At 45.8% G+C, this 70810-nt stretch overlaps 3 protein-coding genes across 5 annotated transcripts in view; all 3 read right to left on the bottom strand.

Moving 5' to 3' along the window:
* The window catches only part of LHX3 (LIM homeobox 3), a 25603-nt gene extending 18818 nt beyond the window's left edge, over positions 1-6785 (bottom strand). The window contains exon 1 of the mRNA XM_028715786.2: positions 6446-6785. Coding sequence (XP_028571619.1) covers positions 6446-6515 — 70 coding nt within the window. The 5' untranslated portion in view covers positions 6516-6785. The remainder of the gene's footprint in view (positions 1-6445) is intronic.
* An 8291-nt stretch (positions 6786-15076) lies between these two features.
* QSOX2 (quiescin sulfhydryl oxidase 2) lies at positions 15077-41957 on the bottom strand. 2 transcript variants are annotated; one of them, XM_028715255.2, is made up of 12 exons: positions 41595-41957; positions 35202-35302; positions 33861-33909; positions 32404-32512; positions 31096-31186; positions 29842-29987; positions 27348-27482; positions 25640-25769; positions 22062-22184; positions 20480-20630; positions 17121-17309; positions 15077-15812 (listed from the first exon to the last, which is right to left on the bottom strand). In XM_028715255.2, exons 1-12 carry the CDS (start codon positions 41884-41886, stop codon positions 15319-15321), a joined length of 2010 nt encoding a protein of 669 aa, XP_028571088.2. In that variant the 5' UTR covers positions 41887-41957; the 3' UTR covers positions 15077-15318. The 2 variants fall into 2 exon arrangements, with proteins under 2 accessions (XP_028571088.2, XP_028571089.2); XM_028715256.2 differs by having other exon boundaries at positions 32404-32509.
* A 1454-nt stretch (positions 41958-43411) lies between these two features.
* Positions 43412-70563, bottom strand: CCDC187 (coiled-coil domain containing 187). 2 transcript variants are annotated; one of them, XM_028715852.2, is made up of 13 exons: positions 69888-70563; positions 66820-67277; positions 64517-64597; positions 61709-61840; positions 60652-61307; positions 59814-59884; positions 59129-59694; positions 57855-57948; positions 54309-54406; positions 51512-51663; positions 49248-49417; positions 47264-47430; positions 43412-46472 (listed from the first exon to the last, which is right to left on the bottom strand). In XM_028715852.2, exons 2-13 carry the CDS (start codon positions 67136-67138, stop codon positions 45094-45096), a joined length of 3885 nt encoding a protein of 1294 aa, XP_028571685.2. In that variant the 5' UTR covers positions 67139-67277; positions 69888-70563; the 3' UTR covers positions 43412-45093. The 2 variants fall into 2 exon arrangements, with proteins under 2 accessions (XP_028571685.2, XP_077778445.1); XM_077922319.1 differs by lacking the exon at positions 69888-70563 and adding an exon at positions 69076-69207.
* Positions 70564-70810: the final 247 nt, after the last annotated feature.

Genomic DNA, 70810 nt, shown 5'->3' with positions numbered 1-70810 from the left:
GCGTCTTCCACTGCCCATGGATCAATGGGTGGGGGGTGCCTGGGGAAATCAAGGCGAGAGCCCAAGATCGATGGCGCACAGCAGGCAGGTGGGGTCGAGGAGTTCCCCAGAAGGAGAGTGAGGAAAACAGGCCGGAGAAGATGGATAGGGGTGTTCCTCTGGGAGGGGCCAGGGAGGCCGGACTCCGAAGGGACCTGGTCTTCGAAGGTCCCGGTTTGCCCCTAAGAGGTCCCGAAAGTCCAAGCCTGGCTGGGACGCTTTTCCCGTACACAGAATCATAGAATTGTAGAGTCATAAGGAACCCCCAAGGGCCACCTAGCCCGACTCCGTGCAGCGCAAGAATCGCAACTAAAGCACCCCATGAATCAAACCAGCGATCTGTAATTTTACTTGGACTATGTAGATTGCCGTCAGATCCTATCTGATAACGCTGCATTTTGCAGAATCTTCTGTAACCTTCTTCTTTTTTGGAAACTAAATACACATTATGTGTGCAATGCAAAATATAATGTATGTAACATAAACATTCTGCAAGTCTGCTTTGACGCCACGTGGATGACAGCATGCAAGGACTATTGCTATTAATTATTTATGAACTTTATTTACCGCCTTTCATCAAGAGACCTCAGGGCGGCTTATAGCATAAAACAAAGAATACATTTTAAGACCAATTTCAGTTACTTTAAAAAGAATGTTGCTGTTTTACTTTTGAAAGTATTATTTTTTCCTATCAGTAACTTCATGGTTTTATTCTTTTCATAAACCACTTTGAGGCTTTTAAACCATCAAGTGGGAAATAAAGATTATGAAATAAATAAGTGATAAAATTACATAATTAGTTATTCAGTTTATATCCCACCCTTCCCCTGAAGGATATAAATTGAATACTTAATAAATAATAATTTTTATAATATTAATTTTGGGAAGCGCTGTGTGTGTATTTAATTGTTTTAGATTATTGCTTTCCCTCTCACTCTCTGTTTACGCTGCATTTTGTTTGTTTCTATTTTAACTGTAACCTGCCTCAAGTTCCTCTCGAGGGAAAGGCTATCAAAAGGTATATAAATACAATAATACTTATTATTATTATTATTATTATTATTATTATTATTATTATTATTAAATAATATGTTCGTCTCACTGCCAGGCCGATCTCAGCGCCTAAAAAGCGGCATATCTCTCTCTCCCTCTCTTTCTCTGGGTTGCCTCATGAGCTAATCTCAGGCCCTTCATACTGTGTGTTGGCAATATGCAAAGTTATTTAAATTTAATTTGCTAATGGGTCGGAGAAAGGCAATTTAATCAGCTAAAAGGTTCCCCAGCTGGATGAGTTACTGCCCGTTATTCTCCAGCCTTTCCTTTTGGGGGTCCTTTTCCTCGAAGGCAGCATCCCACCACGCGTGGGGGAGAACAGCACCACGACTCTCCCCCAGGAAGGGCAAGCTGACCCCACCGCCAACCCAAGAATTCACGACTGGGAGACACCCCTGGCCCTCTTTTGGATGATATGGGGAAAGGTGGCAAAGTGGAGAGGAACAGGGAAAGCGGGAGAAGACTAGAATCACAGAATCGTAAGGCTGGTAGGGACCTAAAGGTCATCTCCACCCCGTTGCCCCACAATGCAGGAATTCCAGCTAAAGCATCCTTGACAGATGACCATCAAACGTCTGCTTAAAAGTCTCCAGTGAAGGGGGGGGTCCATCACCTTCCAAGGGATTTGGATGGCTTTTGCAGTCAGATTCTGCCCCCCCCCCATCCCATGTTTATTGGAATCACCAGGCTGGGTGCTGAGAAATCCTGTGCAGCCCAAAAGCTTTCCAGTGCTATTCTGGGCCACCAGAAATCCACCATTCTGCTTTACCTTTTACCCCCAGGGTGTTTGCACCGTCATTCCTCTGATTGCAATCTGGTTTAACTGGGGGGGGGGGCAGAATTAACTTGTACTCCACCCTGGAAGCTGTTGGTGAAGGATGGGTAATAAGTCCAATGAAATCACTGCATTATGTCCTACCTAAGACTATTTTCAACCTGCTGTAACAAGATTTATTTCCTTTTATCTTTGGTTTATTTTGTTTATTAATAAAAGTAATATTTTTTAAAAGCCTAAAAGGGGGTTATGGATGCCTCACCCCTGAATTTCAAATGTCTCTTTTTGACTTAGATTCAGCCAGACTTTGAAAAAAAAAAGAAGAAATCATTCTCAGGACAGGAAATTCACTGTCCCATTTCCAGTTCCTTAGAGTAGAGTGTATTTAAACAAGAAGAAAAAATGGAAGGTGAGTAGCTGAGAGTCTAAGTTATCAGAGAAGGCCAAACATCCCAAATCCCAGAAAATTAAACATGGAGAAATAGAGTGAACAAAAATCAATTGGATGGGGGGGGGGAGAGTCTCAAGATGCCCCCAGAGGTAGAGGTCTCCCCTTGCATGGGATGCCATCAAAGCCATAGATCTGGCAGACACTCCTGTTTCCTTCCCTCAGCATCGAAAAAATACATTTTAATTTGTGAAGGCCATTTAAAAGTATTACATGTCTATTGGCAGGCCACACTCAGCAGCCCAAAATCAACATCTGCTGGAACCTTGAATCCCATAGAGATTGCCAAAAGGATTTACTCTCCAGGAAGGACAAGGCCAGGAATTGCGCACTATGATTCTGGCTGTCCATCCATCCATCCTATCTGGTGCAGAATTCTCATGCCTAAATGTACACAAAGATAATTGTGCTTAACCTAAGCTACCTTGCAGGGTTGTTGTGGAAATTCAATGAGGATTAGGACCCGGGAGATAACCAGGGTTCAGATCCCCACTTGGGCGTGAAACTCACTGTGGGACATTGGGCTGGTTACTGTCTTCTCTCAGCCCAACCTACCTTTCTCATAAGGTGACCAAGGTGACCAAGGGTCTGGAAACCAAGCCTTATGAGGATAGGGCTCTCACACGGAAGATGGAGCAAGCTTGTTTCTTCCTGCTCCAAAGGGTAGGACCTGAACCAATGGCATCAAGTTACAAGAAAAGAGGAAGAAATTTCTGAGTGTAAGAGCCATTAATTAATGGAACAGACTCCCCCGAGAGTTGGTGGACTTGCCTTCCTTGGAGGTTTTTAATGAAAGGTTGAGATTCCTGCATTGCAGGGGGTTGGTCTAGATGACCCTCAGGGTCCCTTCCAACTCTTCATTTCTATGATTCTACTGTTTTGGGTATTCAGTGAGGACTAAAACCTGGGAGAGGCCAGGATTCAAATGAAGCTCAATGGTCCATGAAGCTCAATGGGTATGAACCTGGTGGTCTGTCACTGCCTCCTCTCAGCCTAAGCTCCCTTGCAGTGTTGTTGTAGGGATTAAACCAGGCATAGGCAAACTTGGCCCTCCAGATGTTTTGGGACTACAACTCCCATCATCCCTAGCTAACAGGACCAGTGATCAGGGATGATGGGAATTGTAGTCTCAAAATATCTGGAGGGCCGAGTTTGTCTATCCCTGGATTAAATGAAGAAAGGGAGAGAACCATTTATGCTGAATTGAGATAATTGGAGACAGAAAGGGGGGGGGGGATAGAAGGCAATAAATAAATGAATAGTGCAAAAGGGGGCAATACTTTTAAGTCATTTTAAAATTGTACTTTAATGCTGAAATCTGCCCTGGGCCCTTTGGGAGAAGGGCAGGTAATAAATAATAATAATTTCAATTCAATAAGTTTATTGCATTAGGCAAAGGTATTGACAATTTCATTGTGATTTAGCAACCTACCAGCATAGTATTAATACTGTAGTGCATAACATACAAAGAATCCTAGAATGGTAGAGTTGGAAGGGACCTCAGGGATCATCTATTTATTTATTTTATTTTATTTCCTAAAAATTATACATCACTTGATTGTAAAAAACAAACAAACTCAAAAAGGTTTACAAAAGGATAAAACAAAAGAATCAAGAACAATTCACAACCATACTTTAAAACATACAAAAACATAAAATACTAAAACCAATTTAAATTACCTCCACTCTCTAAGCATCTACAAACAAAGAATGATTTTAGCAGTCACCAAAAAGAGTTCAGCAAAGGTGCATGCTTCATATCAATAGGCTGGGAGTTCCAAAGTACAGGTGCTGCCACACTAAATGATCAAGTTCTTACAAATTTGGAATGGGTATCATGTGACTCAAACATTCTATGGTCTTTCAAATGTGTTTGTGGGTGGGGTGTGGGTGTTGGTTTGTTTTTGCTTTTATTATGTATTTTGTGTTCTCATTTAGTATTTTTATGTTGTGAACAACCCTGTGATCTTGAAGGGCAGTTTACAATTATTATTATTATTATTATTATTATTAGTAGTAGTAGTAGTAGTAGTAGTAGTAATTCCACTGCTCAAAGTGGTTGAGTAGGCACGTGCTGGGTAAGTTGCCCTTGTAAGTAAACTGGTCCCGAGTTGTTAAGGGCTTTATATACTAACAGTAACACCTTGAGCGCGTTGCAGAAATCAGTAGTGAAGTAACCAATGCATGAACTACTGCGGCCAGCCTTTCCCGGTCCAAGCATAGCCGTACAACCAGCTGCAGTTGGTAAAAAGCACTTCTGGCAACTAAGGCTTCCTGAGCTTCCAGTAATGACAGAGGTGGATTCAGAAGCACCCCCAAAGTGCAACCTTGCTCCTTCATGGGGAGTGCAAACCCACATAGGAGAGGCAACTCACCCGTTTCTCGGACTCGGGACATCTAAGCCAACCTCCTGTAATGCAGGAATTGCAGACATCCAAATAATAGTAATAATAACAACAGTGACAAAATATTTTTTTTTAAAAAAAGACACTTAATTTGAAAAGCAAATAACAAATGAATAAAAAAAATAATGTTTTTTTTAAAAAACATCAAATTCCTTGTAGTGCAAGCCTGACCAACTCTACTCTAAAGTAAGCCTCATAGAGTTAAGCGGAAAGCGAGTGCAGGGTTGCGAGGCTCCCAGACCCACCACCTCTGGGAATTGTACCCATTCATTTCCCTTGTCCTATTTTATTTTATTTTATTTTATTATTTTATTATTTTTTGGGGGGAGGGGAGTTTAACTTGGCGCCCAAAAAGTTTAATTTGGCACTCAATAAGGGTAACGTGTGTGTGTATTTCAAGGGATAAAAGGGTCGCCTGTTATTAATTATTATTGTTGTTGTTGTTATCATTATTATTATTTCTTCTTTCTGCCCCCACACCCCAAAAAGCACTCCCTAAGGAACACGCAGGGAGGGCCTTTATGGAGGAGAGAAAAGCCCCCGAAGGAACGAAAAAAAATTTCCTTCTTCTTTCTCCACCCCCCTCCCCCAAATTTGGTCTTCTGTCCACACACAAAATAATTACACCCTTCGCCCAAAATCAGGTCCTCCATTTATTTATTTACTTCTTTATTTATAAAAATATTTATGATTGGCAAAAAATATTTGAAAGACTCCTAACCTACATACCCCGCCCCCCTCCGCCTATGTTTCTTCTTTCTTGCTTTCCTTTTTTTTACTTCTAAAAAGGAATTTCGATTGCTTTTGTACCATCCGAATAGAAAAAGCGATGCGCCAAGCGGATTGGAGCGGGAGTCTCCCCAATGGATTTCCAAGAGACACAGCTCGATCCCCCGCCGGGGAGGATGAACTTTGGAAAAGGATTCCCTCTCCGTCGCTTCTCAGGACAACCCGCCCCCTCCAGCACCAAAAGAATATTTCAAAACAAAACAAAACAAAATGAATACAATGAATGAATACAATGATATCCAGTAAATAAGGTCGCTGCAGAAAAAGGCCGAAGAAGATGCGAAACCTCGAAAATTTCCTTACAGGAAATCAAGCATAATTAGGAGGAGAAATTAATAATAGTTGTTACAATAGTAACGATGATAGAAGTGATAGTTGTAATAATTTGTAGTAGTGCAATAAAGATGGTAGTCATAGTAATAGTAACAGTTGTAATAGAATCAGTACCAATAGTGCTAACAGTTCTGAGTATAATAATAGCACCAAAGAGTAGCAACATCCTGACTGGACCCCCCCCCCCGCCTCCTGCGCTGCTCTGCCCGTCTCCAAAGAGCGACTTGAGGCACCTGCAGCCCACCTGCCCTCACCGGAGCCCCCAAGTTGTAGCAGCGCCTTCCTGGAGCTCCAACTTCCCATCCCGGCTAACACCGGTTGCCTTATCCTCCTTAGATCTCCCCGCAGGGAGGACATCCCCGCTGACCTGCTGGACGCTGCGCGCTCTGCGGGTTTCTTCCTTCCTTCTCTTTCTTTAAAACCACTCCTTTCTTCCATTCTGCCTCCGTTTCCTTCAAAGTGCTTCTCAACCTTTCCTTCCTTAATTTATCTTTCCCCGTCTCTCTTTCCCCCCTCGGACCCCCAGGCCAGATGGCCGCCCCAACGGCCAAGCCTCCTCCTCCTCCTCCGCGCGCCGCCGCCGCCCCGTCGGGTCCCCCTTACCTGCATTCCGGCCGAAGGCGCAGGCCTCGGCGGGGGCCGCTTTCTCGGCCCGGGCTCGCTCCAAGAGCATCGTGCTGGGGCAGAAAGTGAGTCGAGGTCCCTGTTGGGGGCTCGGGGAAGGGGAAAGGCACGCAAAGACACCCAACCTCAGAGGGAGCTCTGACGGCCAACCTGGAACTCCGGGCGCTGCTGCTGCGGGTCCTTTTTACATTCCCTCCGCGGAGCCCGGGCTGCGTCAGGTCGACCTCTGGCTGTTCCCTGCGATGCTGGGAAGGGTTTTGGGTGGGGGAGAGGGAGGGGGCGACAGGACTAGCAGCAGCGAGGGATATCCCCTGGCAAAGCTTGTGGGCGTCACTTGAGCGGAGCCCCCTCCCCTCCCCAGGGGGCGCTCCTCCTCCTCTTCTCCCCACCTCCCCTCCCCCTTCCCGGGTTCACTTCCCATACCAAGAAGCTTCCTTAACATAACAAAGCCCCCCAGAGCCGTTGGCAAGCCAGGCGAGGCGCCGGAGCTGTCCGCGGTGCTGAAGGGACGCTTGGCGGGCTTTTATCCGCCAGGCGGGCTGGCCTCCCCTGTCCGTCCACACATGCGGCTAGTCCTCACTGAGACAAGACCCCCCGAGCCCGCCTTTTAACGCTTCAGCCTCCACCTGAGTGAAAACGCCTCCAGGCAACCACACAAAAACTGTGGTAAAGAACCCTAACGCGTCTCCTTTGCTTTGTAGAGAATGTCACTACTTCTTCTTCATCATCATCATCATCATCATCATTTAGGTTTCCCCTATCTAGGACTCTGCCTGGAGGCGACGGATCCAGGCACCTCAATGAGGACTAGGGTCACGGTGCGTATTTATAAATTCATTTTATATTCTGCCCTTCCTCCAAAGGAGCTCAGAGTGCATATTGGCTCCTTCAAAGGAAGGGTGGAATGGAAATTGAAACTGAATAAATAATTATTCCTGGGGTGCAGCTCTGAGGAATTTGCATCCCACCCCACCCCCCATTTTTGGCTTCTGAGTGCCAACTTTTTGTCCTCTTCCAGAAGACTCACCATCTGACCAGCAGCACCTTCCTAAAAAACTTATCTAAAGTTGGTCTGTGAGCACTTAGAAAAAGATGCTATTGATACCTAAGATCCAGCACGGCTTTCTCAAATAACAAACAAGTCAGGCCAGATAAATCTCATTTCTTTCTTTCTTTTTGATAGAGTTACAAGGTTGGTGGGTCGGGGAATTCTGTGGAATTAAGTTTTGATTTCAGCAAGGCTTTTGACAAAGTCCCACATTATATTATTGTGGGGCAGCTGGTAAAATGTGATCTGAACGAGGTAACTGTTTGGTGGATTTGAAACTGGTTGACTGACTGAATAGAAAAAAAATGTTCACCAATGGTTGCTCATCATCCTGGGGAAAAGGGACAAGTGGGGAGCCACAGGGTTCTGTTCTGGGCCCGTTGTTGTAAAACATCTTTATAAATGACTACAATGAAGGTTTTGAGGGGATGCTCATCCAATTTGCAGATGGCACCAAACTGGGAGGGATAGCTAATACTGCAGATGACAGAATTGGAATTCAAGATGGCATTAACAGATTGGAGAATTGGGCCCAAACTAAGGCAGGAAGAACCAGCTGCTCAAAAAAAGATGGGGAACACTTGGCTTGCCAGTAGGATCTAGGGGTCTTAGCAGACCACAAGCTTCACATGACTCAACCTGTAATACAGCAGCAAAAATAAAAGTGAATGCTATTCTAGGGTGGCAGATTAGCAGCCAAACCTAACAAATGCATATTCTTACTAGTTAGCATGAGAAACGGCTAAGGCCATAGAGCTGTACTGCTGATGCACAGAAACTCAGACCATAGAAATACCATTGGTAGAAAGGGCTCTGTGTGATGTCATTTCCCTTCTTCTCCAGAAGAGAAAGTAGTATATTGATACTTCTTGTCCCACCTCCCTCTCTCTTCCTTTGACCAGTGTTAGATGTAGACATGCCTCTTCTTGTTCCAGCTTTAGGCACATGCCTGAAGCTGGTTATAGCTGTTACTGCTACTGTTGCTCTGAACCAATGCATGATTATAAAATGAATCTTATTTTTAAACTTACTTTACAATTGTTGCCTGATATTTTTGTTAAGTGGGGTAAGAAAGGGGGAGCCAGCTTACTTCATTGCCGAATCTGCTGAAAACAAGCTTTTGCAACCCAATTCCCATGCTTTTAGTTTTGCCCCAAGTATTTTGAAACTCTCCAGCCCACACATATGGGTGCCTGGAATGATAAATTGCAATTAATATATACTCTTCTACCCATTAAAACCCATCCCATACAGAGCAGACCAAGATTCTCAAAGGTCTTGAAACCTTATAAGGAACAGCTCAGGAAGTTAGAGATGTTTAGACTGGAGAAGAGGAGAGAGGATATGACAGCCATCTTCAAATATCTAAAGGGCTGCCACACGGAAGATGGAACAAGCTTGTTTCCTCCTGCTCTTGGGGATAGAACCTGAACCAAAAGCTTCAAGTAAGAAGAAAGGAGATTCCTACTAAATATCAGGAAGAACTTTCTGAAGGTAAGAGTCAATTGGCACAACCTTGAAGATAGGAGACTTCCTTCTTTGGAAGTTTTTAAAGCAGAATTTGAATGGCAATGTCAGTGATTCTTTAGCTATGATTCCTTCATAGCAGGGGGTTGAGCTAGATGACACTTAGGGGACCCTTCCACCTCTACAATTCCATGATTCTATGACCATCCTTGAATTGAAGGGCACCCAGACGAGACTCCCACGTCTTCCTGGCGGAGGAGCTCGGTTTCATTACCTGGGGCAGGGCAGGGCTTCTATGGTAAACTGTGTGATATTGCCAAGATCATTGATTGTGACCATAAATAACAATAATCCAGGGTATATGAGGTGTTAGAGGAGGAGTAATACCTCTGGTGGAGGACATGTCCTACTCCTTCTGGGATAGTTTGCCCACCTTTGGTCCCCACCCTGTCCTCAACTCTTACCTGTGGCTCCTAGATGCTGTCATCTTGTATTAGCAGCCACACCCCATTAAATTACTTTGACTGGCTGGCTAAACCAGGTGAGAGTAGCTGATGTATCTCAAACCCTTGATGAATTAGGGTAGAGGTTTCATGTGTGTAGGTGTGCCGTGTGAACACTCCCCACACTCCTTCCAGGGCTGGAAATTGACTAGTCTAACCCCTGCTTTGCTAGTAAAATTTAATTAGGGTGTCACAAAATGATGCACGTCTAAAAAGTGTCACCAACATGAAAAGTTTGGAAAGCTCTGAGTTAGGGATTTCCCCTGCATGCAAAGACGGGCTCCAGCAGATGAGACTAATAGTGGGTCCAACGGTGAAGAAGACAGTTTCTGCATGTGCTGTAGAGGGAAGTGAGGGGCAGATGGGGCTCATCAAACCTCCACTGTCTTGCAGGATATCTTGGGGAGAAGAAATGGTTAAGGAGCAAACCCTACACAAATCCAGAGTGTAGTCCCTAAGTCGGTTGGGTAGCCTCTGCTGCTTCCAACCAGAGTCCAGCTGCTCCCTCATTTTTATTGGAGGTTTTTAAGCAGAGCTTGGATAGCCAGATGTCAAGGATGCTAGTTGGGATTCCTGCATGGTGGGGGTTGGGCTAGATGGCCCTTGGAGTGCCTTCCAGCTATACAATTCTGATCCTATGTGAAGAAAGCTTGCATACTAATAAGAGCAGGATAACTGGTGCTTAAATTCTAGAAAGGCATGGGAGAACCTCCCTTCTTCAACCCTTCTCTTCACCAACTAATCAATCCTGAAGCAGATTCAGTTTCTGCTGCCTTCCAGAGTGTAAAGGTTCACCAAAGGGGGTTGATTGATTGCTATTCTATCCCACTTTTCTTCCAAGGAGCTCAAGGTGGTGCACATAATATACTCACAGTGGCCAACCAGATGCTCCAGAGGGAAGCCCCTGAGCAGGATCTCAGTATAAGAGCACTCTTTTGCTGGGGTCAAGTGAAAGAGGGGCAAAAGAGAGGCAGTTAAGAGAGGACAAAGACCACCACCTGCTTTGGGCAGTAGGTGGTGCCAGAGAGCAAAGAACCAAGTACCTTACAGGTAAGAAAGAGGGGTGGAATCAAACATGCAAACTACATTCAGGGGGTTGGACTAGATAGCCCTTGCTGTCCCTTCCAACTCTACGGTTCTGTGATTTAAATGCAGGCTGCGAAAGTAGCACATAGAGAGGGAAGTGAATGTGGCTCGTAACTCAGAAAGGAGAAACATGCAGATGGCAGGTTAGAATAACAGAATTGCAGGGTTGGGAGGAACCCCCAAGGGTCATCTAGCTAGCCCAACCCCCTTCAGTGCAGGAATCACAACTAAAGCATCCCTGACAGATGGCCATCCAGCCGCTGCTTAAAAACCTCCAAGGAAAGTTGTTCCTTGCAAACTTGGTAGCCAAACACCATGCGGATTTGCAAAACTGCCTGCAAAATCTCAAAACAAAATCAGAACCACAAACCTCTTGAGATCAAGGTCCACTGACCACAGGGAAACTCACTGCACACCCATTTCCTTTTTCTAAAACATTGTCCATGTTGGAAGGGCCTAGTCCACAGCAGCCTTCCCCATGTATTTAAAGCGCGTGGCTTCTCCTAATAAATCTTGGGATCTGTTGTTTACCTATCACAAATCTAGTTTCCAGCACTCCTCAACAAACTATAGTGCCCAGGATCCTTTGGGGGAAGGCTTAGGGTTTAAATGTCCACTGTGTCTGAAAGATTGTATTCTTGGTTACTGCTCCCAGACAACTTTGGCACTCCCATCCTAGTGAAATTAAGACTGGGTTCTTCCTTGCTGTCCTTCCCCTGGCAGGTAAACACAGTATTATACCAGCAGGCCTTTGGGAACTGAAAATAACAACGGCTTCTCATACTGCTGTATGTGCCTTTGCTTTAATTTGTTTTAATCTTTTATGGTTTAATTACTTTTTACCTATTCATAGAATTGTACAATTATAATTATACGTATAATTATACGTATAATTATACGAAGGGATGCTGGGGGTCATCTAGTCTAACCTCCTGCAATGCAGGAAAATCAACTAAAGCATCCATGACAGATGGCCATCCCAACCTCTGCTGAAAAACCTTCAAAGGAGAGTCCACAACCTTCCAAGGAGTTCCAAGCCGCTATAGAACAGCTCTTACTGCCAGAAAGTTCTCCCTGGTGTTTATTTGGAATTTCCTTTCTTGTAACTGGAAACCATTGGAGTCCTAACACTCCAGAGCTGTTAAGGCCAACTTCAATCCCTTTAGCAGGTTTCTGGAGCACCAACTCAGTTTCTTGTGCACTGATGAAGCTATTATCCCCAGAACCAGGTGTTCTCCTGCGGTCTGTAATACAGTGGTACCTCGGGTTAAGAACTTAATTCGTTCTAGAGGTCCGTTCTTAACCTGAAACTGTTCTTAACCTGAGGTACCACATTAGCTAATGGGGCTGCCACGCCACCAAAGCATGATTTCTGTTCTCATCCTGAAACAAAGTTCTTAATGGGAGGTACTATTTCTGGGTTAGCGGAGTCTGTAACCTGAAGCGTCTGTAACCCGAGGTACCACTGTATTGTCTCCCTCCCCCTCAAGGTTTAACTTACAGCTCTCCTTATCAGGTTCACGAGACCTTTAGCAAGCACATTCTTGTCAACCCATTTCCTGCCAGAAGCCTTCCTCAAAGCAGAGACCATGGTCCAAGAAGCCAAACTTTCCTGACACCACCACCTGAGCAGCCAGTGGTGCTTCAGGTATTTTCTTCTCTCTTCCTGGGGCACTTCCTTCAACAGGAAGGAGTTTTGAAAAAACCACCAGTGCTCCAAGGCCCTTCAGCTTCCTGCCCAGAGTCCCCTGCTATACGCTGAAGGCTGTGTCTGGCAGTTTTATTTGCACCTACAGTGGTACCTCGGGTTAAGTACTTAATTCGTTCTGGAGGTCCGTTCTTAACCTGAAACTGTTCTTAACCTGAAGCACAACTTTAGCTAATGGGGCCTCCTGATGCCGCCGCGCCACCAGAGCACGATTTCTGTTCTCATCCTGAAGCAAAGTTCTTAACCTGAAGCACTATTTCTGGGTTAGCCGAGTCTGTAACCTGAAGTGTATGTACTGTAACCTGAAGTGTATGTAACCCGAGGTACCACTGTACATGAATCTAAAGGAAGGGGTTGTGGTCAGTGGGCTTTATCAGACTTGGCAACTTCTCTGTCACATTCTTTGCACCTGGAAAGCAGCTTGTCTGCCCCCCTCCGGGATATACTCTTGCTTCCACACATTCTGCCTCTGTCCCCCTCAGCAGTGAGTCACCTATAACCCCCACACTTCTCTTCCTCCTCTGGGGAGTGACAGGTTTGTTTTGTACATAGTATCTCCCACAGCCTCCTCAGTGTGTTCTGAGGTCTGCAACTGCTATCCTTACTCCCTTGGTGCAGAATCACTGTCCAAGGTGAGGGCACGGCATGGATTTTCCAGTTCCAGTGACACAGCATGGCTGCCGACAATTCTGCTTCCATGTGCCACATTCCTCCAGGGATTCATCTCCTGGAATGGGCAATCTTCTTTCTTTTTTATTATTTAATAAATTTGTATAACAGCCTTGATCTGAAGATCATAGGACAGTTCACAAATGCAAAATGAGAACACAAAATACACAATAAAACAAAAACAATAACCCTCCTCCCACAAACACATTTAAAAGACCATATAATGTTAATCAGCCAAAGGTGTGGTTACTGAAATTTTTTTTGTTTGATGCCTGAAGAGATGTAATCAAGGTGCCAAGTGAGCCTCCTTGGCAACAGCATCCCACAAGCAGGAAGCCACTGTGGAAAAGACCTGTTCTCCTGTTTCCAGCATCTGGACCTCTTGTGAAAGCACACAAAGGGCCTCAGATGATGATTGCTGGGTCCTAGCTGGTTCATAGGGGAAGAGCTAGTCCTTGTATTCTGGTCCTGAGCCAATTAAGGTTTACAAGTCAAAGACAGCACTTTAAATTTGGCCCAGAAACTAATTGGCAGCCAGTGCAGTCAGGCCAGGAGCAGTGAAATATATTCCCAACAGTCTTGTCCCAGTGAGCAACCTGGCCGCTGAATTCTGCACCAGCTAGGTTTCCAAACCATCTTCAGAAGCAGCCCCACATATAACAGGTTGCAGTAATCTAACCTAAAGATTACCAGAGCATAGACAAACGAGTTAGGCTATCCCTGTCCAGATAGGGGTGCAGATGGGCCAACAGCAGAAGCTGATGGAAGGCACTCCAAGCCACTGAGGCCACCTGAGTCTCAAGGAACCACAAAGGATCCAGAAGTACCCCAAAGATATGTGTATGCTCCTTCAGAAGGAATGTAATCCCATCAACAGCAGGCAACCTCCCACCCATACTATTTAGGGAACCACCCCATAACAGTGCCTTAGTCTTACTGGGATTGAGCTTCAGTTTGTTGGCTCTCCTACAGCATATTACTGAAGCAAAGTAACAGACCAGCACATCCACTGCCACACCTGCAGATGTAATGGAGAGTAGAGCTGTGTGTCATCAGCATATTGCAGACAACCTACTCGAAATAACACCACTCCTCCCTATGGGCACCCCCTCCATTTCACTGTTCCAGGACAGTCTACTCTGCTCAACTAAGAAATTCCTCATCTTGCCCAGTAGCTCCAAGAATGGATAGGTCAGCCTCAAGTTGCTGGACCTTCTCTTCCAGCAAGCCAACCAGCTTGCACTTGCTACTAGTGTGCTTTTGTACGTTCTCCAGCAGGAAGACAAACATGGCACAGGTGTTGCAGGTCACTGCAGCAGCTCCCTCACTCTCCATGTCTCCTGGTTCTACACAAACCATGAGACAGCACTCTGGGCTTCCCCCTTAAACTCTCCCACTAAACACCCTCACAAACACCCTGTCCATGAGCTCCCAGAAGCTGCAATCAGTTAAGCAGAACTGCTGCTGGCTGCTAACTCCTCTTCCAACTTACTGCCTCCTTCAGCCTGTCTTCTTCTCAGCAGTGGCCACAGCCCCTCAGACCATGTGCTCTAGAAGAGCACACAGCCACACCCACAAATACACAATCAAGCTTCCAAACAGCTCAGACAAGCAACCAGCCTTAATCCAAAAGAAACAAGCTCACACTCTTCAGTCTCCTCCAATCCCCCGCCATACGTCCCTATTTACAAGACTTGGTCACGAACTCCCAGAGGCTGTAATCAGCAAAAGAGAATTATCTTTTAAATAATATAGTTTAGATGTTTTTGGCTTTTCACATTTCATCTGTGTTGTTTTAATTTGTGGATGTCGCCTAGAATCCCAGTCTGGGGAAAACTTGGGATATAAATATAATAATAATTATAATAATAATAATAATAATAACATAATACTATTATTATTTATAGTACTTTCTCAAGCTGCTGCCCCATCATTCCAGAGTGATCCATGTTTCCAACAGGCTGAGCATCCCACCTGGGGCAAGCTGGATTAGCAAGCCTCCCCACAGCAGAGTATTCAGGAAATATTTGCTATAGAAGAGGAGTATCTATGTTTCCTTCAGAAACCTGTTTCAAAAACAAACTCCCTACACTTCAAGAAACCAAGGTGTGCAAGACCAGCAGAAACAATTTAATGTCTGAAACACTTTAATGTCTGTGTGTGATGTGTGTGTTTGGCAGTTACAGGCACATGTTTCAAATCCAGTCCATCCCACAACAGGGAGCTCCAGGAAGAGCAGTAGATGAACACTTGGAAGAAGGGAAAGCCCTTTCCCAGAACAAGAAATACTGCTTTTTGAGAAGAAGAAAAAATCCCTGATCAAAAACCTTAAAGCTGCAGGCCAAGAGAGAAACCGGGGCTTCCTTCTGGCCTAAACGTATGGACGGGGATGCCACATTTTCCGGCGCTTGGACCTCATCCGGAAAAAAAAGTACATGATCATCAGGAAGAAAGAGGATGCAATGTAAAGGACAATGCAGAGGCTCATGTCGACATTGGAGAACCCTATCCCCAGGAAGGAGACAGCTGGCTTCATTTCCTCCTTGGCCAAAGGCTTGTTTTGGTCTTTGGCTAGTAATATGTCCAATACGTGAGAATCAGGATCCAGCTGTCGTTCCAGATTAGGGATCCATTCTTCATTCTTTCTGACGTTTTTCTTATGGGAGTTTTCGTCGCCCTCTTCTTTTGATCCCTCCTCAGTGTAGGTGTAGAGAATGTTGTCGCTGCTGTAGTGGCGCTTCAAAAACTGAAGGACTTGGGCTTCATTCCAGGCATGCAAGCCATTTCTTTTTTCGTGGCAAAGAGGGCAAATGTCTGGTGTCGGCCACTGGAGTTTAGGGAATTTTGGGTCTTCGTTCAAGCCACCTGTCAAGAAGGGGCAGAGAATTAGTTCAGGAGCCCTGCATGAATCACAGAATCATATAATTGTAGAGTTGGAAGGGATCCGAAAGCCATCTATCCCAACCCCCTGCAATGAAGGAATTGCAACTAAAGTATTCATGTCAGATGGACGGATTACAAACCAAAGAATAAAAAAAGTGAATTTGCTTTATGAATCATTTGTCAAACTGCCAATATAATAATACTGTTGATACAAATTTTTGGTGCAATGACGTTTGGAAGGCTGCAGACAGTTCTGGTGGGCTCACTTTAAAAGGGAGATGGACATCAAGGGGATGGAGTGACTCCCTTATGAAGCAAGTGGAGAAATGGGGAGGGCTCTTGTGCTTGGATCCTGCTTGCAGGTTTCCCATTGGGCCAACAGGTTGGCCACTGTGAGGACAAGATGCTGGACTGATCCAGCAGGCTCTTCTTATGTCTTTATGTTGTTGTTTTTAATCAAAGTTCCACTTTTGGAGCTATGGCTTTCACTCTTTAATACTTGGTGTCCACGCAAGTGGGCCCTGCAGTCCAATAGTGCTGCTTGGAGTGCCTCTTGTTCAAGGTTCCAGTCTGCCATTCTGTTTCCCATGACACTTCCTTCCATTCTCAGTTTGGAGGAACAGATTGCCATGGTTTGTTAGACCACAGCTTCCTGTGACAGCTTGAATTGGGAAATTCTGGTTTAAGCATGGTATACAGACCAGGCATAGTTACTTTTGTGGGTCAGTTAGAATTACTGGATGAATAAATATGTTAATATAAGAGCATAGAACATAAGAGCCTGCTGGATCAGGCCAATGCCCATCTGGGACAGCATCCTGTTCTTACAGGAGCTGAACTGTTGCCTGTGGGAAGTCAGCTATCAGGAACCAAGTGCAAAAACCCTCTCCCCTCCCACGGTTTTCAACAACTGGGATTTCAGAGGCATTGCTGCCTCTTACTGTGGACAGTCACTGTGACTGGTGAATTTGTCTAATCCTCTCTTAAAGCTATCCAAGTTGATGGCTGTCATTGCCTCCTTCGGGGGCAAGTTCTGTAGAAGTACTTTCTTTTCTCTCTACTAAGCCTTCCGACACCAGATGCCCATGAGTTCTAGCATCAGGAGAGAGGGAGAAATATTACAAACTCTTATCATGCTGCTTCTTACTTGTCTTTTCTCTAAACTAAAAGACCCAAGCACTGCAACATTTCCTCATGGGGGAGTCACTCCATTCCCTTGATCATTTGGGTTCCCCTTTTCTGAAAGCCCAAGGAGAGACTGGTCATCTTGGCCCAGTTCTGCTTTCACACCTGCCAGACGGGCATTCACAACGTTGTGCTTCTCCCAGAGCCACAGCACGGCCTCATCCAGGGTATTCACATCCTTCAGTGACTCCTCAGCCATCTCTTCAAAGTGCTGAGAGCAGGCTCGGCACCCAAAGAAATCCCGAATGTACTTCCTCAGGACCTGCAGCACCACCTGGGGGTTGCCTTCAAAACCTGCAATGAGAGATGGAAGGCCAGCAAGGCTGAATCAAAACCAAACTCTAAAACAAGCGGTGCCCATCAACATCCCCCATCGCATTTGGGCTGATTCACCTGCAGCTCAATAGAAATGGGACTACAGGGTGATTTGCCATCCATCATGAAGGAGGACTTGGAAATGTGTGGAATGTGTTGGCAATAATCAGACAAAGTCCACAGATTCGAAAAGGAACACAAGATATAGATTACATTAACATTTTCAAATATTTTTAAATAATTGGTTGTGAAATTTGAGAGATGCCTTAAGCTAGACAATTAAGGAAAGAGTTTTGGGTGGGTGGGTGTCACACACATACACACACAAAAATATTTTTTTCATTTTTAAATTATTTTTCTTAGCTTTGCTCTGCTTCTCCAGGACCTCCACTTTCTGCAGGAGTCTATTCCACTGTCAAGTGGCTCCTACCTTAAGAAAGTTACTCCTAATGTTGACTTGGAATATCCTTTCTTTTAATTTCTCCTCATTAGCTTATGCCATAGAAGACAGAATCAGGATTCAAGATGACCATAACTGTTTGAAGAACTGGGTCCAAAGTAACAGAATAAATTTTAATAGGGACAAATGTCAGGTTCTGCACTTAGGTGGGAAGAACCAGCTGCACAAATATCAGATGGGGGACACCCAGCTTGCTAGTAGAACATGTGAAAAAGATCTAGGGGTCCTAGTATGAGCCAACAGTGTGATGCAGCAGCAGCAAAAATAACAAAAAACAAAAAACAAAGCTAAGGCTATTCTAGGCTGAATCGACAGAAATATAGCATCCAGATCAAGGGAAATCATAGTACCACTATTCTGCCTTGGGTCAGACCCCACCTGGAGTCCTGTGTCCAGGCCTGAGTGCCACAATTTAAGAAGGATATTGGAAATCTCAAACATTTGCAACAGAGGGTGACCAAGATGATCAAGGGTCTGGAAAGCCTTCAGAGGAACAGTTGAAGGAGGTGGGTATGTTTAGCCTGGAAAAGAGGAGACTGAGAGGAGATATGATAACCATCTTCAAATATCTAAAAGGCTGTCATATGGACAATGGAGCAAGCTTGATTTCTCCTGCTCTGAAGGGCAGGACTCGAACCAATGGATTCAAGTTACAAGAACTTGACTAAACAAGGAAGAACTTTCCAATAGTAAGAGCTGTTTGACACTGGAACGGACTCCTTTGAGAAATGGTAAACTCTCCTTTGGATGTTTTTAAGCAGAGGTTGGATGGCCATCTGTCAGAGGACCTGTCTGTGATGCTTTGGTGGAGGTTCCTGCATTGCAGGGGGTTGGACTAGATGACCCTCAGCATCCTTTCCAACTCTACGATACTATGATTCTGTGATTCATTTAAATCCATTTGATTGGGTCCTACCCTGTGGAGCATAGAATCATAGAACAAGGAGGAATACAGAATCATAGCAGCAAAGAATTGTATAATTGAAAGGGACTCCCAACTGTCATCCAGTCCCTGGTCTAACACCCTGCAAAGTGGGAATCACAACTAACACATCCCCGACAGGTGGCCAAATTCTGCTTATGGGTGAATATGGGTGAATTATTCAGAGGGGATTGCTTGGATCACCATTTCTCTGCACCACTCTTGAGGGGTTTAAGACAGACGGAAAGACGCCACGAAAAAGGCTCCTTCCTTTGACCAGGCGAGGGATGCATCTTGTGTAAACAGCTGCCGTCACCCGCCCCCGAACTGCTGCGATTCAGGGTAACCCTAATCTTTAAAGTGGGCAAGTCCCATCAAAGCCCACCTGCGGCTGGCAGGATTAGGGGGAGAATCCGGCTTTTTAGTAGATGGGATTTAAAAGCAAGCAATAAGGGGGGGAACACCTCCCAAGACCTAATCCGGCCGCCTGACCCAATTCTTTTGTCGTAAGAAGCGATAAAAAAATGTGGCCTGGTTTCAACGGATGGCAAAGTATGTGGAAGACACACAGAGACATGCAGACCTTCAACTTTCAACCTTCCTCTGGAACGGAAGAGTTGGCAAAGGAAATTCAATAGGGACAAATGTCAGGTTCTGCACTTAGGCAAGAATAACCAGATGCACAAATAAAGCATGGGGAACATCTGGTTTGACAGCAGTACATGTGAGAAAAATTCAGCAGTCCTGTTATGAGCCAAAAGTGTGATGCAGCAGCAAAAAAACTAATGCTATTCTACACTGCATCAATAGTAGAGTCTCAATCAATGAAAGTAATAGTACTATTCTGCCTTGGTCAGACCCCACCTGGAGTCTTGTGTCCACTTAAGGGCACCACAATTTAAGGTGTGGTGAAGCTGGAATGTGTGGAAACAAGGACTTACGAGGAACAGTGAAGGGAGCTGTGGATACTTAGCTTGGAGGACAGGAGACTTAAAGAATATATGATAGCCATCTTCAAATATCTAAAGGATGTCACACAAATATGGAGCAAGCTTCTTTTCTGCTGCTCTGCAGGGGAGGACCCAAACCAGCACATTCAAATGGCAAGAAAGGAGATTCTGACTAGAGGACCTTTCTGACAGTAAAAGCTATTTGACAGTGGAATGGTCTCCCTTGGAAGATGGAGGACTCTTCTTCATTGCGAGTGTTTAAACAGACGTTGGATGGCCATTTTCCATGGATGCTTTCATTAAGATTCCTGTTTAACTAGATGGCCCTTGAGGTCCCTTCCATCTCTACAATTCTACAGTTCTATGATGCTGAATTGCAGCTCTAGCCTGTCATACACTCCTCATCTTTTTATGAAGCAGCCTTTTCTGCGACTGAGCCAAATGTTTTTGCAAACATGCTCATCACACAAAGGCAGCACTTAGGCAGCTCCCTTACTTTGCTCCTGTGCAAACAAGTGATCCAGCTTTCAGTGCATGGTTGCAAGAAGCAGGGAAGCCAGTGCTTTCCCCAGAACCCCAACACTTTCTGTTGCACTTGAGCTGACTGCTTCTAACTGCAGTGAATGACCAAAGGATGCCAGACCCGCTCCCCAACTCCTAAAATCAGTCTTCCTCTAACTGGTGCCTTCCAGAGAGGCTTTGGACTACAGCTCCCATCAGCCCCAGCCAGCAATGATGCTGAGGCTGATGAGAGTGGTAGTGCAAAGCATCCCTGGAGAGTTGCCTTAGACTCTCAGAGGGACCAGCCATCTCCTACCTGTGTTGAGCAGGACCTGTGGCCGGACAGCCGCCTGGACAGTCAGCATATGAAAGAGCTTCCAGAAGGAGCAAGGGTATCCCCGCAGCTCTGCCCGGCTGCCCTGGCACCCGACCCACTGGATGCGGCTGGGCAGGAACAGCCCAGAGATCTAGAAAAAGCCAGCATGTGTTAAACAAAACTACCAGTATCATCATGCCATTATACAAATCTTTGGAAGACAGTATGCAGTTCTGATCACCTCAACTCAAAAATGGGATTACAGATTTGGAAAAAGTTTGGAAAAGGCCAACCAAAATGATAAAGGGCATGGTACATGTTCCCAAGGAGGAAAGGTTGCACTGTTTGGGACTTCTTAATCTAGAGAAAAGGTTTGTTAAGAGGCAACATGAAAGTTTTTCTACCTCTCACAACACTAGAACTCAAGGACATCCAATGAAGCTGAATGCTGGAAGATTCAGAACAGATAAAACAAAGTCCTATTTGACTGTGGAATTCCTTCCCACATGAGGCACTGAGGACCACCAACTTGGATGTTTTTAAAAGAGGATTCAACAAATTCATGGAGGGGAGAGTTATCAACGGCTACTAGCCAGGATGGTTATGCGCTGCCCTCCACAGTCAGAGGCAGCAATTTCAGAATCCCAGTTTCTGGAAACCGCAAGAGGGGAGACTGCTCTTGTGCTCAAATCCTGGTATCCCACAGGAAACTGTTGGGCCACTATGAGAACAGGAACCAGAGCTAGATCGGTCACTGGCCTGATCCAGCAGGCTCTTATTGTGTTCATAAATACCTCGACAAGCTGGGATTATTGTAACTGACTGTCATTTCAGCATCTCTTTGAAAGGCTCAAAACACCACCGCCGATATCAGCAATAGTGACAAGACCTGTAGATAATTCTGCCAGGAGACCATGATGGACATGTACAATCACCAGGGCAAATTGCTTTGAGGTTTTCTTTCCACAAACAGTGAACTACAAATTTTCTAACCAAAATAAATAAAAATATCAGGCACTGGGAGGTGGTTACACCTCTCTATACCAGATTGCTGGAATCGGAAGTGGGGCAACTGTGCTCATGGTCCAGCTTGAGGGCTTTCAAAGTGGTACCTGGATGACCACTCTGAGCACAGGATGCTGGCCTAGAGGGGCCTTTGGTCTGACTGAATGCAATTAACAAGTTAGAGGGTGTGCAGAGGAGGGCAAGGAGGAGGATCAAGAGCTAGAGGAAACCAAGCCTTAAAAAGGAACAGTTGTGGGAGGTGGCTATGTTTAACCTGGAGGGGACAGAGAGTTGAGATCACAGTCAGCTTCAAATGTTTGACAGGCTGTCACGTGGAAAATGGAGCAAGCTTGTTTTCTGCTGCTTCAGAGGGGATGACTACATGACCCTACATGACTCTTCCAACTCTACAATTCTATGATCCAACTGCCAGGCATTATGGGACACACAGCTCACAAGGACTGTTGAAAATGCTCTTTGTGAAGCAAAGTTGTCAGGCAGCAGTGCATTGGATCACACAACTCCATCCCACATTTGCTATAGCAGCCATTTATGCCAAGAGCTAGTTGGGGCTTACCCGCATCTTGTTGTTGAGCAGATCAAGGATGGCATCATACGGGATTTTGTCCAGTGGGAGGCTGAGTAGCCACACTTGCAAGGTCTCCAGCAACTTCATCACAGGCTGCTGTCCAGGAAACAGCTGCATGAAAGATGAGAAAGTTAACCACATCTTAGAGCTTATTCTCACAGACTGACACTGTCCGCCATCTTTGCTCCTTCTATGAAGATTAATCAGAATTGGAAAAAGTGGTGATGATCCATGCGTTGAAAAAGCGGCAAAAAAGCAGTCCTGCTTACTTTCTACACTAGAAGGCAGATGCAAGAGAGGCAAAACAAGAAGCTGTTCCTTCAAGTAATGAATAATAATTTATGGAACTTGGTGCCTCAAGGTGCAGTGATGACCAGTGTCTTTATTTCTAAGAAAAATATTTATCTTATTTATTTCCTAAAATTTATACACCACTTGAGTGCAAAAAATCATCCCATCCTAAAGCAGATAAAGATAAACCAAGAAAATCAATGGTTTAAAACCTACAAAAAGTTAAAATAATAAAACAGATTAAAATCCACACATTCTAAGCATCTTGGTAGGCTTGTCTAAACAAGAATATTTTTAGCAGGTGCTGAAAAAAATACAGTGAAGACGCCTGCTTGATATCAATAGACAGGGAGTGAGTGACAAAGCATAGCTGCTGCCACACTAAATGATTGAGTTCTGACAAAAGCAGAACAGGTATTATGTAACAATGCCAGTTCTGCCAACTGAAGCAGTCAAGCAGCCCCATGTGGGGCAAGATGATCTCAAAGGTAAACTGGTCCCAAGAGGTTAAGGGCTTTGTATACTAATGGAAACCCCTTGACCCGGTAGCAAATGGACAGCCAGTGCAGATCTCTGAGCAGGGGTGTTATATGCTGACAAGTCCTCACTCCTGTTATAGCATCATGCTGCAACGTTCTGCACTGACTGCAGCCTCTGGGACTGCAGCACAAGGGAAGCCCCACATTGCAGCAATCAATCTAAGAAACCCAATACAGTAAGGCTAAAAATAGGTTAAAACTATAAAATCAGAATACAGCTAAAAAGTCTGCTAGAATAAATAAGTCTTCACTAAGTGCCAAAAGTTCAACAGGAAGAGGAGGTGCTGCCTGACCTCAGGATTTCCGCAAAACCTGGTGCACAATCATGGATGCAGCAGGGGTTCCTGGTGGGTCAAGGAAAAGTGGAGCAACCCACTTGTTTACCACTCAGGGGTTTCTGGATCAGCTTGATCCAAAATTAATGAGACTGAATCTTTTTGAGGATACTAATGTACATATATTGTAAGAAGAATTTATCTTGGCAGCTTGAATAGTCACTGCTACTCAATGGGAAACAGCCCTGAATCTTACATTGGACACTTGGTACCACTAGCTATAGAACAGAGCAATAATAGAGAAAATAACGCATAATTGGAGATTTCAATAAGAAGTAGAACCTCCGGACACTTAAAAAATGACTTGGCTTTCCTTTATGACATATATGTCATAAAGGAAGGCCAAATCATTTTTAAAGTGTCTGGAGGTTCTACTTCTCACTGAAATCAAGTGTGTGTGTGTGTGTGTGTGTGTGTGTGTGTGTTCAAGACAACTCTTGCCATAAGCCTGGCAAATCTGGAATTGGACTTGATTATTAGATAATGATCTTCCAGCACTGCAGGTTGTTAGACTAGATGAACCCTGGGATCCTTTCCAATTATATTATTCTTTACTGGAACTTTGCTACTTTAACCCCTGTGCAACTGAACTCATTCAATGAGCCTGTTTTATGGCTTTGCTTTCCATCTTCTCATTTTCATCTGTTGCTATAATTGTTCTCTATTTTATATACATTATAAAATGAAACTTTACAGCAACAACAAAGAGAAAGAGAGAAGGCAAAGAATCAGTTTGATCCTCCTCCCTGTATGTGAAATAAGGAGAGACAGCTTTCAGGCAGCAAAATTCACACCAGATTCCCCACACAAATCTCAAAGAGCACTCAGAAGGCTTCTCAGAGGGAGCAGAAAGGAGCTCAGGTCTTAGGAAGCAGAGTTGCTGCAAGCAGCATTAGCAGCCAAGGAGCTAATCCTGCAATAATCAAAATCCGAAGCCTGAACACTGAGCAAAGATCCCAGCGACTTAGCGATGCTCTGAGTGCTATTCTTTAGAAAAAGCAAGTACAGTATAAGACACCCAGTAATCTGGCATCAGCCCAGCTGTTTTCACACTGAGATATTTAGGCTCAACAAAATGGAGTTAAAATCTTAGGGATAGGGGAGGATAAAGCCCAGGTCACATCAACAGAATGCAGGCTGCAATTCCCACTGCTCTATTGGGAGAGAAAGACATGTAGTCTTGATTTCAGAAAATGAATGTCTGGATTTTTCATAGAATCACAGAACTGTAGAGTTGGAAGGGACCCCAAGGATCATGTAGTCCAACCCCCTGCAATGCAGGAATCACAACTAAAGCATCCCTAACAAATGGCCATTCAACCTCTGCTTAAAAACCTCCAAGGAAGGAGAGACCACCACCTCCTGAGGGAGTTCAAACCATTGTCAAACAGCTCTCACTATCAGAAAGTTCTTCCTAATATTGATTGAAATCTCCTTTCTTGCAATTTGAATCTGTTGGTTCAGGTCCTAACCTCCAGAGCAGGAGAAATAAAGCTTGATGTCATGGACTGGTTGGACACAGAAGAATGGTAGGAAGAACCACTGGAGCCTGGGGGGGGGGGTGATGGTTGGAAAACCATGAGTGGTCAGAGGGAGACTAAGAAGAGAAGGTGTCAGAAGCTGAAGAGGTGACAGGCTTAGTGAGCAGGGAGAGTCTGTGGCAGACAGAAGTCCAGAGACAGAGGCAGAAGCTGGAACAGGAGGGTGGTAGGAGAGAGGCTAAGAGGCACAGAGGAGTCAGGCTGCTGAAGAGTCATGGGTGTCTCCCCCTTCTGCTGTGACAAACTCCCTACCCGCCAGTCTCTCGGAACCAGAAGAGGCAAGAACCAGGAGTAGCAAAGACAGGCACGCAGGCACAGTCATCTATTGCTTTGAAAAAATTCTGGAGAGGAGACATAGGTGGCTGTGGGGAGGCAGGGGCCTTAAGTCTCAGCAACTAATTCATGGGGCAAGACCTAGAGGTATAAGTTCCTGTGCACATTAGGCCTGACATTTTGCCAAGTCTGTGCAGATCCTCTTCTTGCTAATAAAGAGTTAACTACAACATGCACAGTGTGATTTACTGCTGGCTCGCTCCTGCCAGTTGCTCCATCTTCCACGTGACAGCCCTATAGATATTTGAAGATGGCTCTCATATCATATCCTGTAATCTGCTTTATAAAGAAGCCATTTTCCACAACTTTTTTGATTTGCTGCTTTTGCAAGGCAGCAACAAGCAGCCTTGGTTTTAATTTGACCTTTGCGATGAGCTGCAGGGTTGGTGGCTATTAATTCTTCCCCTCCACATAAACACATCAAAGTTTACTTTATTGGATGTTTACTTCGGCCGATGCAGAGTCCTCCATGGGGCCAGATTTATGGTGCTCTTACCAAATGCAATAAAAAAACCAGAAACGTTTACCTTGGCAAACAGTGTAACAACATCCTTGAAAGTCTTCAGCTTGGCTCCTTCCAGAGTCTTATGAGTGGCGAGCTCGATCCTGAGCAAGTAATGCAATCCGGACTCAAGGTCAGCCATGTACAACTTGGATCTGGAAAACAGGCAACACACATGGTGAATGGGAATTTTAAAAGGGGAAGATGAGTTGGTTTGCCAGGAAGAAAGCAAAAGCACCAGAGAACTGACATTACCAACATGTCAAAAAGAGGGTTTATCCTTAGCAGTCTGTGCTCTGAGGTTACTGTATTTTCCCACAAGTAACCAATATGTGCTAAGATTCATTCCTTGCCTCAGAAGTGGGAGTCTTCCCCTCTGGAGCAGCAGAAATTGTCTTCCATGTGACAGCACATTAGGTATTTGAAGAGGGCAATTCAGATCTCTTCTCAGTCACCTCTCCTATATGGTAAACATACCCAGCTCCCTAAACAATTGCACATAAGGCTTGGTTTCCAGACCCTTGATCATCTTGGTCACCCTCCTCTGCATGCAGTCCAGCTTGTCAATATCCTTTTTAAATTCTGGCACCCAGAACAGGACACAGTACTCCAGGTGTGGTATGACCAAGGCACAATACAGAGGTGCTATTACTTCCCTTGCTCTGAATGCTATTCTACAGTTGATGCAGCCTAGAATTGTATTAGCTTTTTTTGCTGCTGCATCACACTGTTGGCCCATGTTAAACTTGTGGTCTACAGCATTCTTGGATGGTTTGTGTATACCTGCTTGCTTCAGAGGGCTGATCTCAATGGACAGAAGATTTGCCAGGGCATAAACTGCTTCTTTCGCCACAAGCCTCCTGTTGGGTTACTCAGCTGCTAGGAGACGCCCACATTCCTCAAGGCTGGACAAGGTCCAGACAGCTATTAGGGGTTTTTTAGTGGCTTTTGAAATGTCAGAGTTTCAAAACTTTTGCTGGAGGTCATCCAAGCAAAAGCAAGTATCATGGAAATGCTTTCACAATAACCTGGCTCTTAGGCAGAGTTCTGAAATGGTGATGTGCCCTCATCTGCTGCGGGTGCATGAGCAAGGGGGCTACCACCTGCAAGACCTTTCCACTTCATTTCAGTATCAGGCATGCAGAATCACTCTCCCTCTCTCTCTCTCACACACACACATGCCTGGGGAGTTCTGCACACCCCAGGCCCTTTTGTATGCTGCATGTCAGGGCAAATACTGACACTACCTCCTCCCTTGCAATAAACAAAGCATGTAAGCAGCAAGTCTTCATCCCCCCCCCCCAAAAAAAAAAGTTGGATTATACAAAACTTTGGTATGACCACATTTGCAACACTGTAGATAGTTTTGATGGCCTCAAAAAGGTTATTGTAAAACTGGAAAAGTTTCAGAAAAGGGCAGCCAAAATTATCAAGCGGATGGATTGACTCTCCTATGAGGAAAAGTTGCAGTGTTTGGGACTTTTTAGTTTAGAGAAAAGGCAAGTAAAAGGTGACATGATAGTTTTAAAAATTATGCCTGACATGGTGGATAGAGAAAGGTTTTACACCCTCTATCATAACAACAGAACTCATGGACATCCAACTAAAGAATATTTGACAGATGTCCATATCTCAGGCCTTTTCATTTCAGGGGGTCTACTCTGAGCAGAGGTGAGCTGTACTCAGCCCTTAGCTGTTTGCCATGAAAGGGGGAGCCCAGCAGCACCACTTACTTGTCAAAGTCTTTCCATTCTTTGATGTCCTGGTTTTCTTCTTGGTTTTGCCTGATGGGTGTTGGTGGAGGTTTTCTTCCGACGCCAGGGAGTGACTTTAAATAGGAAGAAAAGAAAGACCGAAGCGGCTTCAAACTGTGTATGGAAGGACAGTGCAAAAGTTAAGAACAGCTGAAGCTCAACAGGCAGAGAGGAACAACAGTGTATCGACAGAAGACAGAAGCTTCATTGGGCTCAACAGAAATTCTCCTCTGAAGGTTACAGGGGAAAATATTGCCTCTGAGAAAATATATCACTACACAAATTAAGGCATGATGCATATTTTATTACTATCATTATCATTTTTTTTAATTTCTATACCACTCTCTACCTGAAGGTCACAGGGCAGTTTACAGTACAAAAACACAAAAGTACATAACATAGTTACAAACAAACTATTGTCCACCAAGCCCACACACAGTTTAAAAGGCCAGGGAGAGTAAAAATGCTTTTGCCTGGCAGCTAAAGATGTGTAATGAAGGCACCAGGTGAGCCTCCCTGGGAACAGCATCCCACAAACAGGGAGCCACCACGGGAAAGGCCCATTATCATGTTGCCAACCTCAGGAACTCTTGTGAAGTGAAGAAGGGCTTCAGATGGTGATTGCAGGGTCTTGGTTGGTTCATATGAGGAGAGGCGGCACTTGAGGTATTATGGTCCTGAGCCATTTAAGTCTTTATAGGTCAAAACCAGCACTTTCAATTGGGCCTGGAAACCAATTAGCAGCCAGTGCAGTCAGGTCAAGATTGGTGTTACATGCTCAAACTGCCTTGTCCTAGTGAGCAACCAGGCTAGCAAATTCTGCACTAGCTGAAGTTTCAAACCATCTTCAGAGGCAGCCCCACATAAAACATGTTGCAGTAATCTAACCTAGAGGCTTCCAGAGCATAGACAACAGAACTTAGGCTATTCCTGTGCAGATGGGGGTGCAGTTGGGCTACCAGCCAAAGCTGATAAGTCACTCTGCACCACCAACGTCGCCTGAGCTTCAAGCAACAACAATGGATCCAGAAGCACCCACAAGGTGTTTACCCATTCCTTCAGAGGGAGTATAACTCCATCAAGAGCAGGACATCCCCATCCATCCACTCTAGTAAGCTATCCACTAACAGTGCCTCAGTCTTATTGGGATTGAGCTTCAGTTTGTTAGCTCTCCTACAGCATATTACCGAAGCAAGATAACAGACCAGCACTTCCACTGCCACCCCTGCAGATGTAATGGAGAGTAGAGCTGTGTGTCATCAGCATATTGCAGACAACATACTCCAAAACTCCAGATAACCTCACTCAGCTGTTTTGGGTAGATATTAAACAGCATGAGGGAAAAGATCAAACCCTGAGGAACCTTGAATTGAAGGCTGCACGTCCAAAGAGAACTCCCCATGCATCACCTTGTAGAAACGACCATCAAAGTAGGACCAGAACCACTGCAAAGAGAAGCCACCCATCCCTAACTCAGACAGTCACTCTAGAAGGATCCCATGATCAATGGTATCAAAGAGGTCAAGGAAAATTAACAGGGAAACATTTCCCCTGTCTCTCTCCTGACAGAGATCATCATATAGGGTGACCAAAGTAGTTTCTGTGCCATTTTATTAAGGTAGCTGTTTCTAGATCCCACTTCCCCTCTCCACAATAATCACTGGCAAAAGGTTTATTAGCTGTTCACAAGGCAGGGGGTTGTTTTCAAGAATTTGCACATTTGCAACAGGAAATGTTTACTAATCTCCATACTCTTCTTACATTCAGTAAACTGTAGAGTTGAAAGTGACCCCAAGGGTCATCAAGCCCAGCCCCCTGCAATGCAGGAAGCACAGCTAAAGCACCACTGACAGATGGCCACCCGACCTCTGCTTAAAAGGAAGGAGAGTCCACTAGCTTCCGAGGGAATCCGTTCCACAGTCAAACAGCTCTTACCCTCCTAAAGTTCTTTCTAACGCTTAGTTTTAATCTCCTTTCTTGTCATTTGAATCCATTGGTTTGGGTTTTCCCCTCTGAAGTAGCAGAAAACAAGCTTGCTTTGTCTTACATGTAACAGCTCTTTAAATATTTGAAGATGGCTATCCTTTCTCCTCTTCTTCAAGCTAAATATACCCAGCTTCCTCAACTGTTCCTCATTATGCTTGGTTTCCAGGCCCTTGATCATCAACTGGACATGGTACTCCAGGTGTGGTCTGACCTAGGCAGAGGAGAGCAGTACTATCACTTTGCTTGATCTGGACACAATACTTCTGCCAATACTAGAATAGCATTAGCTTTTTTTGCTGCTGAATCACACTGTTGACTCGTGTAGTGTGAACTTTGCGGTCTACTAAGACCCCTAGATCCTTTTCACATGGACTGCTGGCAACCCATCTTATATTAGTGCATCAGGTTATTCCTGCCCAAGTGCAGAACCTCACATTTGTCCCTTTTGAAATTCACCACATCACAACTCACCCCCACTCACACTTACATGTTGATTAATCCATGGGATCCATTGGGATAGATCAGGTAAGATGAAGGGACAGAGGTAATGCTGAGCTTCTTGAGAAAAGCCGTGTTGGAATCCAGCACTCGTTTTACCACAATGTTTTCATACTGACTCATGTCCAATATCACCTGGGTGTGGGTAGAAACACACACAGGTTATATGCATGCTGCTGCAAGTTGACCTTTCTCCCTGCAAAGAAAGCCAGAGCTTACCCAAAAGATGTAGACATGCTATAGTTCACTCGCCAGAGAGAGACCAGGACGAAGAACCCACACAGTGGGTTTGGACTACATGACCCTGGGGTCTCTTCCAACTCTACAATACTATGATTTTATGCAAAACCATTAGCTGGGATTCCTGCATTGCAGAGGGTTGGACTAGATGACCCTGGGTTCCCTTCCAACTCTACAATTCTAGGATTCTATGTTTACTCTCAAGTATATCCCACTCTGCTCAACAGGATTTATCTGCAATGATGCACAGGATTATAGCCTTGAGCGGCTAACCTAACCCCCCATAGGCAAAGGGTGACCTCAATTCCTTGGCCAGTTCTTGGAACAAAATGTCTTAATATAGGGACATAAACCCAAACACAAATCCCAGCTTCTTTCCACTTCCTACTGCCTCAAAACCTTTTATCGTCACGTTTTCTAATGCGATTCTGCATTAATGAGGACCAGAAATGGAAGGTTAAGTCTCAGGTCCCAGTAATAAGGCCAGATATAATGTCATAAACACCCAGCTTGCAGAAAGGGCTCCAGTCCAAAGACACACAAACACTCGTAGCCAGTGACCTTCCTTGCAGTCAATAAGCTTTCCTTAACTCACTGAGGCATTTCAAACACCACAAAAGCTTTTTCCAACATTGGGCACACACAACAGCATGCCTGCCTGCTGCACCCCTTAATGAATTAAGTAATGCATACTCAAACCATGGAACTCCCTCCCACAGGAGTTGAGGCAGTAATGGCCACCAACTTGGATAGCTTTAAAAGAGGATTAGACAAATTCACGGAGGAGAGGGCTATTAATGGCTACCAGCCACAATGGCTGTGCTTTACCTCCACAGTTGGAGGCAGTAATGCTTCTGAATACCAGTTGCTGGAAACCACAGGGAACGTGCTCTTGTGCTTGTGTTCCACACACTGGTTTCCCACAGGCAGCTTGTTGGTCATTGTGAGGACAGGATGCTGGCCTAGATCAACCACTGGCCCGATTAGGTAAAGATTACATTACCTCTCGCCCAACATATGAGTCTGCGCTTTCAAAGATGACAGCAGTGTAATGCTGAAAGCCTTTATTGAAGAGAGAAAGCATTTCTTCTGGCCTTAAAAAAAAAGAGACAACAGTCATTTGACAGGGAATTTAACTGTTTCACAAGTGCAGGATCATCTTTCTTGTAATTACCAGTATGCTTTAACAGATCATTCTCTCTCGTTTTCTCTTTCTTGACACACACACATACACACAGGTTTATTTCTTTTCTATGTTTTCCATTTTGTCTGGAGGCCTCCTTCAGTCAGTCAGGGAAAGAGGTGAGATTAAACAGAATCCTAGAATTGCAGAGTTGATAGGGACCCAAAGGTCATTTAGTCCAACCCTCTACAATGCAGGAATAAATTAAGTTAATAATAAGTAACAATAATTTCTCCTTCACTCTGCCCCACTGCCAAGTCCACAGGAGTCCAAATCAATTGTGGAGTGATACAACCATGTACTGCATGTAGCAGTGTTATTAATCAACAGTAGAAAGGATTCTGGGAGCTTTGATATGAACAGTTAGCAAACAGTTTGGCAAATTTGTTTGCTTCCCAGGAGTAAAAGAAAGTCTCCTGTTTTTGCCTGGCACCTAAAGATATGTGATGATTGTGCCAGGCGAGAGCATTCCACGAAATGGAAGACTCCACTGAAAAGGCCCTGTTCTCCTCCTGTCCCCCCCCCCCGGAGGGGGGACACAAAAATGGGCCTCAGGTGATGATTGCAGGGTCTGGGTCAGTTCGTTCAGAGAGGCTGTCCTTGAGGTCCTGGGATCCTGAGTCACATAAGACTTTATGGAGGAGGCAGCTACTGATGGCTACTAGCCACAAGGTCAATGCTCTGCCTCTGCAGTTTGAGGCAGCAATGCTTCTGAATACTAGTTGCTGGCAACCACAGGAGGGGAGAGGGCTCTTATGCTCAAATCCTGCTTGCTGGCTTCCTACAAGCAGCTGCTTAGCCACTGTGATAACAGGATGCTGAACCAGATGGGCCACTGGCCTGATCCAGCAGGCTCTTCTTATGTTTGTAGGTGAAAACCAGCACTTTGAATCAGGCCCAGAAACTAATTGGCAGCCAGTGTAGCCAAGCCAGAATTGGTGTTATATGCTCAGTCCATCTTGCCCCAGTGAGCAACCTTGCTGTTAAATTCTGTCTCAGCTGAAGTTTTAAAACTATATTCAGAGACAGTCCCACCTACTACACATTGCAATAGTCTAATCTCGAGGTTACCAGAGTGTAGGCTGTCCTTGTCAATACAACTTATTATACTGAATGCAAAATACTCACATGATTGGCTCCAAAGGGGGACAAGCAGGAGGTTTTGTTTCCCGGGAGTGATTCTGCAGGAAGTCGATCATGGTCTGACGAACTGTCTGAACTTCCCGATCAGAGCCTGCTAAGGAGAGAGAACAACAATGAATCATAGATTTCTAAAGCTGGAAATGTTCCCAAGGGTCATCTAGTCCAACCCCCTGCAATGCAACAACAAGACACCTCCATGCAGATTCCTAACATACTTTGTTCCTCCCCCTGATGACAAGCAGAATGGATCCATTTACAACTTTCCTCTGATCTGGTACAGGAGGCACACAGAATTAAGGCACTTAGGTGCCTTAATCACTCAATGCCACCTGGTGTCTCTGAGCAGAAGATCTGGAGGTGGCTACATCTGCCCAAGAAGACCCTGTCAAGAGTCCAACACAAGAAACCCTATTTCAACATTAACCTATGACAGTGGTTTTCAACTGGTGGCCTCTGTTCCTCTTTCCTTCCCTCCCTCCTCTAATGCCCTCTCGTGTCTCTGCCTCCCAAAGGCTTGCACGGCTGTTTATTGCAGCAGCCCTGGCTACAACCTCAGCTGCCAAATGGTGCCTTTGGGGCTGGTCAGGAGGTGATGGTTGCCAGGAGCTAAGGCGGCCTCGGAGTGAGCAAGCAAGTGGGCAAGGGAGCCCAGTCAGTCCACCAGCAGGACTCCCAAGGAGAGGGGAGAGGCTGAGGGAACACTCCACAAGGAAGGGTGTTCAAGAAAGGGTAAGAGGCTGCCAGCTCTGCAGGCAACGGGTGACATAACTCGGCTCCTGAGCCCCACAGGGTTGCCACAGAAAGAATGTAGCTGGTCAAGGGAGACAAGGACTCAAAAAGGTTGAAAACCTCTGACCTTTGAGATCACATTAACCTATGAGATCACCTTACTCCACATGTGCCCACTCGACCATTTTGATCAGTGGAACTGGTGCTACTACTATAGGTGCCACATAATAACCATTCTGCATTTGTAAGGTCTTGATCATATAGTGTGGCAGCACCTGCACTTTGGAACTTCCTGCTTATTGATATCAAGAAGGTGCCTTTACTGTACAGTTTTCAACACCTGCTCAAAACATTCTCATTTAGACAAAGCTGTCCAGATGTTCAAAAAGTTGATGTGGATTTTAATCTGTTTCGGTATTCTAACTTCTGTATGTTTTAAAGTATTGTACATTTTTATTGATTTTCTTGTTTTATCTTTTTATAAACCAATCTGGGGTTTTTTTTTCCAATCAAGTGGTAAATAAATTTAATGAAATCATAATAACCATCTTTTACTTATCAGGCTTTGATGATTACTGCTTGAGCATGTGTTTTAAATGTTATGGGCTTAAACTAAGTTTTCTCTTAAGCCAACTTGAATATTCTTTAGTCTTTTGATACAGGAGTCCTCAGTGCTACTGCTTTGAGCACATTTTCTAGAGAACTGGTCTTACCATGGTGGTTTTCTCCTGTTGTGAAGTCTTTGGCAAAAGCCCTGAAATACTGGAAGAGAAAAGAGAGGAGGGTTTTATTAGAATAGCCACCATCACTGCTCATAATAAACAGAAGAACGTAAGAAGATCCTGCTAGATCAGGCCAATGGCTCATTTAGTCCACCATCCTGTGGCTGAACAGTTGCTTGTGGGAAGCCTGCACAAGAGCACTCTCCCCACTCCTATGTTTTCCAGCAATTGGTATTCAAAGTATGGTTACCAGATTTTTTTCAAGGAATCTGGGGACACTCTTTTTTCATGCTTTATTTTAGGAAAAGGATGCCCAGAGTTCTTGACCTTTTTTTAGTGGGGGGAACCCCAAAGTTGTCGATCGCACACCTCGACACAAGGCAGGCAGAGAAGCCCATCTACAACACACAAACTCCAAAAAAAGAGGGGGGGAGAGAGAGATTGAGTAAAGGCGCTCACTGGTCTTGGGAAAACACGCATTAAAACACACACAAAAGGCACCGGCTTCCCATAACCGGGAGACCGCTGGAGGGCGAGTGCAGTCTCTATGGAGATTTAACTGGCGTGGTAGTGTCTCGTTACCAGAGGTGGACAAACAGCGGACTCACACACAACCCTCCTCACAAAAGAGAGGCTGCTGGTGCTGGAGGAGGCGCAGAGGGAGGGAGAGAGGGAGGGAGGGAGGGAGGGAGGGAGGGAGGGAGGTAGGTTGGCTGGAACATTCACGTGGCCGAGACCTCAGGTGCTGCTCGCTGCCATGGCATCCGCCATGTTGCCTCGCCAGAAGTCCCCAGGCATAAATACGGGGACATTCCGGGGACAGATTTTGTCCTGGGACAGATTGGTGAATCCGGGGACTGTCCCTGGGAACCAGGGACGTCTGGTAACCCTAATTTCAGAGGCAAAACCCAAACGCTGCAAACTTTCATCATAGGAAAATCACTCCATCCCCTGGATAATTTGATTGCAATCATGTCAAGCACCTCTAGAGCAGCTCAGCTCATTAGACACCAAGTCTTAAAAAAAAACAAAAAACAACCTTGCAAATCCTCTTGCAAATCTCCCCCTCCCTCATGGCTTGCCCAGCCCTTTTCCCTGGTTGGGCAACTTCTGAGAACAGGATGGAGGACTAGATGGGTTAATGGCCTTGATCCAGCAAGGCTCTCCTTATGTTCACCTGGGGAGCCCTAATGACTGGCTTAAGGATCAAACTGTTACCACAGCTTGTAGATTCAAAAGGTGGGGGTGAAAACTCACAAACATCCCAGTCTGTTTAACTGAGTGGAATAAGCAGAAATGTTTCTAGGCATGTGTGTTCCTGGAGTCACTTACCCTAAAAGTGGGATAGTACTGAACCCCATAGTCTTTGCAGGTCTCGTAGTTCACCTCATCCCCGCAGTCCAGCACCCCAATTCTGATGGCAGGTTCCCACTCTGAAAGGAAACAGGCAAAGACTTATCCCTGCATTTCCAGGAAGCAACCACACTCCACACTCCATTTCCCCTAAAGACCCTTGAACGAAACGCATAACCACTTGGGACCAGTTTACCTTTGGGTTGGAATATATGATCCTAGGGTTCTCTTCCAACTTTACAATTCTAAAATGAGCCAATGTGACAGTAACATTTTATGGCGCTCCAAGCAATCGGCTTAATCTCTCCCACTGGAGAAGGCAAAGGCTACAAGACTCATTGAGTCAAAATCCCCTCAAATTCTCAAGTTGCATACATCAGACATGGCACAGTTAATACCCTCCTCTGTCAGTGCAGCAAATGGCAAGTCACAAATGGTGGGGTGAAGAAAAAAAGCTGCTGGAGGTGCTCCTGGGTTTCTAGGTGAACCAGAAGCAAAGCTCAAACAGACTTAATATTGTCCCAGCAGACAAGTTGTGACATGATAATCTGCACAGGAGGAATTAGATGGTCTCGGGAAGAATGGGCAGAGGTGTCCACCACTCTAAACTCTGCCAATTCCAGCAGCCATAAAATCCAGATTTCTCTAACTGGTGTAAAATCTGGCAATGAGAACCTAATTGGTCTGGTTTTATTATCCCTTTGCCATCAACAATGATCCTGCAAGGTAGGTCAAGCTGAGAGTTCCTGACCAGAAATCACCTAGCAAAGCTTCATGGCTTGAGCAGAGAACTGAACCCAGGTCTAACTTGTGAAAACCCCAACCACTGTATCACCACCTGGTGAGGGGTGAAATCTGGCCAAATATCAGAGGTGTGCGAATCAATGAAAAATGACAAAGCATTGTAGCCAATTACAGATTTTACTTTGAGGTCCAAGGGCCTCTGGTTGTATGCATGCATTTGAGCCCACCCTAACAAGAACCTGAACTTCTCGTTTTTGAGGATACAATGTTGCCAATAGTAGCTCGAACAGTAATTGCAACTCAATGGAAAACAGCTCCAAATCTTACACTGGACAGTTGATACAACTCACCCTGGAATAGAGCTATAATGGAGAAAATGATGCATAATTTTATATCAATAAGGATTAGAACCTCCAGATACTTTTCATGATTTGGCCTTGTTTTATGACATATTATAGTGGAAGCATAATTTTCAAGGCAACCCTTGTCCCAAGCTTGGCAAATCTAGAATTAGATCATGTTGATATTCCTGCAGTTCAGGGGATTGGATTAGATGACCAATGGGATCCCTTCCAATTCTATTATTCTTTATTGGTACTTTATTACTTTAACCCATATGCAACTGTACTTATTCTAAATGCCTATTTTCTAGTTGTTTGTTTTTCATCCTTTAATTTCCCCCTGCTATAATTGTTCTGTCTTATATACATTATAAACTGAAATTTTAAAGAACTTTACACTAAAAAAGAACCTGAATTTTTCTTTGTTAGCTTAAACACCATAAAAATCCAAGGATCTTCTAGGGAACTTGCCCTTTCGAGTTTGGTGAAAATGTGTGTTCCTAACATTATGAGCCAAGCATTCTGTTCTTGCTACATAATGAGATGGGTAGGTTTTCACAGAGTGGGGAAAGGGTAAACTGTAAAACTTTTTTCCATATGGTGTTGGGATGGGCCTAATCCTCCCTACCAGACACAATAATACCTTTTTGAGCCTGAGGACTGCATCTCCTCACTGCAGCCCCTTCAAGGGTCACCCATAAACCAAAGAGAGGGAGCTGCCACCCACAAAGTCACTTTGACAAAGACAAACACAAAACACACACACACACAAACACACACACACAAACTGCAAGTCTTTGGGTGCTTGGGGTTTATAGAAGTTTTTCTTAGAGAAAACAAGATTTTTTTAAAAAGGAAAAGGAAAACACCCATTTATAAAATTAAACATGGCCTGGAGAAAGTGGGTTGAGAAAAGTTTTTCTCCCTCTCTCATACCACTAGAAATGTGTTGGCATCCAGTGAAGCTGAATATTGGAAGAGAACAGAAAAAAGAAAGTTCTTCTTAGTTAAATTGTGCAGGGAGGCAGTGCAGGTGGCAGTGATGGAAACCAACCTAGATGGCTTGAGAAGAGAGGACTTCTGATGTGATGGCTATGCTATGGCTACACTGCCCCTATGGAGGCTTCTGAATAGCAGATGCTAGAATCCACAGGAGGGGTGAGGACTTGTGTGTTCAAATCCTGCTTGCTGGTTTCCCACAGGCAACAGTTCAGCCACTAGGAGAAGAGGATGCTGGACTAGATGGGCCATTGGCATGATCCAGCAGACTCTTCTTATGTTATGTTTCAGAAAAGGGACAAGTGAAAATATGGAAGCTTCATCAGCCCAGGGGAAGGACTCTCCTTCATTATAGGTTTTTAAGCAGAAGCTGGATGGTCATCTATCAGAGATGCTTGTGATTTCTGCATTGCACGGGGTTGGGCTAGATTATCCTTTGGGGTCTCTTCCAACTCTAAAATTCTATGAGTCTATGAAACTTGCTGAAGAAATGCCTCCTTCCATTGACTTTTATTTTCCTTTGGAAAAGCTGCCACACTGACAGCTGAGCAGACACCAGGCTAGCTACCAACATCCCAGAGCAGATGGGGGAGCGTTCAGGCAGCCACACAATAGCCACCAAGCCACATTTGTCCCAGGAAACACAAGCACAGAAAGTTTGGCTTGGGGTGATCTGCCTCATTCATGATTCAGCACTGCACTCCCCTTCCCCACCTGTCTCCTCAGGCCTCAAGCAGAAAATGAGCCAGGGGCATCACAAAACCAATGCAAATGGCTCGCCTCCCAACAATGCCAGCCCATCTCCAAACAAATACTTGGTTAAGTGCAGCAGCTGGGAGATGGGTTGCTCAGCCTTCAACAAAGGGAGGGGGGTGGAAGAAGGCAGCCATGCTTCAGTTCACCCTCCCAGCCTTTTCACAGGCTCATAGTTATGTTGCAGGCTAGAGAGTTAGATCACAGAAGAGTTGGACAGAACCCCAAGGATCATCCAGCCTACCTCCTACAATGCAGGAATCACAACGATAGCATCTCTGACAGACTGGCATCTAACTTCTGTTAGTCAGCACAAGCTATGTTACAACAGCAAACATATCAACAAAAATCAAGCAAACCTAAATGCTAAAGTTGGGAGATGGATTAACGTGATACATTTGTCATGGAGCAATGTAGACAGCCAGCTGTTTGCTTAAGGCAGAATCCCAGGCATGTGTACTCTGAAGTAAGCTCCACAGAGTTGAAAATCCATATAAACTAACCCTAACTGGCACATAGTTATCTATAAAACTTGCTCCCAAAGGAGGCACTGACCACCAGCTTGAATGGCTTTAAAAGAGGACTGGGGAAATTCATGGAGCAGAGGGACAGCAATGGCTACTAGCCATGATGGCTATGCTCTGCCTCCACAGTTGGCAGCAGTAATGCTTCTGAATATCAGTTGCTGGAAGTCACAAGAAGAGAGTGTGCTTTTGTGCGCAAATCTTGTTTGCTGCCTTCCCACAAGAAATTAATTGCTTGGCCACTGTGATTCTGGACTGGTGAAATCCAGCAGGCTGTTCCTATACTCTTATGTTCTAATAAAAATCAAGCAAACCTAAGATGGCTTAACATGATTTATTTGTCACAGAGCAAAAACAATGCTATGTCACATATCCAATCAATTGTTTGCTTATGGCACAATCCTAGGACACCTACTCAGAAGCAAGCTGCGCAGAGTTTAGAGACCATATATGCAAAAATGAGGCAGGTGAACTACAAACAAGCTTTAACAATGTGAATCTGAAATTCAATTGACCCCCAAACCTCAATTGCCTCTCAGCCAGTAGTGTCTCGGAGGGGAGTGTCAAAGCAGGGGCCCCATCACCAAGAAGGACCTCCCACATATGAGCATACCACAATCCTGAGTTGGAATAGCCAAAACAAAAGGTGTATATGGGAATAGGTCTCACAGGTATCCAGGCCTCAAATTGCATATATAGCTTTGTAAACCAATACTGTACAAGTAACCTGAAGTGTGCTCAGTAACACATTGACAGCCTGTGTCAGCCTTTCAGAATTGGCACCGTGTGTTCATGGCAGGTCACCTTGACAGCAAGCCACAGCTTCTGAGTCAGCTTCAGGTAAACTACATAAAAGGACAGCTCCAGGTAAAGTACATAATAGTAATCTGATCTCAAAGCTAGCAGCATACCTGGCAAGGCTCTCTCAATCCAAGGACAGTGATAGCCAGCAAACTATATTTTGAGAAAATTTTAAATTCCTTGACAACTACCCTTGGAGATATGTCAGTTCTGTCACCATGATGTGCACACAGAGAATATGATATACTTTCATGCTGCAAAGACCAAGTTCTGAACTCTTGAGGTTACCAACAACAAAAACTTGAAAGCACAAAAACAATGATCTCTACAGCTACAGCAGGCACTGCAACTTTCCAACAGCTTGACCTCACTCTTCCATTGTCTCACAAGACAGACAAATACCAGCAACTTCAAGATTTAACTATCTGGAACCCCTATTGTTTACTGGAGCAGCTCTTTTGGTCAACCCAGTAAAGAATTTATTATTATTATTATTTTTCCAGCATCTGCACACAGCCACCCTGGAGAACATTTAAACTGGGAAGAAACACAAAATCACTTTGGAATGGCCTTCAGTTTTACACCCTTATTGCCTACCTGGCATGCAGAAAGTCATGGGCTCTTCTTGTGTTCTCATGTTTTAAACTAGATGTGGGCTGTATACACACTGTACATATAAACCACATGTAAACCCCCAAAGGATTCTGGGAACCACAGTTTATCCCTCCCAGAGCTACAATCCCCAGTGCTTTTAATAAACTACAATTCTCAGAATTCTTTTGCCATATGCTTTAAATGTCTGATGTTTCTTGGTTCAGACAGCTTTCTCAGCAGACAGTTTTGCCTTCTGCATAATGACATCCTATGCAGAATTTAGAGAGCTGCAACCTCTGTGGTTACTAGCCATGATGGCTATGCTCTACCTCCACTGTCAGCAAGGCTTCTGAATACGAGTTGTTGGGAACTGCAGGAGAAGAGTGTGTTCTTGTGCTCAATTCCTGCTTGTGAGTTTCCCACTGGAGCATCTTGTTGGCCACTGTGAAGACAGCATGCTTTTCTTATGACAGAAGTCTGCTGAGCTGGTTTGGGCAGGGTATGTAATCAGTTAAGCTTTTAAAAGTGGTAATCAGAACATCCTCAGCTGGGAAGCCCCAGGGGAAGGTGGATAACTTCACTGCTTTCTTTCTCACACCCTCAACCAGGAGCTGGAGGAGAATTTCTCATGGTAGAGCCATCAGGAAGCTGAGAAATGAGAAGGGCTGGGGGATAAAGAATGGCTCCTCACCAGGTCTCATATAGGACAAGAGAAGACTACAATTGTTGAAGCTATGCACTGTCCTCCTCCAGTTCGCTGGCAATGTCTTCTCAATTTGGACAGAGGCCATCATCACTGGCATCATCTCAGTCCTAGAAATGGATCTAAGATTCGCAAACTATGGTGGCCTCTCTGTCAGCCATTTAGAACCTGCAGCAATAAACCCTGGTCTGTTACATCCTCCAATTAATATGCCAAATGCATTCAGTTGTAGCCCTGGAGAAACAAGAACTCTGCAAAGAAAGCTGCCTTGAATCCCTTCAGACTATAAACAGCTGCACACTGCTCTGTTATCTAGATATCTAGATATATCTAGATCTGTATATCTATATATACATACATTTGGTAAGTAGCAATAAGCAAAATAAAAGACCGGTTTGTTGTCAGCTGTAGCAGTCTGACCAGCCTTCCACAACCTGCGGGCCCCTCCAAGATGTTCTGGACTCTACCAAGCACCAACTTGGGGAAGGACTGGGGGAGGAAGCGCCAGGTTTGAATCCCACCCCTATGCACTCTTCTCACTTTGGCCTACCTCATAGGGCTGCTGTGAGGATAAAAAGGCTCAAACACTTCCCTCCCAAACATCCTTCTCCTCCACCACCAACAATGATGCTCACTAGAGTGGCCCCTGCACCAGCCACTCTCCTCCACCACCACCCACAGCATAACCTGCTTCTCTAAGGGTCCAGTGGGAGCCAATGGTCGCGTTCTGGTTAAGAGTGCCAAAATAGGATCTGTGCTACACCAGGGTTCAAATGCACACCCCTCCCCCTACTCAGCCATAAAGCTAATGGGGAGAAGATAAATGCATAATAAATAAGGCAGAGAGAGTAATGGGGAAGGGGAGGGGCGCGCCCCAATCTATTAGGGGCCCCCGTCCTCTTAGCTCGCTCACCGCGGACGTCCCCGGCCAGAGCCTTCCAAGTGGGCGCGAACGCGACGCAGTGCCCGCAGGCCGAGGAGTAGAACTGCACGAGCCAGGCCGAGGGCGAACCCCGCAGAACCTTCCGCACTGTCGCGGCCTCTAGCACCCACACCGGGTCCGTGCCCGCCTGGTACAGCCGCGCCCTGACGGGAACCGCAGCAATCATCATCGACGCCGCCAAGAGCACACGCCATAGCGGCAACACCTCTTGCCACCACCCCAATCGCCGGCGTCCGTAGCCGCCGCCGCCACCAGCCTCCATGACCGGGTGAGCCTGGCTGCTAGGCCGCCCTTAGCAACGGACAGCCTGCCTTGGAAACAGGTCTGGTGAGGACCGAAGGGGCGCGGCTACCCGCCCGGGTCACCTTTATCCACTCAGAAGGCGAGGATTGGAGAGGGGGCGTGGCATCTCCGCCCCTTATCTCAATGGCCTTCTCTGTTTGGATGTGAGAGAGAGACAGAGGAGGGAGCCCGGCTGCTAGGCCTCCCTTAGCAACTGGCCATCCCCGCCGGTCAGGACCAAGGGGGCGTGACCACGTGTCCGCGTTACAGTTGACCAATCAGCGGACGAGGGGGGCGTGGTGCGGAGTGGTGTGGGCCGCCCCCCTTCGCCGCTGCCGCGAACTGGCACGTCGAGGCGTCTGTCGGTTCCGCAGGGACCTCATGATCCGCAAAAGCCTTGTCTGTTTGTTTTTTTAAAATGATCAAAAATAAGTATCACTATCCTCAACAGAAATAGGTTCATTATTTCTGGTGAATCGGAAGTACCCCACCAGCTGATACCCAAATACAAACAATGCATACTCATATACATACACAAGCACACATGCATTGTTATGAATTTGTGGGTGCTAGGCACCCTAAGTTACTGTGTTCAGTAGGCATTCGAATTTAATTAAGGCTTAGAATGTTTTAAACTCTGCAAGACCCATGGGTATTTCAGCCTGTGTATTAGACACTTCTTAATCCTCAAGAATTAGCATGTGTTAAGGGCTAATTACCTCCTGTGTTGAGATAATCACCTGAGGGACAGGTATTAGGATCCAAGTTGGGGCTGCTTTGACTCTAAAGACAATAGCTTACAAAAGAGGAATGAAGTAATGTGAGCCAAAAAGCTTAAAGAGCAGGAGTTATGTGACAAGCAGAAAGAAAGAGGCAGATAAATGGCTGAGGGCTCTTTTTGAGGACTGCAGCTATGGAAGAAGCCAGACTCTCTTGGAGTGTGGTGCTGGAAACCTCTCCATCGTAGGCTCAGGTTGTATATATAGGTAAATAAACCATATGTCATAAAGACACCACTGTATCCACTGTGCCTTGTTTTTCCAAAAGGAAACACAGACCTTGGGTAAGTATACCAGAAACCCCTGGAATCTGACGCCACTCAGAAACTTGGGTGGTGTGTAACAAAATACACACAGAGACACAATCTACGTTGCTATTTAAGTTCTGCAATTTTCATTTCCCCCCTTTTTATGTGTTACTGTTTCAGATTAGTAATGTATAGGAACATTGCTCTACAATGCTTAAAATGTTAACAAGTTTGATGTGATTAATATGTTAAAAACACAATAATAAAAATGAAACATCTGAAGGGCACCAGGTTGAAAAAGGCTGTAGTAGCACATACAAAAATCTAGAATGGCCGTGTGTGTGTGTGTGTGTGTGTGTGTGCAGTATACAATAAAACAGGACATACAAGCACATGGTATAAAAAGAGCAATCTTAGGTTTTTGCAAATAATTCTCTGTCCCTTTTAGCTGTTTTTTTTAATCCAACACTTTATTTATTTCTATACTGCTAAATTACCAAACATATCAAAGAAGTTTAAAACCTAAAAAAAGTTAAAAACTATATGATAAAATATTTTAAAATTAATAACCATCTTAAATAGAGAGAAAATCTGAAAATGGCATGAACTCCCTCTGAAGGTGGATAGGACTCCCATTTGTTGGAGGTTTTTAAGCAGAGGTTGGGTGGCCATCTGCCATGAATGCTTTAGTTGAGATTCCTGCATTGCAGGGGGTTGATCTAGATGACCCTCAGAGCTCTTCCAACTCTCTGTTATGATGTGAAGCACCACACCATACATTTAAACACACATTCAAAATGCATGACTTCCTCCAAAGAATCATGGGAACTGTAGTTTCCTCCCTCACAGAGCTACAATTTCACACGTCCCCAGGAAGAGGGATTGATTGACAGTGGAATGGACTCCCTCAGAAGGTGATGGACTTTTCTTTGTTGAAGCTTTTTAAGCAGAGGTTGGATGGGCACTTGTCAGAGATTCTTTAGCTGGGATTGCAATATTGCAGGGAGTTGGACTAGGTGACCATTGGGCTCTCTTCCAACCCTACAATTCTATAATTATTAAGCCACTCTGGGAATACTGTAGCTCTGTGAAGGAAATAGGGGCCTCCCAACAATTCTCAGCACCCTTAAACTACAGTTCCCAGGATTCCTTGAGGGAATCCTGACTCAAATGGCTGGTGTGGAAGCCTTTTTCATTTCACGTTTTAACCAAGAGACTTCTCTGCTTCCATGTGAGCCGCTGCTTCTTTTTAAAACTGTTCTCAGTGCAGGAAACCACTTTGTGGTCCCTGAACAGAATTTAAATGAACCCAAAGCATTTCAAGGGATGGAGAACAGGACGCCGTTTATACCTCATAGAGGCCCTTGTTTTCAGGAAGGATTGCTGCGTGCGTCAGTGTCTGAAAAAGATGGATGGTGGGCAAATGAAATGCAGAGTTTAACGGAGAAATAATCATTTCCTATGAAAGCTAATGACTCCTCTGGAGGCCGCTACTAAGATTTATTGACCCAAGAGGTTAATATTGATCAAAGGCACGGCAAAGAAAATATTAGACCTTGAAAGAAGGAGAATCACGAGACGGAGGCCTCGCTGGTAACGATATATCTGGCTGTCAGCCTGGAGAGTGCTGGGCACATAATGGTAAAGGGAGTTTAATATGTCTCCCGTGTTCCGCAAGCCCCATTTTGACTCTCCAATCCGTTATTTTATAGCTAACTCCTTCCCTGGCTCAGCTACCTGATTAATCTGTTCTAAAGGGCCGCTCTCCAATTGCACCACTTGCTCGAGATGGGTCCTTTATATCCTCTTCGTTAATTTTTTTAAACTATAAATCGCCCCCCTAAAATGCCACCCTGGCTTTTGATTATGCCATTCCTTAAAAAAAGAAAGAAAAACACATGGGTCAAACTTTTCCCCACACCAACAAAGCACTTGAAAATTGCTAAGGGTCTTGATGGACCACTTAATGATATTCTCCCCCTGCCCGCCTTTGCAACTGTAGATGCTGTACGGTTCTTTAGCTGTGATTCCTGTATTTCAGGAATCAGATCAGGTGGCCCTTTGGGATCCCTTCCAACTCTACAGTTCTATGATTCTATGAACCTCCTCTGGCCTACACACTTCAGATGAGGACAGGTCATTTGTTTCCATGGAGGTATTTCATGTAGGGAACAGAAGTTGCTCTGGTGGAGACTCAGGGGGTGCGGGAAGATCCTCGCTTTGGGAGGAAAAGGAGACATCTTGTTCGGTCAGAGATGGCATATCATTGCTTCCATATGTCAGAAAATCGTCAACAGCTGATAACAGATCTTCCTTCATTTGAGACAGAAGCTCATCGCTGAACGTCCCTTCGTCGCTTTGCAAAAGGCAGCTCTCAACTTGGGGTTCCTCCACAGGTTTGGGGGAACTAGAACCAGGCACTGCCACCCCAGATTCCTTTTTGCTTTGACTATGTGTTGCATTTTGATTTCCTTCTGCTGCCATATCTGTGGTTTCAGGGGAATGCAAACAGGTGCTATCCTCTTCATCGCCCAGCGATGCTCCAGTGATCTGTTCAGTAGCACCTTCACACAGCCTGCTGTTGCTGGAGCAACTTTCATCACCTGAATTTTCTGTATAACTTGTGGCACTCTCCAAAATGGACTGGGATTTGGAGGAACCAAGTGAATCCTGGAGCTGGTCAGTGATAGGATTCACACTTTTCAAAGACACTTTAGGTGCTTCTATTACAGGCTCGTGTTGGCTTTTAAATTTGGATGTGTTTCGATCTTCACCATCCCCTTCGGCTTTGCTGAGGGTTGATAAAGGGTCCTGACCCTCAGGATGCTGAAAGGCCCAGCTAGGTGAGGAAGTGCTCTTCTCTGCCCCAGCCCATATATGAAACAACATCTTGCCCTTGCTGTTTGCATGAGGCCACCGGTCTGAAACTCTGGAAGGGTTTGTGTCTTCTCTGGTCTCTGGTGTCTGGGCTTGAAAGAGAAGGGGTCTTGGCCCTCCACTGTTTGATAATACCACAGAATCAGATTCACTCTCTGGCCTGCCTTCTGGGGCCTTTTCCTGGCTGCACATAGGTGGCATGCCATCTTGATTTGAATGGGCACTCCAAGAAGCAGCTCGGAAGTGGTGTCTGCTGCCAGATGACAGCAACTCTCCATCCACACCAGTTTCTGCCTGTGACACAGCAGCGATTGTAGGAATCCTGTTGCCACTACAACTGTCAGGGGGCTGTTCCTGGAAGGCAAATTCCTCTGGCAGGCTCACATCCGTGTCTTGAGAGGAATCTTCCTCTTCGAAATCAGAGGCAGAAAGGGAGCTTCTGGAGATATTGACAAGAACCGCACGAGCCTTTAGAAATTCAGAACCAGACCTGGGACTCTCCAGCATTTGAGAAAAGCCAAATGATTTGGCAGAGGATGTTGCAGAAGACAAACTCCCTGGACTCCTGTCGGAGGCAGAACTACAAGGATTGTTATCTTCTTTGGGATTCTCTGTCAGGCAAACGTTCTCCCTGCAATGCTCTTCCTCATTTTCCACATGATCTGGAAGGAAACAGAAGACAGGCAGTTCTTACTTGCTAGCTGATTTTATTTTATTTTATTGAAAATTATTTTGTCACAAGTAACAATGCAAATGTTTGAGAGGTGCAGAAGAAAAATCAGCATGCCTGTTTGACATTACCTGGTCCACAACTTAAGGATGCAGAGTGGAGAAATGGTTATTGCAGAGAGAGAGAAACGATACTGCAAATATAAGGTCATGGTTTTGCGGAAGCACAACCAAGTGGTCAATAATACACCTGGAACACAACCAAATCCAGATAAAATAGGAAAAATTATGGCCAACCAGATGTCCCAGTGGGACAACTGCAGGCAGGATCTAAGCACAAGAACCCTCTGCCTCTACTGTGGCTTCAAGCAATAGGTATCCAAAAGCATTGATACCTCCAAAGGTGGAGGTAGAGCATAGCCATTATGGCAAGTAACCATCAATACTCTTCTCCTCCATGAATATGTCCAATCCTCTTTAAGCTATCCACATTGGTAGCCATCACTACCTCTTGTGGAAGCAAATTCAATAGTTTAACTATGAAGGACTTTCTTTTACCCACCCTGAATCTTCCAACACTCTCCATTGGAGTTCTCATATTATGAGAAAGCGAGAAAAAGTTTCCTCCATCCACTTTCTCCATGCTGTGCATCATTTTATAAACTTCTATCGCGTCACCTCTTGCTCATCTTTTCTCCAAAGTAAAAAGTCCCAAATGCTGTAAACTTTCCCCATCACAAACACATCCTGCAATGTGCCCAAGAAGCACCTTTTCTATCCTTACCTGTGATCTCCAAGCCACCAGGATCTAAGATGAGACCTACAGATCCTTCCCTGGAAGAATTCAGATGCTCAGCCTCTTGACACCCCAGCTGTGGCTTCCAGCCAGGGGATGCTGCTGCCATCACTTGATCCCTGTGTGATAACACTTTCCCACACTTAGTGCCAAGGCTGCATACAGAGAGAGGGCGACAAATCAATTGTGGGGTTATGGAATCATAGAACTGTAGACTAGATCATCTAGTCCAAACCCATGCAATGTGGGAATCCTAGCTACTACTAGTCCTGTGCCCAGTTATCATAGCTAACAACCATTGAGAGGCCTCTATATGCCAGTATTTGGTTACTGTAATTTGTTCCATGTGGGGCTTCCCTCGATCCAGAGGCTGCAGTCAGTGCAGAATTCTGGCCTTATGAAGGAATGAAGATTTGTCAGCACCTGTGCTCAGAGAACTAGACTAGTTATTGATCTGCTACCGGGCCAAGTTCAAGGCGTTCCCATTAGTATACAAAGCCCTTAAGAATTAGGGACCAGTTTACCAACAAAATCCCCTTACCCCACATGTGCCCACTCAACTGCTTTGATCGGTGGAATTGGCACTTCCACAGGTGCCCCATAATCCCTGTTCTGCGTTTGCAATAACATGAATCTTTTAGTGCAGCAGCACCTGCACTTTGGAACTCCCTGCCTATTGATATCAGGCGGGCACCTTTCCTGTATTCCTTTCCATGCCTGCTCAAAACATTCTTGTTTAGACAAGCCTACCCGGATGCTTAGAAAGTGGGTGTGAATTTTCACTTGTTTTAATATTTTAACTACTTGTATTTTTAAAGTATTTAATTTTTTTCTTGGTCTTCTTGTTTCATCTTTGTCAGCTGCTTTGAGGGTTCCCCTCCCACACATAATCAAGTGGTATATAAATCTCATGAAATAAATGAGTCATGAAATAAATGAGTCATGAAATAAATGAGTTACGGAAACGGAATAAGGCGTCCAAACACTTCCAAGGACAGTGTGTTTGCGGTGGAGCTGGGTTAGCCATCTTTCCCCATTCCTCGCCCCATCAACAAGAAGCAAAAGTGAAGGCAGCCATACTTTCGACAGGCCCGGCTGACCTATAATCAATAGTGACGTGACTTATAGATCAGCTCCATGCAAAGATTTATTGGAGAGCCTTTCCATTAACAAAACATGCAGCCTTCCGCTGGCTCCCAATGCTTGGTTTATGGGAACTGACAGTACATGAAGGGTTTGCGGGGGTAGGATTTGTGGTGGGCTTGTGGAGCAGAGAGGGTGGGCAACGCCTGCAGCCTCCCCACTGGAACATCGTAAAGCGCCCTTAGCACTTGCTCAGTGTCACACAGGCAGGCCCTCCTGACTTGACCTGTTCTGGGGAGCCAGTGAGAGGCAGAGCCAGAAAATGGAGAAATGGACAGCCCTTGCATGGGATCAGACCAACGGTCCATCTCTCCTGGCATAAGAACGTAAGAAGAGCCTGCTGGATCAGGCCAGTGGCTCATCCAGAAGGGGAAAACCATGCACGACATCCTGAGCTCCTGGTGCTAGATATACATGGGTAGGCAACCTAAGGCCCAGGGGCCGGATGCGGCCCAATCGCCTTCTCAATCTGGCCCACGGACGGTCCGGGAATCAGCATGTTTTTACATGAGCAGAATGTGTCCTTTTATTTAAAATGCATCTCTGGGTTATTTGTGGGGCATAGGAATTCGTTCTCTCCCCGCCCCCCCCCCAAAAAATATAGTCCGGCCCCCCCACAAGGTCTGAGGGACAGTGGACTGGCCCCCTGCTGAAAAAGTTTGCTGACCCCTGGGCTAGAACTAAAACAAATAAATAAAAATAAGTAAATAAGTAGCGCATAACAATGGGGAGTTTTTAACCTAAGTCCTTGTCCACTTGACAGCTCAGACCAGTGGCCACTTTTAAGCAAAAAGGGGGGGAAAGGAGGGTTTGTCTTTTCATTCCTTACGTGTTGTAAGCCTCATCCTGGAGTCGTCGTTGGCTGCTTCTGCCTCCTGCACTCCCTGAAGATGCTACACTGAAGGACCCTGGACTGGAGGTCTCCTTCTTGCCCCCTTCCTTCTCCTCCTCCTTCCCCAGCACAAGAGCTCTTTCAAAACAGGCTGGTTCTCCAGCATCCTGAAATGGGAAGGGAGAGAATTTATTTTGAGGGGAATAAGGCTGAGGTTCCTGCATTGCAAGGGGTTGTGCTGAGACTACCCTTCCTTGGGGGTCCCTTCAACTTCTCCAATTCTATGAGCTTGGAAGATGGTGGCTTCTCCTTCGTTGGAGGCTTTTGAACAGAAGTTGGATGGCCATATAATCCTCGTCCTGCATTTGCAAGAATTCAATCTTTTAGTGTGGCGATCTTTGGAACTCCTTGCCTGTTCATATCAGGCAGGTGTTTTCCCTGCATTCTTTTCAGCACCTGCTAAAAACATTTTGTTTAGGCAAGCCTGTGTTTAGAAAACTGATGTGAGTTTCAATCCATTTATTACTATTTTAACTTTTTGAAAGTCTCAAATTATTGTCATTCATTTTTTTGTAAACGGGCTTGATATTTTTGTTTTGTTTTACGATTAGGTGGTGTATGAAACAAACAAACAAACAAACAAATGTGAAATTAGCATCCTGCAAAGAGCAGGAAGGGAGAATCCCTGATGGGTCCCTAACATTAGTTAGGTACAGAGGTTCTGTCTTTAAAGCAGTATATTTATGCTCATTTTTCACTGTATTCATGACCATTTGAAAAAAAGGTGCACAATTTTTCCAGGGACTGGAGTGGAATAATGTTGGTAATATTGTGGGTGCTAGTCATAAAGTGGTCTCCACTCCACAGCTGGTGTTTCCCTGGTTAAGACAAATCAACCTGCATAAGGTAAGTATCTTTTTAGCATCAGGTGAATATCTTTTTATATTTTATTTTCTGGGACCTGTTTAATCGTTTTAATCTTTGCTGCCTGTTTTTAATTTTTGATACTGGTTTTTTCATTTCATTTTTATTTTACCAAATCAAATAACAGTGTGGTGTGATGGTTTAGAGTGTTGGGTTATGACCTGAGAGACTAGGGTTCGAATCCCCACTCAGCTATATTATTATTATTATTATTATTATTATTATTATTATTATTATAATATTTTATTTTATTTGTATCCCGCCCGCCCTGGCTGAGGCCGGGCTCAGAGCAGCTAACATCATGAAAGCAACACAATAAGCATAAAAACAGACATCAATTAATTAAAATACATCTTAAAATTAATCCAGACAAGTTAAAATCCAGGCAGGTGGCAATTATCAGGGTGGAATTGAGAGTGGTTAATAATGAGTGCTCACTGGAAGGACAGATCGTGAAACTGAGGCTCCAATACTTTGGCCACCTCATGAGAAGAGAAGACTCCCTGGAAAAGACCCTGATATTGGGAAAGATGGAGGGCACAAGGAGAAGGGGACGACAGAGGACGAGATGGTTGGATAGTGTTCTCGAAGCTACCAGCATGAGTTTGACCAAACTGCGGGAGGCAGTGGAAGACCAGACTCATGTTTGTAGCTTCGAGAATACTGTCCAACCATCTCGGCCTCTGCCGTCCCCTTCTTCTTGTGCCCTCCATCTTTCCCAACATCAGCGTCTTTTCCAGGGAATCTTCTCTTCTCATGAGGTGGCCAAAGTATTGGAGCCTCAGCTTCACAATCTTTCCTACCAGTGAGCACTCAGGGCTGATTTCCTTCAGAATGGAGAGGTTTGATCTTCTTGCAGTCCATGGGACTCTCAAGAGTCTCCTCCAGCACCATAATTCAAAAGCATCAATTCTTCGGCGATCAGCCTTCTTTATGGTCCAGCTCTTACTTCCATACATCACTACTGGGAAATCCTCATAGAGTTCTATGAGGATTACCAAAGGAGGGGGTCAGGCTGTGCCAAAGGCCTGGTGGAACAGCTCTGTTTTGCAGGCCCTGTGGAAAGATGTCAAGTCCCGCAGGGCCCTAGTCTCTTGTGACAGAGCGTTCCACCAGATCGGGGCCACAGCAGAAAAAGCCCTGGCTCTGGCTGAGGCCAGCCTAACCTCTCTGTGGCCCAGGACCTCCAGGATGTTTTTGTTTGAAGACCATAAGGTCCTCTGTGGGACATACCAGGAGAGGTAATGTAGAATATCAGCAGCCCTGAAGGGGGGCCCCTTTCATAACCCCCAAATCATATATGGCTTAGAAATGAGTGGGAAGTACAAGCCCCATACCTGGCTGGTGGGATCCGTTGTCTCACTCATTTCGCCAGATTCTTTTGCAGGGATGGTTCCGCCAAGGAGCTGGTTGCTGGGAGGGGACCTTAGGCCAGAGACCTGGTGCCCCTGGGGGGGAAGGCTGCCAGCAGATGCCTTAGGCTGGAGCCCTAAAGAAAGAACATACGAGCATCAGAAGAGTCTTCTGGATCAGGCCGAAGGTGGCCCATCTAGTCCAGCCCCCTGTTCTCAAGCAGGACCCAAGTGCAAGAGCACCCTCCCTTCCCGTGGCGTCCAGTAACTGGCATTCTGAAGCATTGCTGCTTCCAGTCATGGAAACAGAATAGTCACGGTGGCTAGTAGCCCTCAATATTCCCTTTCAAAACCACCCGTCCCTGCCTCCTGTGGCAGGGAGTTCCACAGTTTAACTATGTGCTGTGGGAAGAAGGGCTTTCTTTAGAATCTACCCAATAATATTTGTGTTTGGCAGTCATCAGGTGGTGGCTTTTCTCGTCCTGTTCTGACATTTGCCTACGTAATGCCCTCCTCTCCCTTACGCATGTGATCATGTGTGTTTTAGAGCACAGAGGGCCTCGCATTAACTGTCTGAAGTGTCACACACCCTATTTAACTCTCAGGAGGAGCAGTTTGCATCTCAAGGTATTATTTAAAAACCACTCTCCAGCCCCAGTCTGCTAAATTGCTTCTCGCTGACACCCTTGCAGGGTTTTAGCAAAATCCAACAAAATTCCTAATTAAGATAAGCAATGGAGGAAGAGAAGATTAGTGCGTGTTTTTTTCATATTTTAGGCCGGACAGCAGTCTGTTCCATCAATGGCAAATTCTCTGCCCTGTTTTAAAAACAGTGTCAGCAATAATCACTTAATCCAAATTCATGAGGCTGCACTTTTAAAAACATCACAAAACAAGCTGCCTTCTATCTATCACCACTGGCCCATCTAACTCAGCATTACCTGCACTGACTGGCAGCAATAGCTCTGTGGGTATTCCCAGCCCTACCTGAAGCAACCATAGGGGATTGAATCTGAGACTTTCTGCACACATTGGCCTTCTGCAGCAGAGCAACGCCCCATACCCTACAAATAAAGATTATAGTCCTCATGGTTCTGGGGAAAGGGCTGAAGATGCTGGAACTGAACCTGCAAATCAGGTGTCTTGTCATGGAGTTGCAGCTGCAGCAGGACTCTCCTCCAGGGATGGGAGGCTATTGCTCTCTGTTTGGGATAAGTGGGTGGTTTAAACCAGGGGTAGGCAACCTAAGGCCGGGGGGGCCGGATGCGGCCCAATCACCTTCTCAATCCGGCCCGCACACGGTCCGGGAATCAGTGTGTTTCTACATGAGTAGAATGTGTCCTTTTATTTTAAATGCATCTCTGGGTTATTTGTGGGGCCTGCCTGGTGTTTTTACATGAGTAGAATGTGTGCGTTTATTTAAAATGCATTTCTAGGTTATTTGTGGGGCATAGGAATTCGTTCATTCCCCCCCCCAAAAAAAATACCGTATTTTTTGCTCTATAAGACTCACTTTTTCCCTCCTAAAAAGTAAGGGGAAATGTGTGTGTGTCTTATGGAGCGAATGCAGGCTGCGCAGCTATCCCAGAAGCCGGAAACAGCAAGAGGGATTGCTGCTTTCACTGCATAGCGATCCCTCTTGCTGTTCTGGCTTCTGAGATTCAGAATTTTTTTTCTTCTTGTTTTCCTCCTCCAAAAACTAGGTGCGTCTTGTGGTCTTATAGAGCGAAAAATACGGTAGTCCGGCCCCTCACGTGGTCTGAGGGACGGTGGACTGGCCCACGGCTAAAAAAGGTTGCTGACCCCTGCTTTAGAACCTTGCCAAAGGCACTACAGTATTTTATATGACCTTGTGCTTAACTAGTAAGAGAACAGCACTCTCTTGTGGCATAAAAAAGACAGTGGAGCCCCTCCAGGGGGGCATATATTACTGTATAGCTTGCATTAGGGGAGAACAGTAGTTTAAGAGGCACCTAATGAGTTCAGATATTGGAACTTTGGAACTCCCTGCCTCTTGATATCAAACAGGTGCCTACATTGCACTCATTTTGGTGGCTACTAATAACATTCCTGTTTAGACAAGCCTGTCCGGATGCTTAGAAGGTTTAAACTATGGTTGCAAAAAAAATTATTGATAATTTGTTTTATCTCTTTGTATACCTCTTTGAGCTTTTGATTTGTTTTACAATCAAGCAGTATATACATTTTATGAAGTAAATATAAAAATAGAAAATATATGCTGTCTTAATTAATTAATATTTTATTTCTCCTCTTTGCTGTATGAGTTTGATAATTCACATGTGATTGCTGCATTGCAGGGGGTTGGACTAGATGACCATTGGGATCCCTTCCAACTCTACAATTCTATGATCTAAGTGCCTTTACAAATTGCCTAGGGGCAATAATAATAATATGTCTTTTTTCATTCTAAGGTCCGGCACACAAAGAAATGTCTCAGATGATGATTGCAGGGTCCAAGTCAGTTCATATGGAAACAGAGGGTCCTGAAGGGATTGGGGTCATATGTAGGTCAAGAGCATCACTTTGAATTGGGCCTGGAATCTAATTGGTAGCCAGCACAGTTTCTGAACTGTCTTCAAGGGCAGCCCCACCCCACTTCTACGCAGCAGTCTAGCCTAGAAGTCACCAGAGAATAGACACCAGAAATTAGTTGTGACTAGCTTAGGTGAGCTTGGACACCTGACAAAGTTGGTGGAAGGCACTCCATGTCACCGAAGAAGGGAGGGAGAGAAGAAAAGGTTTGGGAAGAGCATCTCCTCACCCTGAATCTTCCCATGATAGGGCTTCTCCCTGGGGTCTTCCATCCTGAAATTCTGGTGGGGGGCTATGCAGGTTTCCATCAAAGGGCTGGTTTGTGGCCTGATATAAACAGAAAGGGAGAAACATAAGCTGCATTTATTTATTTGCTGGACCATACTGATTAAAAGAGGGACGCAGGTGGTGCTGTGAGAAAGTTAAAATAACAGTAAGCTACAGGTTAATGTAGCGGGTGGCACTGTGACGCGGGTGGTGCTGTGGGTAAAACCTCAGCGCCTAGGGCTTGCCGATCGTATGGTCAGCGGTTCGAATCCCCGCGGCGGGGTGCGCTCCCGTCGTTCGGTCCCAGCTCCTGCCCACCTAGCAGTTCGAAAGCACCCCTAAGTGCAAGTAGATAAATAGGTACCACTTTCTAGCGGGAAGGTAAATGGCGTTTCCGTGTGCTGCGCTGGTGCTGGGTCGCCAGAGCAGCTTCGTCACGCTGGCCATGTGACCCGGAAGTGTCTTTGGACAGCGCTGGCCCCCGGCCTCTTAAGTGAGATGGGTGCACAACCCTAGAGTCGGACACGACTGGCCCGCACAGGCAGGGGTACCTTTACCTTTACCTTACTGATTAAAAACAAAGACCCTTTGGCAGTCAACGTAAAATGAAATATTTCTATGAAAAATCGCAATAATAAAAATTATTTGGAAACTAGGAGATGTAAGCATTTTATTAATTAATATGAAATCAATATATCAATCAAGTTCCTCTCCAATAACTAAACAGAGGATTTGTTTCTAGTACGAGAGAGAACAAGACAGCTACTCCTCCAGAAAGCAAGGGAAAGTGATTACTTTCTGACTTTAGCATGCCACACACACTCAGCATAGAAACATAGAATTGCAGAGTTGGAAGAGACTCCCAAGGGTCATCTAGTCCAACCCCCCTGCAATGCAGGAATCTCAACTAAAGCATATCAGACAGGTCCTCTGCTTAAAAACCTCCAACGAAGGATGGCCCACTGCATTCTGAGGTTTTAATATGATGAAATTAATAAGAATAATAAATTTTTCATTTGTTGTTCTGCCTTCTCTGGCCCTGCCCACCACTGGCAGGTGGCCCCAGAAGGCTTCTGAGAAGACAATGTGGTCCTCAAGTTGAATAAAGTTCCCCCCTTGCCATCCCTGTACAGAAGACAGAAGAGCATCTGACATTCCTGGCAGAGATACCAAGGCCAAGTCTTGGAAGCCCCAGGGAACCTCTTCAAAGACTTGACTGCCAAGCTGAGCTAAAAGGATTAGAGGGAAACGTGTGAAAAAGCTAATAATAATAATAATAATAATAATAATAATAATAATAATAGACATTTTATGGAGCTCCAAGAGAAGGGACAGAACAGCAGCAGATAGAAGTGAAATGTTTTTATATCATCCACAATTAACTAGTAAGAGAACTTAAAAGGAGAATAAGAAGGAGCTCTCCCACTGAGCTATGACCCCCTAAAATAAAGTAAGACTCTGTTTCTCATTTTTGCTGAATCAAACAGGGAACACAGGAAGGCACCAGCCCTACCTAGGGATGCCTTTGGGGACTGAATCTGAGACCTCCTGCACCTGGGATGCTCTGCCACTGCACCCTTTGTTGATGGTAAAGGAGGAGGGTGCCATGGCCTCCTGCTCTCACCCCCCCAGCTCCCAAAGAGAGCACCTTAACACCTCTAATCTCTCATACCACAAAGGATGAGGAGTTCAGAAGAGGCAAGGTAATCACACTGATCGGGGGAAATAAAACCCAGCTCAGCCTTCTCCGTCTGGTTTCTGCACTTTGTCTCCCAAGCCAGGTCAGCCACAGCTGAGGATCTCTTTCTGCATCTGGACAGGAAGGAGTTTCCTGGGACTGAAGACCCCCAGCTGTTGCTGCCTCCCCTTTTTGTGGGGGAGAAGGAATAATAACCCAACCCCCTGCAATGCAGGAATCACAGCAGAGAGACCAGGAAATTCACAGTTGTGCCAACAGAGCTCAACTGAAAGAAATGGAAACCATACGGATCGACCACAGGATTTATCTCAGCCTCTTCTTCTCATGCAGCTGCCCCAAAGGGAAGTCCCTGAGCAGCTATGGGGATCCTTTGGCGCACCCAACTGGCATGGCTTTTGCATGGGCTGGCAGTGCCACCCTGTGGTCAACTGTAGAACTGCTCTTCTTTCTTTATTGCATTTATAGCCCCCCTTTTTCTCCAGTGAGTTCAAGGGTGGTGGTGATTAGTCCCTTTCTCTTCATGGAGTCCCCACAACAACCCTGTGAGGTAGGTTAGGCTGAGAGTGAATGACCTGTCCAAGTGAGCTTCATGGCTATGTGGGGATTTGAACCCTGCTCTCTCCCAGGGTCCTAGTCCTCATTTAATCCCCATGGTGGGTTAGGCTGAGAGGCAGTGATTGCCCCCAAGGATACACAGTGAGCTTCATGGCTGAGTGGGGAATTGAACCCTGCTCTCCCAGATCCGACTCTGACACTCTAACCACTACACAACACTGCTCCTCTTCTCTGGGTTCATATTAAAACACACACAAGCAGGCACCACACAAAGCCGAGCTTTCCAAACTGTGTGTTGCGACACATTTGTCAGCTGCACTGTGTAGGTGTGTCGCATGAACGCTCCCCAAGCTCCTCTCAGGGCTGGAAAGGGGTTGGTTTAACTTCCGGCACACTATTAAAAATGGATTACTGTATCATGAAATGATGCATGTGTTAAAAATGTGTCACCAACATGAAAAGTTTGGAAAACTCTGCCATAAAGGAACTATTCATGAACAGAAAGTCACTGTGCTTCCCAAAATCCTTGGACTACCATTTGCAGAAGCTGAAAGACGCAAAGGGGCTCTCCGGGAAACTGGAGCACCCAAAATCCTTTTTTAAGATATTTGCATTTTGCAAGGAGAGTTTAGAACATAACAGCATAAAGAGAGCCCAGCTGGATCAGGCCAATGGCCCATCTAGCCCAGCATCCTGTCCTCACCGTGGCCCCCAACCACATGCCCCCAATGGGAAACCCACAAGCAAGATCTGAGCGCAAGAACTCATCCCTCCTGTGGTTTCCAGCAACTGGTATTCAGAAGCATTGCTGCCTCCATCTGTAGCGTCAGAGCACAGCCATCGTGCCTAGTAGCCGTTGATAGCCCTCCGCTCCATAGATTTGTCTAATCATTTTAAAGCCATTCATGTTGGTGGCCATAACTGCCTCCTGCAACAGCAACTTCCATAGTTTAACTCTGTGCTGCATGCAGATTAGACCAATTCATGGAGGAGGAGAGGGCTCTGGATGGCTACAAGCCACGATGGCTCTGCTCTGCTTCCACAGTCAGAGGTAGTACCAGTTGCTGGAAGTCACAGGAAAGGAGAGGGCTCTTGTGATTGGGTTCTGCTTGCAGGTTTCCTGCAGGCACCTGGCTGGCCACTGTGGGGACAGGATGCTGGACTGGCCATTGGCTTGATCATGCAGGCTTTTCTTGCATTCTGATGGGGCACCACAGCAGCAGTGAAGGTCCATGAGGGTCAGGAGGTGCTTACCTTCGGGTGAGGAACTGCAGATGTGGTGCGGCAGGTGAGGCACCTGGCATCTCGGGGGAGGGTCCTCTTTGAGGTCCCCTACTTGCAAGAAAACCTTTAGAAGAAAAGGAAGGATTATGTATGGACGGCTTTGAGGCATGAGACCCAAGCTCAGTTTTTTCACAATGAGGATGACGTCTAGGTGTCAAATGGGTTTTAATGGGTAAGAATTGTAGAGTTGGATGGGATCCAGAGGATCACCCAGTCTAACTTCCTGCAATGCAGGAATGTGTAGCTGCTGTCCCATGCAGGGATCAAACCCACAACCTAGGCATTATCAGACCCACACTCTAACCAACTGAGCCACCTTCAGAGAGGATATATTAGTTTCAATTTATCCCTCCAGGAACCCATGTGTGTGGGTTAAAGAGAGTTTTAAAATCCCATCCTTGGCAGCAAAATTAGTAGTATAGGAATTAGGCTGCAAAGCCTCTTCTTGCGCAAGTCCAGTAACAAAATAAGCCGGCTTCCACCTTTCTTACCCCTCTAAGCAAAGAAATCAGACAACAGACTATGATTACTAACTCAAGAGTCTTGCATTGGTCTTCAGCTACAGCAGCAGTACAAACAATGCAGGTAAAATACTTACACAGTGGTACCTTGGGTTACAGACACTTCAGGTTACAGACTCCGCTAACCCAGAAATAGTACCTTGGGTTAAGAACTTTGCTTCAGGATGAGAACAGAAATCACGCGGCGGCAGCAGGAGGCCCCATTAGCTAAAGTGGTACCTCAGGTTAAGAACAGTTTCAGGTTAAGAACAGACCTCAAGAACAAATTAAGTTCTAAACCCGAGATACCACTGTATTTACAGTCAAAACAGTTTCGGGCTTTTGCCTGGGAATGGAGCAAGCATAGAGCATGTCTGGTTGAGGAGAGAGTAAATGGAAGAAACAGGAAGTTACATACAGTGGTACCTCTGGATGCGAATGGGATCCATTCCGGAGCCCCATTCACATACTGAGTAGAGTGTAACCCACGACTGTGCATCTGCGCATGAGCGGGTTGCAATTCGCTGCTTCCGTGCATGCGCATGATGTCATTTTGAGCGTCTGCGCATGCACGAGCGACAAAACCCAGAAGTAACGCGCTCTGTTACTTCCGCGTCACCACGGAGCGCAACCTGAAAATACTTAACCTGAAGCTACTTCAACCCGAGGTATGACTGTATTGAGTGCTGGGATAGCTCAGTTGGTAGAGCAGGGACCAGCAACCCAGGAAACGCCTCAGCTCACCTTTCCACCTTTCCTTGATGTTTTTTGCACTGGCTGCATGTTGCTCTTCCGCCTCAGAAGAAAGATCCCTCTGCGGTCCCTCACCATGAACTCTGGCAATAGACAAGAAGGCCCAGATCCTCTCCATGGCAGCCTGGGTTGCTGCTGCTCCTTCTGGAAGGAGAGAGTTCTCCTGAGCATGCAGTGATGGACTACGGAAATAGTTGGGCTCCCAAAAGGCATTTTCACATGCTGCAGGTGGAGCCTCAGGCTTTGAGGTGGCAGAAGGTCCCTCTGACAGAGATGGGGGTCCTGTTGGCCACCCTTGGTCCCCTGAAGATTCAAGTGGCCTGTTTCTGGCCCTCAGCCTTTTTGTCTCATTTTCCAGCCGTTCACTGAGGCTCCTGGCGAGAAGGCCAATGGCTCTGACTTTCTCTTGTTTGCTTCTGTGGGGAGAAAGTCTGGACAGTTCCGCTGGGGCAACGTCCAGGTCCCTCAGCCTTAGAGGGATGTGACTAACACTAGTGCGAAACAAATCTGAGCTTCCGGTCACTTCTGCTGTCTTGGACACCTCTGGATACTCCTCACTGACAAGACAAAAGAACCAGAAAGGAAGGAAAACATTTTTCAAAAACCCAAAAATAGCACTAGTTGCTTGAATCCTATCCCACTCCTCAGCACCTGGGAGCGATGGCAACCATCTTACCTGGGAAACCCCACCTCACCCCTCAGAAGAGCACGTGATGTTTGGCGGACCCAGTGCGAGACTTCCGGTTCCTAAAATGGAAAAGAGCATCCACTTTGCAAAAATACTGGAATTATTTTATAGAGCTGGCTTTTCCCAACCTGGTGCCCTCCAGTTAGAATCTCATTTCCTGTCATTGGTTCAGGTCCTCCCTTCAGAGCAGGAGAAAACAAGCTTGCTCCATTTTCCATGGGACAGTCCTTGAGATATTTGAAGATGGCTATCATATCTCCTCTAAGTCTCCCTTTCTTCAGCCTACCCAACTCCCTCAGCCATTCCTCTTAAGGCTTGGTTTCCTTTATCAACTTGGTCCCCCTCCTCTGTCCACATTCCCATTTGTTAATATTCTTCTTACTTAAGAAGTCTGCTGCATCACACTTTAGACACAGGTTAAGCTTGTGGTCTACTAAGATCCGTAGATCCTTTTCATAAGTACTACTGGCAAACCAGGTGTTCCCCCATCTTATATTTGAGCAGCTAGCTATTCCTGCCTACATTTGTCCCTATTGAAATTCATTTTGTTAGTTTGGGCCCATTTATCCAATCTGTTAAGACCATCTTGAATCCTGATTCTGTCTTCTCCGACATTAGCTACCCCTCCCAGTTTGCCGTCATCTGCAAATTTGATGAGCATCCCCTCAATTCCTTCATCGAAGTCATTTATAAAGACATTGAGGAACACTGGGACCAGGACAGAACCCTGCTGCATTACCCTTTTTTGATGCTCTCTCTTGGACTTTTGAATTACAGCTCACCAACCACTCTTTCCACCAATCAAACACACATCTTATATCCTTACCGGGCTCCAGTGACGCTTGGCATACTTCGTGGATGTGCTTCCCTGTTTGAACTTCCCGCCCACTTCCTCCTCTGTGTAAGACTGTCTCCTCCTGCTTCTGCTGAAGGCTTCCTTCTGCTTCCTCTCCACCTCTTTTAGCCTCCTCTTCCTTGCCTCCTGCGCCTCTCTTAAAGCTCGCTTTTCTTCCCGGGCCATCTTTCTCCTTTCTGCCATCTTCTGCACCATAAATTCCCGTACCTCATCAATATTGTAGGGGATCCTCTTCCTCTGTCCATCCAGCCTGGGCTGGTTCTCCATTCGGGAGGTCTCCTTCACCCTCCCCTTGCGGATGGCCGAGAGTATTCTGGGGCACACCCACCCAGTGTCTGCAGATGCACTGTGGACCTTGGGAGAATCCTTGGTTTCCATCCCATTGGAGCAACCTGCTTTACCTTTGCTTCCAGTTTGCCTTTGCAGATTTCCTGCCTCCCTTTCTAGATCTGGATATTCCTGGTTCCTGCAGCCTTGGCAGATTTTGTTCAATCCTGCAGCACCATCTGCTTCTCCAGCTTCCGCTGTTCCTCTCTCCATGGCATGATCTTTGCGGTGGGTGCCACCTCTCCTTCCTAAAGAGCTTTGTTCTACTTGCGACATGGTCAACAAACCTTTTTCTGGTTCTGTGGAAAGCATAAGAACATCAGAAGAGCCTGTTGGATCAGGCCAATGGCCCAGGTAGTCCAGCATTCTGTCCTCACAGTGGCCAAATACCCTTAAGAACCTGGCAATCAAGACAGACTGCCTCTGGAGCTGTCGGTTCCATAAGAATCAGTCCAAAGGGGGCCCAACCAGTTCAGCATCCTGCCCTCACCATGGCCAACAAGATGTCCACAAACAGGACCCACTTTCCCTTTCTCTGGTTTCCAGGAACTGGGTTTATTTTGTTAAATCACCAGTTAACAACGAGGCAGCAATGCAACAAACTATGCTTGTTTCAGTGGAGATCTATTTTCACAATTATTTTTAAAGCTTTGCTCTCCAGAAATGGGAGTGGGGAGAAAATGTCAAAAGAGGACCATACCTGGGGTGCCCTTTGCTGCCATGCATAGAGAGCTGCTGTTCCCTGGCCTTGGGAATTTCTGGGGTTGGCCCAGGATCCTCCTGGCCAGCTTCTGGCCTTTCCTCCAGGCAGAAGGACCAAATAAATGGGCTCCTAGATTAAACACAGCAGGAAAAGGGTCTTTGAGGAGTGAGACACTCTCCAGACAACTGCATTTGTACCTGCAAAAACTCTGGAACTCCCTCCTTATTGACACCAGGCAAGCAGCTTCACTGTAATCTTTTCAACACCAGCTAAGAACCATTTTCTTTAGACAAGCCTGTCCAGGTGTTTAGAAAGCTGATGCGAGTTAGAATCTATTTTCACACTATTATTAACTCTTCAGATGTACTAAATTATTGTTGCTACAGATAGTTTTATTGTTTTATCTTTTTTTGTAAATCACTTGGAGGGTTTCTTCTATGATCAAGCAGGGTTGTGAACAACCTAAGAATAGCCTGCTGTACCAGGCCAGTAGCCCATCTAGTCTGGCCTCCTGTCCTCACAGTGGCCAACCAAATGCATCTTGGGAAACCTGCAAGGAAGATTCAAGCACGAGAGCTCTCTCCCCTCCTGTGGTTTCCAGAAGCAACTGGTATTCAGAAGCATTGACCATAGAGGCAGAGTAGAGCCATCCTTGCTAGTAGCTATTGATAGCCCTCTTCTCCATGAATTCTGTTCCTTGTTTGAAGCTCTTCTTCACTGGAGGTTGTAAGTGGATGGTGGATGGCCACCTGTCAGGGATTCTTCAGCTGTGATTCCTGCATTGCAGAGGGCTGAATTAGATGACCCTTGGGTGTCCCTTCCAACTCTACAATTCTAGGATTCTTTGCCCACCTACCTGAGCCTCCTTTCCCACTCCTCCTTCCCATGAATAGATGAATATTTTACAGCCAGTGTGGCTTAATTTTTCATTAACTGTTTCAAATCACTAATTCATCATGGTGCTAAGCGCTTTGCCTCTAACCTCTGACCTCCCATCCATCTCACCACTGACAAACGATGAAAGGGACCTTCCTGAGGACTGATGCTGACAGTTTCCTTGATGAATGTGGGTGGCGGCAGCCCTCCCTGCAAGGGAGGCACACTAGTCATTTTTCAGGCCACTCATTAAAACAAAGCAGGAGGAGGAAATTATTGTCTATTTCATACATTTTAAACAGGGTTCAGCAAGCAAAAAGCCCCCTCCACTGATGGAGCAGGAACAGGGGATAAGTTTACAAAGTTATGCCTGGCACAGGGGAAAAAATAGATAGAGAAAAGTTTTCTTTCCTGTCTCATAACACCAGAACTTGTAAGCATCCAATGAAGCAGAAAGTTGGAAGGTCCAGGATGGATAAACGAAAGTCGTTCTTAGTTAAACTGATGGGCCACCAACTTCAATGGCTTTAAAATAGGACTGGAAAAATTCACGGAGCAGGAAAGGTTTATCAATAGCTAACCCTCATGAGAGAGCCAGTGTGGAAGATGGAGTGGTTAGAGTGTTGGTTGGGAAACTAGGATTGTTGTTGTTTAGTCATTTAGTCATGCCCGACTCTTCGTGACCCCATGGACCAGAGCACGGCAGGCACTCCTGTCTTCTACTGCCTCCCGCAGTTTGGTCAAACTCATGCTGGTAGCGTCGAGAACACTATCCAACCATCTCGTCCTCTGTCGTCCCCTTCTCCTTGTGCCCTCCATCTTTCTTGGGCTCCATGATCACTGCAGATGGTGACAGCAGCCACAAAATTAAAAGACGCCTGCTTCTTGGGAGAAAAGCAATGACAAGCCTAAAGGTAAAGGTACCCCTGCCCGTACGGGCCAGTCTTGACAGACTCTAGGGTTGTGCGCTCATCTCACTCTATAGGCCGGGAGCCAGTGCTGTCCGCAGACACTTCCGGGTCACGTGGCCAGCGTGACAAGCTGCATCTGGCGAGCCAGCGCAGCACACGGAACGCCGTTTACCTTCCCGCTGGTAAGCGGTCCCTATTTATCTACTTGCACCCGGGGTTCTTTCGAACTGCTAGGTTGGCAGGCGCTGGGACCGAACGACGGGAGTGCACCCCGCCGCGGGGATTCGAACCGCCGACCATGCGATCGGCAAGTCCTAGGCACTGAGGTTTTACCCACAGCGCCACCCACATCCCTAGATGACAAGCCTAGACAGCATCTTAAAAAGCAGAGACATCACCTTGCCAACAAAGGCCTGTATAGTTAAAGCTATGGTTTTCCCAGTAGTGATGTATGGAAGTGAGAACTGGACCATAAAGAAGGCTGATCGCCGAAGAATTGATGCTTTTGAAATATGGTGCTGGAGGAGACTCTTGAGAGTCCCATGGACTGCAAGAAGATCAAACCTCTCCATTCTTAAGGAAATCAGCCCTGAGTGCTCACTGGAAGGACAGATGCTGAAGCTGAGGCTCCAATACTTTGGCCACCTCATGAGAAGAGAAGACTCCTTGGGGAAAAACCCTGATGTTGGAAAGATGGAGGGCACAAGGAGAAGGGGACGACAGAGGACGAGAAGGGTTCAGATCTTTCCACTTGCACATGAAGCTCACTGTGTGGCCTTGGGACAGTCACTTTGCCTCTCAGCCTAATCACCTTGCAGGGTTGTTGTTGTGGGGATTAAATGAGGGGGGACATGCTTGGGTAGGGAAATAATTGGGGAATACCAGTTAATCCTGAATCCTGCAAAAGAAAAAAAATGGCTGGCTGGCTGCATGGATTCAAAAAGCATGAAATGCAGGAATGGATGAATGAATGAAGAATTGGTCCAAGCAGCACACACGCAGTCCACCATAACTTTACCTCTCTCTTTCCGAGACATCTCTGGGGGAGGAATCATGTGCGATTTGCGCCTCTTCTCCTTTCCTGACGTTCCTCTGCGGCCTTCACCAGTGAGAAAAGTCACACGATACATTAAACTCAGATTTTGACAATGCACCACAAAACCACAAATAAATATATATTGGGGGTGGATTCTCCAACAGCCAAATCCTGCTATCACTTGGACATTCCAGCACCTTCTTCCCATCAAAGGGTTCTGGGAACTGTCATAGTAGTAGTAGTAGTTTGGATTTGATATCCCGCTTTATCACTACCCATTTACCTCATGTTGCCCTCCAATTGTATACATACAATTGTGTATCATCTGACCCGTCTACTGCAATTATTAAGTTTGCAGGTGACACCACCATAATGGGTTTAATAACAGGTGGAGATGAATCAGCATATAGAGGGGAGGGGAGGTCCAAAAAATATCTACATGGTGCCTAGAGAACAACTTGCACCTTAATATCAGCAAGACAAAGGAGATGGTGTTGGACTTTCGGAGGAAGAGAGGAGAACTAGCCCCGCTGTACATCGGGGAGGGCTGTGTGGAGAGAGTCTCTTCCTTTATATTCCTAGGAGTTTATCTCAGTGAAGACCATTTCTTGGAAAATCAATACAACTACTGGTCCACAATAGAAAGTGTCCTTTCATACTGCATCATGATTCACACCCTGGCCGGCACTTTCTTGATCTCCTGCCCTCGGGCAGAAGATATAGAAGCATGATTAGTCGCACCAACAGGGTAAAGAACAGCTTCTATCCATGGGCTGTTAGGCTGCTGAATGAAAAGATAACAACAGGGCAACTGACTTTCGAGTTTGGTGTGTGTGTGTCAGTAAACGAGGGGAAATAAGACTAAGAGAGCTGAGTGGGGGATGCTCATGTAATCTCATTGTATACAAGTTGTACAAGTGACAATAAAGTACCGTATTTTTCGCTCTATAAGACGCACCAGACCACAAGACGCACCTAGTTTTTGGAGGAGGAAAACAAGAAAAAAAATATTCTGAATCTCAGAAGCCAGAACAACAAGAGGGATCGCTGCGCAGTGAAAGCAGCAATCCCTCTTGCTGTTCTGGCTTCTGTGATAGCTGCACAACCTGCATTCGCTCCATAAGACGCACACACATTTCCCCTTACTTTTTAGGAGGGAAAAAGTGAGTCTTATAGAGCAAAAAATACGGTATTTCAATTTCAATTCCCAGCAACCATCAGCAGATTACAGTGCCCAGAATTCTTTGCATGGGGAAATGTGCTTTGAATGTGCACACAGCCTTTATAAGTGAACTGGTGTAACATTAACAATAATTTTGACAAACTGGGCAAATTCCTGCACAAGACAGCTATTAGCCATGGTGGCAGAGCTCTATCAGAAGCAGTGGTCCTTTGAATACCAGTTACTTGAAGCCACAAGAAGGGAGGCTGATCATGTGCTCGCATCCTGCTTGTGGGCTTCCCATAATGGGCATCTGGATGGCCATTGTGAGAACAGGAGCCTGGACTAGATGGGGCCCCTTGGCCTGATCAACCAGGGCTCTTTGGGTGCTCTTGTGAAACCTCCAGGCCAAGAGGCAACCTATCCATAGCTGTCAACTGTCCCTTATTTGGCGGGAAATTCCCTTATCCCAGCGCCATGTCCCGCTGCTGTCCCTTATTGATGATGTCTTTTAAATTTCCCGGGTTTCAAAGGAAGCAGCTCCTCTCCCTCCCTCCCTGCTGGCCAGGGAGGAGGGAGGCTCCAGCTGTGTTGCTTGGCTGCGTTGCTCACCTAATAAGGAGTCTAAGAATGACTGGGGGGTGGAGCTTGCATGCCTTGTGCTGATCAAATCGGCCGCATTGCCTGGGGACTCGCCTTTGCTCAGCGCTTCCCAGCGGACAGGTGATGGTGGTTTTCCTTGCTGCACCCCCTTTGCCGGGTTGCTGCACTGTGGGAACCACCACTTGAGGCTTCGTTTGGCTGCTGGGATACCTGGGCTTTCTGCCTTTGGCTGGGGAGCTGGTTGACTAAAATCCCTTATTTTGCCTGCTGGTCCCTTATTTTCAAATCTGTAAGTTGACAGCTATGAACCTATCTGGATTCCTAGGTTGTTAGAGGCATTCGACCACTGTGAGAACAGGATGCTGGACTAGATGGGCCATGGACCTGATCCAACAGGCTCTTCCTATTCTCTTAATAATAATCCTTTGCAGGGATTTCTGCACTGCAGGAGGTTGGACTATATTATCCTGGCAGTCCCTTCTAATGCTACAATTCTGTGATTCCAAAGCAACTAACTTACCTTCAGAAGCTGGATCTGGAGTGTCAACAATGTGGGCAGCCGCCTTGCCAACCTTCCTCTTGAGAGTCCTTGTGCCCGGAGTCGGGGCACTCCCCCCTCCCAGGGCATGGACAAGACACCGCCGTTGCTGCTCCAGTATCCGCTGCTGCAATTCCTGCAGCTTCTTGTCTGGAGGGGACTTGCTTTTGAGAGCCTCCAACAACTTCTGAGCAATATGACAATGTCCTGGGATGCTGGCTTTAGATTTGGCCAGGTGGCCCCGACCCTCCATCCCCCAGCCTTCAGCTGGGGGGACCAAGGAAGATGGATGGAGCTCCATGGACCCCCTTCTGATGGATGGATGAAGCAAGCTGGAAGTCTCGTTGAGGGGCCAGCCTCTACCCCAGAGTCAAAGGATTCTAGGTCCCAATCCTGGGTGAAGGGGTGTCTTGTCCATCCCAAAGGAATCCTCCTTCAATCTAAGGGAAAAGCCAGGAGAGTCATTGCAGAGTCCCACCCACCCATTTGCATAAAAGAGGAATCCAACAGATGCAGCTTCCCAGGCAGGTAGGAGCAAGGAGCTGAGGAATTCAGAGCTGGCCCTGGTATTTGGCTGCCTGAAGGGGAGGTCAAGGTTGCTCTCTGCCCAGACTGGTGGTGGGAAGCAGAAGCTCTGAGACCCTTAGCACCATTCAAAACTTCATTAAACACAATGGGTAGAAGGGGAAAGGATTAGTTTCTGAATTGTATATATATTGCTTAATGTAAATTATGGATCTGTGGAACCACTTAAAAGATACGGGAGTTGGATATTGGCACACAAATTATTCCTGAGGATTGCAATAAAATTTCAGAACTGCAGCCATTAAGGTCTGTTTCCAGTTTTCTTAGGGAAAACTCCTTGAAATCACTACACAGATGGTACTGCATTCCTTTGCAAATGTAAAAAAAATAAATGTTTTCTTCTGTATCACCTTATTGTTGGAGGGGTTGCAATAAACTTGGTACATAGAACTATAGAATCATAGAGTTGGAAGGGAACCCAAGGGTCATCCAGTCCAGCCCCCTGCAATGTAGGTTTTCATTTATTGTGTGGGAATGTCAATTTGTGCAAAATTTTTGGAATTTAATTTTGACAGAAATTATAACTATTACCAAAGACACTATTGTTTGTTGTCCAAAATCAATGTGACTGAATATTTTTGATGATACCAATGTATTGGTACCAATATATTGTCAAAATAGTTGGTCATATACCATATTTTTCCGTATATAAGACTAGGTTTTTTCCTTTAAAAATAATGTCAGAAACCAGGTGTTTGAGAAGGCAGAGCTCTGTACATTATATATAATATTGTATAAGTAGAGAGTATATTTTTTACCATATATATGCCGGCATCTGCCTATCTTGGAAGACAATGGAGCACCTGCCATATATATAGTATATTGTATATATACTAAGTATACATAATAAGACCCTGTGTGGTGTAGTAGTTAGTGTGTCGGGGTAGGACCTGGAAAAGACCAGGGTTCAAATCCCCAATCATCCATGAAACACACTGGGTGATATTTGGGCCAGTCACTCACTCTCAGCCTAACCTCCCCACTCCCCATTTTATCCTCCCAAGGCCAAGGGAGCTTCATGGCCAAGTGGGGGGATTTGAACCCTGTGCTGTCCCAGGTCTAAGCTTACAATGGAAGGGTTCACAGCATTAACACCCCTGAAGGTAGCAGTCTTGGATTCAAGCAGAAATCAGGTATGGCTCCCAGCTGGCCAGCCTGCAATCTCACACAACTCAACTCCCAACTGTGGCTTTTGTCCTTCTAACTACCGGCGGTTGAGGGAGGAGGGACCAACGTATTATTCATCTGGCACAGAGCCACTTCCTTGGTTACTTTAACTACCAATATTTAGTCCATTACCTTGCCAGGAAGCTAGCCTGGCTATTCCAGGAATGACATCAGTACTGGATCCAGGAATTAGAAGGGGGCTCAGGCCAGGGGTGCCAATCTGAATAAAATATGGGGTGCAGGTAAACCCTGCCCCACATAATTGATCACATGCCACATCAATACCCATCAACTTGGGGAAGGCCAGCCCCCTCAAATTTTTTATTGGGGGGGGGCAGAAGGGACCTTGGTCCCCAGGAATTGGCTCCTATGGGTCAGGCATACAGTCTAATACCCTCCCCAAATAAATAACAATATTTTGAAACAACAGAGAGGCAGAGACAAACAAACAAACAAACAAACAAACAGGATTTCTTTGTGAGTTACCTTCCTCTCGGGATGCGGGTGGCGCTGTGGGTTAAACCACAGAGACTTGGGCTTGCCGATCAGAAGGTTGGTGGTTCGAATGGGGTGAGCTCCTGTTGCTCGGTCCCTGCTCCTGCCAACCTAGCAATTCGAAAGCACGTCAAAGTGCAAGTAGATAAATAGGTACCACTCTGGCGGGAAGGTAAATGGTGTTTCCGTGCACTGCTCTGGTTTTCCAGAATCGGCTTAGTCGTGCTGGCCACATGATCCGGAAGCTATACGCCGGCTCCATTGGCCAATAAAGCGAGATGAGCGCCGCAACCCCAGAGTCGGCCACGACTGGACCTAATGGTCAGGGGTCCCTTTACCTTTACCTTTTACCTGCCTCTCACCAGGACTTCCTGCTGCAGGATTTGGCTAACATTTCATCCCCAGGTCAGCAAATGCATTTTGGGATCTGTCTCTCTGCAACGCTATGGACTCCTGCAAGAGGCAGGGGTGGCTTGCCTATTTAGATGGCTTTTTAAAATTATTGGAGGAGCAGACTATTGATGGCTACAAACTAGGCATGATAGCTATCCTCTGCCTCCATAGTCTGCAGGAGGGCAGAGGGCTCTTGTGTTCTGGTCCTGCTTGCTGGTTTCCCACAATGGGAATCTGGTTGCCCACTGTGAGAACAGGTTGCTGGGCTGGATGAGCCCCTGGCTAGATCCAGCAGGCTCTCCTTATGCTCTTAACAGTTAAAACAGATCATAGATTAATAGAATTGCAGGGGCTCCAAGGGTCACCCTTTAAAAACCCAATAAAATAAAGGAGATTTACTTGCAGGTTACCTGTCTCTCGCTGTGACTTCCTGCTGCAGGATTCAGCTAAGATTGCATGTCCTGGATCAATGAATGTGTCTCGGGATCCCTTCCTCTGCATATGTGGAGAGCATATGTGGGGCATTTCATCGCTTTTTCTCTGCTGGCAACAGGCAACACACGCCTCCGGTTTATGTTTTCCCTGACAGCAGCTGTGTGTATCAACACTTGCCTGCCTGGGCTTGCCAGTCCCTGGCACTTCCTTCTGTTGGAAGGAGAGAGGAGGAGGAGGACCTTGGCAGCGTGCAGAGTCAAGCCTGCACACCTCCCTCTCTGCTGCTCTCTTGTCTGTTTGTTGCTCCGGGAATAGACATTACACAAAGCTTAATGTTAAACTGTGGAACTCCCTCCAGCAGGAGGCAGTGAGAGCTACCAACCTAGATGGCTTTAAAAGGGGGATATTGGGTTAAACCACAGAGCCCAGGGCTTGCCGATCAGAAGGTCGGCAGTTCGAATCCCTGTGACGGTGTGTGCTCCTGCTGTTCAGTCCCTGCTCCTGCCAACCTAGCAGTTCGAAAGCACATCAAAGTGCAAGTAGATAAATAGGTACCGCTCCGGCGGGAAGGTAAACGGCGTTTCCGTGCGCTGCTCTGGTTCACCAGAAGCGGCTTAGTCATGCTGGCTGTACGCCGGCTCCCTTGGCCAATAAAGCGAGATGAGCGCTACAACCCCAGAGTCAGTACGACTGGACCTAATGGTCAGGGGTCCCTTTACCTTTACCTATTGATGGCCCACTTTGTCTATGCTCTGCCTCCAAGGTTGGAGGCAGCAGTGCTTCTGGATACCAGCTGCTAGGAATCGCAGGAGATGAGAGGGCTCTCCTGCTCAAATACTGCTTGTGGGTTTCCCCCGCCTAAGGGGCATCTAACCCTGCAACGCAGGAACCACAACTA

This window comes from Podarcis muralis, chromosome Z (genome assembly GCF_964188315.1).
Source record: "Podarcis muralis chromosome Z, rPodMur119.hap1.1, whole genome shotgun sequence".
NCBI classification, from domain to species: domain Eukaryota; kingdom Metazoa; phylum Chordata; class Lepidosauria; order Squamata; family Lacertidae; genus Podarcis; species Podarcis muralis.
Note: the sequence above shows the minus strand (reverse complement) of the source record. Positions and strands in the feature narration are given on the sequence as shown.

Bases quoted from the DNA above. Each gene is read 5' to 3' on its own strand.
- QSOX2 (XM_028715255.2), bottom strand. From the start codon at position 41,886: ATGGAGGCTGGTGGCGGCGGCGGCTACGGACGCCGGCGATTGGGGTGG. The intron at 31,187-32,403 runs GTGAGTATTTTG...TTTTTTTTTAAG, and splicing joins CCCCCTTTGGAGCCAATCAT to GCCAGAAGAAATGCTTTCTC. The intron at 15,813-17,120 runs GTGTGAAAGCAG...CCTTCTTGACAG, and splicing joins TGTGAATGCCCGTCTGGCAG to GTGGCTTGAACGAAGACCCA.
- CCDC187 (XM_028715852.2), bottom strand. From the start codon at position 67,138: ATGGAGCTCCATCCATCTTCCTTGGTCCCCCCAGCTGAAGGCTGGGGG. The intron at 61,841-64,516 runs GTAAAGTTATGG...TGTTTAATCTAG, and splicing joins GATGTCTCGGAAAGAGAGAG to GAGCCCATTTATTTGGTCCT. The intron at 51,664-54,308 runs GTGAGGAGATGC...TTCTTTCTTTAG, and splicing joins CTATCATGGGAAGATTCAGG to GGCTCCAGCCTAAGGCATCT.